Here is a 72089-nt window from a genome sequence, read left to right as displayed (position 1 = left end):
GTGGCATGTCGTACTCGTCCCTCAGCTCCTGAAAGGATTTAAGGGTCGTGCCCCTCATGAAATGCCCCAGCGCCGAGATCCCTATCGCGTCCCAGCCGCAAAACCCCTGCAAAGTCGCCAAGGCTGGTAGGCGGCCGTTTTGCCACAGCGGGGTCTCCTCAGTCAGCCTGTTCCACCATCCCATACGACTAAGCGCCCGGCGCCAGACCTGGAAGACAACCTGCGTAACCACCGGGAGCCTCTTCCTCTTCCTGGCCGAGTACAGTAACGTATGCAAAGTGTCCGGTTCCATTAAATATCTTTCCAGGGCGTACGCCGGATCGCTCCGATCTCCATACCACCATTCGTTGAGTATCAGTAGATGGGATGCTTGATAGTAGGATAGGATGTCCGATGACGCCAGGCCACCGCAGTACGCAGAGAGGAAACAGGTGCGGAGGGCCACACGAATAGCACCTCCCGCCCAAAGGAAGCGGCCCAGCGCCGAGTTAACCTTGCGAAACCACTGCGGCGAGATAGGATAGGGGTGGTTCTGCAGTTGGTAAAGCAAACGAGGAATGGCCACCATCTTGAAGATGGCCGAGCGGTCATACAGGTTCAAGGGCATACGAGACCATGTTTTCATATCTGATCGGACCCTGTCCCAGACCGGAACAATGTTACGCTCCCACGAGACTCCAGGATATCCGTTAAGAACACCCCAAGATACCTAAAACCTCCTGTCGCCTCCTGGGGAGCGGATGCCCAAGTACCAAGAGCCACACCGCTGCCCAGGGTCCACAAGATGGATTTCTTCACGTTAAGATAAAGCCCCGAAACCTCTCCAAACACCCTCATGATATCAAGAGATACTGAGATTCTGATAAATATTTTTATAGAGTAATTTATATAGTGAGTTATCTACTGTGATGTTTAGAATTAATTATATAGTTGACATTTTTTTATGTGGTCATTGCTATCGAAATCCTGCTTTTGCTTTCCGCTTTTGCGTCATAACCACAGGGAACACGATGAGCGACGTAATTACGATCTTCGAAAGCCAGCAACTGATGAAACTTTAACCCTGTCCAATCCAAGTAATCTACATATTTGGCAAAACCAAGTCTCTGTAAATAGCTCTCTTTTATGCAGCCTCTGTAGCCCAATATACATAGCTGTGGCCCACAATCCATACTCTAAGCATTTTGAAATGAAAGAGCAATAGCAGTCAGAAGGCTGGAGCTGAAGAAGGTAGTTTTCCAAATAAAAAGCAATTCAAATGGAGGTGTTTTAAAATATGTATATATATATATATATATATATATATATATATATATATATATATATATATATATATATATATATGTTTTTAAGCAAAGGTCCGATCTTTATATGTATATGTATTGCCCTACGCGTTTCGGTCCAGTCACTTGGACCTTGATCCCATGATCAAGGTCCAAGTGACTGGACCAAAACGCGTAGGCCATGGCAAACATTTAATAAATATGCCCTAATCCTAAAAAATGAGTGAGTGCGTTCTTTTCTCTTGCTGAAAAGCAAAACTTCTCTCATACACACCGGCGTGGCTCTGCCGGAAAGAAACGCACCGCCCCCATCCAAGAGCGGCGGCAAACTACTGGGCTGAATTGTGGCATATATATATATGTATATATATAGATATATAACCTACTGGCGGGCGCGTAGGTGGTTAGAGTTAGGACCGAGTTTCCATGGGAAAAGCTTTTATTATTTTCCTAATAACTTTGGCGCCGGTTAACGAATCTTTGCAAAATTTTCAAAACTAGTGGCCCGCTCCGGTCAGCGCCTGTCTTGAAAGTTTCAGGGTGATTCAACAGGCGGGAGCCGAGAAAATAGGGGTATTCCAAAACGCATTTTCCCCATGTTATTTTCCATAGGAAACTTTAGACAAGCTACAACCTGAACTGCTGAACGGAATTACACCAAATTTGGCAAAATGGTAGCCCTTGGTTCAGAAAGAGTCCTTTTTGTTAGCTCCTTAACCACGGTGCAAATTCCGCAGCGGTGCTGGAGTTCTAAAGAGTGGACGGGGCCGCGTCGGCCAACGGATGTGTGCAGCCCTACCGAGGTAGTGAGCGCGATGGCCGTTGGCCGACGGGTGCACGCAATGGGTTAAATGATGTTGATCCGTTCAGTAGTTCCTGCGAAATTTTAAAAAGAAAATGTTTCAATATGTAGAGCAGCGGTGGGTTCGCGAACCCTCCTGAGCACGAGCATCACTGTGATTGGCTGCAAACACTCCAAACCTGGTTGAACCGAGTCACAAGAAAACAGTGAAACCAAGATAGTAAACAAGAAAAGGGGGCAGGGTAGAAACACCCTGACCCCCTAGGCCTGCCCAAGGGGTCCCACAGGGACACCCGGGGTGAAAAAAAGCATTAAAAAAAAAAAAAAAGTAGGCGGAATTCGTGCTGGGGTTGCGAATCCCGCCGAAATTATTTTAAAAAATGAAGCGCGGGCTCCCACACTTCATTTAAATGAGGTCCCTGGGTGGGCCAGGTTCCGGGGGCATTGCCCAATTCATAATTCATAATTGCGGGGAATACATTAAACATAACTATAGAACAGCTCGCTTCTGTACGAAGCAGATCAGAAATGTTCCTTCAACATTCCTCTCAGGCTAATAAAACAGGTTTCCCTTTTTTTCTGCCCTTACTCGCACTCTCCGGGTCGAGTACATATAGGGGCACTCTGCCCCTATATGCACTCCGCCTCCTCGTGTTAAAGAAGTATTTTGCGTTTAGATCAAAAAGGATGGCGCAGCTCCTCTGAATGTCCACCATATACGGGCAGGGAGGGGTGGTGCCCAGGTCCACCATATCGGGGGGGCTGCTCGTATTTAGCTGCGATGACCACGGCTTTCAGCCACCCCAGGATGTTGTCTCTGAGGGGCATATTACCAACGTTAAGCGATATTTATCGCTAACGATGCTTAGCAACGAATTTTTTAACGCTAAGCATCGTCAGAAATTATCGCAGATTAACCTTGCTATTATCAAGGTTTATCGCAAATGCGATAAAAAACGGCCGCAATGCATGAATATCGCTGAAAAGTCAGCGATATTCATGCATTACCGAGCTAATGCTCTTAGCCATGTTATCCACCTCCCATTGGATAACATGGCTAAGAACTGCTCAGGGCAGGTGTTAGCTTTTGGAGATATTCGCGCTTAGCGCGAATATCTCCAAAAGTTGGTAATAGGAGATAGCGATGTTAGCGACTGTTTCCAGTCGCTAACATCTTGGCACGCCCACTCTGCATGTCATTAGTGATAAATATCACTGACATGCAAAGTGGGGCCCAAGATGGTCACTATCTCCTACTAGCTGTCGCTAACTGGTGTTAGCGACAGCTAGGTAATAGGGAGATCATTTTATCTCCGCTTTCTTGGCTTTTAAAGCCAAAAAAGCGGAGTTAAACCCCCTTGATAATATGCCCCTGAATTCCTTGAAAGGGCGCCTCTTCCATGGCTGCCCTCTGCAGTGCTTTGAAGACATGGGTCCAAGAAGCAGTCTTGGGAATGTACGGGAGGAGGGAGGGAACAGCTTGAGCAGTCAAGGAGCTGAAAGAAATACATGTAGGAAGGCTGCGTGTACTCTTTGTCCACACACATGCACATGCCTCTCACATGTATAAACGCACACATGTACATATTAGCGGCGTTCACAAATATTCATGCATAGATGTAGATGGGTACATATAGCGCACATACTGTTCAATGTGTAAAACAGGTTTCCCATATAGGCTTGTGTGTGTCTGCATTTATAGACAGTTAAATAATTACTTTGGCGACTAGAAGCGCAAGCAGACAGACTGGCATGCCTAGACGTGAATGACAGACAGAAGGACAAATATATCCGTACACAAACACCTTGAGGCACAAGTACACACACACAGTCACGTCTATGCACATGCCGACACGCAGACATAGTTTATATCTATGCATACATGTACCTAGTTAGCTATACATGTGGATAAACACGCGTGCGTTTGCGTAGACATAAATAATAGGTTCTTGTAAACATGTGGCGAAGGCTGTAGGACAAAGGGGTGTTTGTTGCAAATATTTCTTTCTAGCCGGAAGGGCTTGTCCGGGGTGTAATGACAGGGCTCTTAAGGTGTGCTTGCCAAGTCACAAAATATTTACTGAAACACACATGGATTAGTGGACATAGAAAGAGACGGACGGGCGGACAGACTTACTGACAGTAGAAGAGGGGCAGCTGGCAGTGAGAGGAGACCCCGCAAGGGGCACTTCAGACCGGGTTGAGAGGGGAGGGCGCGGCCATGAGACGGGACAGACGTGGGCAGACACCATTGTACCTTTGTCTATCGCGATAAGATAACCCGGGGCAACTCCCTGGCTCCCTCTCTTCCTGCTAGGGACATTTTAAGGATTTTGGGTGCCCTGGGCCAAACATAATTTTGGGGGCCCTGTCAGAACAGCTTTAAATCCATGATCCAATTTCAGCTTTCTCATAACTTCTTTTACAAGGTTACTGACACTAGGCCTGCAGACTGGTCCAAATTCTACATGCGTTTCCATCTAATATGCAGGGATAGTGACGTGGGATTTCATGATTGTGATATAGCAGCAGCTCACTAGTATTATTTCACATAATCTCTACCATCCACTGCCATTTCGAATATATGTGATGTTCTGTTTTTATCGAAAAGGAACTTTTTTTTATAATGATCCATGGCGTTGAAAAACATAAACGCAACTTTCTCTACAAAATGCTGCAATAGACTCCCACACGTTACCTGTACTGTATTAAAAACAAATTAAAGAAAAGTGGTATTTAAAATAATGTTTGTCTGCAAATTAATCAAGGTAATCAGGGCAGAACTGTGTGGAGATCACAGCCAGATCTATCAGGGGGGCCTGGGGCCAGAGCCCACTTTGCCCCTGCCTTAAAACGTCTCTGAGTGATGTGTTTGCTTGAGTTAGATTGCAGTGTGAGCAGTGAAATTGACCGTAGAGTGAAGTGTCACATGAGTGCTGGGTGCTCATGTGACTTCAGTGTGATTGCAGGGTGAACAGCATGAGTTCATGTTGTGTAGTCTGAGTGCAGTGTGGTCACTGTGAGTGCAGTGTGAGCAGTGTGCTCATGCAACCAAAGGGTAAGTGGAGGGAAAAGGGCATTTGTTCATGGCAGGGAGCACAAGTGCAGTGTGGTCCCTGTGAGTGCAGGGTGAGCGGTGTGCTCATGTGAGTGCAGGGTAAAAGGAGGATGAACGTTGTAAGTACAGGGTAACACATGAGTGCAGTATAATTGCTGTGAGTGTAGAGTGCCATTATAAACAATGGGGTATTCCCAATAGTTCCCTGGACCTGGGTATCGGTTATTATAAAGAAACAATGGTCCTGGACAGATTATTCAAGAAAGAGTTAGATTATAAGAATTACCAACTTATATGAGCTTACATTAATCAGCTCCCAAACGTCTGTAAATCGTGAAAATAAATGTGCAGAAAAAAAACTAAGTATTATTACAATATATTTATGTAGTCATTTAAAGAAACAATCATTAGACAGTCAAGAAGGAGAAAGTTCTAGGGAACATGTAAGAAGGTGTGCTCAAGTGTATATATAGGAATCAAGAGAGCTCAAAGTGTGTAGTGAAGTAAAGGGCATATATTTACAAGACTGTACAAAACTGATAATCAATAAACAGTTAGATGCAACCTGGCCACTTGCAAGTTATTCATTTGCATTTGTAAGGCGAGTTTCCTTAAGGCTGTACAGGTAATGGGGAAAGGGAAATTGGTTCAGGTGCGGTAGGGGGTAGAGTCGACGTTTCGATCCGGCTTAACGGCATTCTGGAGCAGAGGCCGAGTACATAGTCCACTATATCCTGTTTAGGGGGTTTAAGAGGTAACTCCCATCCCTCCTTCACCAGACACAATGGACCTCTTACATGATGCCTAAACAGAAGTTCAAAAGGGCTGTAGCCAACCCACTTCTGAGGAACCTCCTGTATGCAAATAAAAGGCAGGGTAGTAGGATGTCTCATCTCCGCCTAAGCTTTTCTGGGAGACCCTTGATCATACCCTTTAAGGTTTTGTTGAATCTTTCAACTAAACCATTGCATTGTGGGTGATGGGGTGTGGTGAATTTGTAATTCACTCTACACTCCTTCCACATTGCAGTCAAGTAACTGGAAATAACGTTTGCACCTCTGCCAGAAACTACCTCCTTAGGTAACTCTTGAGAACACTCCCAAAAGGGCCCTTGCCACCACAGGTGCTGTAGTGATCCTAAGGGGAATTGCTTCTGGGTACCTAGAGGCATGGTCCACCACCACCAGGATAAATCTGTGCTCAGATGCTGTCTAAGGAACCATGGGACCAACTATATCAATTATAACCCTCTCAAATGGAACCCCTACCACAGATAGTGGTATTAGGGGGGCCTTTGTTGTACCACCTGCGTTGCCACTGGCTTGACAGGTGACACAGGAGTGACAAAACTCCTTGGTGTCTTCAGACATGTGGGGCCAATGAAAGTAAGGGACAAGCCTGGCCCAAGTCTTGTTTTGGCCCAGATGACCTGCTAAGGGAATATCATGGGCTAGTATCAATAGGAAGCCCCTGAATTTCAAAGGTATAACCAACCTCCTGCCTGCACCAGGCTTGGGGTCTCTACTCTCTGAGTACAGGAGTCTATAATCCCAATAAATCCTTTGGGTACCACTAGCATTCCCAGCAGCCTCAGCAGCAGCCTGCTGTCTGAGGCTCAGTTGTTCCTGACTAAGGTCTACCCTGGAAGGGCCCCCTGTCCCCAATAACTCAACCTTATCAGGCTCAAGCTCCTCTGGGACAGTTCCTTCTTCAGAGCTACAATCATTTCCTTCAAGAGACTGATCTGTATTCTGAGTCAGGGGGGGAGGCACTGCCTTACCCCTACTGCTCCTTTTCTTGGAAGGCTCCTGGTTCATTATTCCAGAATCCAGGTCCTGTTCAGTGTTAGACATCATGTGCAGGGATACCTAACATTTCTGCATGGGTCCTGAGCTCCACTTCAGCCCAGGCTGAAATTTCCAAATCATTGCCAAGCAAGCATTCTACAGGGAGTACTGCACTTATAACAACTTTCTTGGGGCCAGTTACCCCTCCCAAGAAGAAATTAACAACTGCCAGGGCATGGTTGGTCCTGACATTGCTAGCACTGGTCACTTGGTAAAGTTCACCAAGTATGATCTGCCTGGGGTCCGCAAGGTCTTGTATCACCATTGTGACACTTGGCCCCTGTATCCCTGTATGCCAATGCCTTTTTTTCATTAATTAAAGGCTGCTGTCTGTATTTGCCCAAGTTGCTGAGACTCACAAAGGAGGACATATCCATGCCTTCATCACAGGTCAGTACAGCCTGAGTTGGAACTCTGACTAGGCCAGAGTCCATCTCAGAACCCAGGGTTAACCCTACTACACCCTTATTCTGAGTACCACCACTTGGAGCTGAACTAGGGGGAACAGTTGCCTTTGGGACAATGGTGGCTGGAGTTGAGTCTTTGGACTTATTACAATCACTAGTCCAATGGCTGTTGTTTTTACAAACTTTACACCATGGTTTCTTTTGGCCTTTCCTTTTGGATGATTGGGAATCCCTACCATTAGAAGATTTTTGGGGGCCTTGTGAAGACTTCTGGTCTTTAACCTTTTCCCCACCCTTATTAGGATCTTGCTTCCTCTGGTCACCACCTTGGTTCTGTACCTTCTGCTTCACCCTGGTTCTGACGCATTTGTCTGCCTTCTTTCCCAATTCTTGGGGAGAGGTCAGATCAGAGTCTACCAGGTGCTGATGCAACAGCTGATTACAATTATTAAGGATCTGCTCCCTCATAATTAAGTTGTACAATCCTTTATAATCACACACCTTACAGTCAAGTAACCAGCCCTCCAGAGCCTTAGTAGCACAATCAACAAATTCAACCCAGTCCTGAGTCTGAGCCTTTTGGGTATCTCTGAACTTTATCCTGTTATGTTCAGTGGTTAGGCCAAACCCTTCAATCAGAGCACTCTTCAGGACTGTATAATCAGTGGCATCCTCTTCTCTAACAGTGAGGAGCTTGCCTCTACCTTTGCTTGCAAAGGAGAGCCATAAGATAGCTTCACTCTGCTCCTGGGGGACCTTTGCAGGCCGTTTCCAGTGTGGTCATCCATATGTGGATGTCATCCCCACTCTGGTAGGGAGGGACAATCTTGTGTAAATTCCTATGGTCATGAGATCTTTCTCTACCACTATGGAAGTTGCTGCCATCATGGGACTCTAATCCCATTTTTTTCTAGTTTTTTCAAGCTCTAGGGACTCCCTTTCTAAGGCTACCTTCTGTCTCCCTATTCTCAGCTGAGCTTTTTCAAGTCTCATCTGTCTCTCTCTCTCTTCTTCTGGGAGGGTTCCCTCCTATGAGAAGAGACAGAGGTCCCTATAGATACACCAGAATGGTCAGACTCTATAGAAGAAGATCTGGGCCTTCTAGTTATACCTCCAAACCTTCCTGGGGGGACACAGATAGGGCCACCTTGGCCTTCCTCCTCATCTCCAGTAGAAGCTGCATGGTCCAGGTCAAGGTTATTGTTACCTTCCTGGTCAGCATCAGAGTCTGAGTCTTGGTGGTTTGTACCTCCAGCCTCTTCCTCTGCTGCTGCCCCATCCCCACTGCTCTGAAGCGTTCTGAAGATCAACTAACAGTAGTACCTCTCTGAGGCGTTGGGTATTAGCACTTTTTACTGTCTTCAATTTCCTCATAGCACACAGATCCCTTAATTCAAAGAAAGGGAATGTGTCATATTTGGATGCCTGTAACAAATTGACATCTAACAGGGACCCACTGGTTCCAGGCCTCGAAGACATTACTAGTGAGGTGTGGTGCATGCACCGACCCACTCTGGTGGTTACCTACTAAACACTCTTGAGTTGTATAAAGAGTGTGCTAAGCCCTTAACACACAGCTCTAAGTTCAGTAGAACTTACTGTATTTAAGCTTGTATTATATGTACCTCTGGTACCTTTAGTGGTTTACAATTAATCAAACACTTGAGATTATCTGGTAAAACAATGGCAAGCTGGAATCTCACACGCTACACACCAATGTGAGAAGTTGGCCTGACATATGCTGTATACTATTCTAGTGGGCACCTTGCACTAGTCCAAACGACCCTTATTGATGGTAGGTTAAAGACAACCTTAATAGAAAGCTATCCTAGTGGTAGCTGTGGAGAGCAGCCTTCAGGCTAAGTCTTAGAGGAATGTAAAGCAGTTTGTTTTACCAGTCTATAATCTTGCGAATGACCAAATGAAAGGAGAACCACACCAGATATATATATAAAATATATGTATATATTCTAAACACATCCCTCTAGTCCCTTTATGAGGCTAGAGGCAAAAGTACATTCAGTAAACTTAATATCACACAGTAAGTTAGCACAATATACATTGAGCCTTAAGGCGTACCAAACCATATATTAAGAAAGTGGTATAAGAACCACAACTTGCATAGACACAAGGCCTAGAGCCTTCAGAACCGCTGGGGCCACCAGGAACCACCCAAGTTAGTGACACAGGGGACCAACGGGGGATGAGTGCAGTGTGTGAACACAGCCGTGAATCACCATTAACTTCTATGGGGAAAGTCGCGGTTGGAATTTTAATGATAAAGGACAATTAGAGGAGGACATTAAGTAAACCCCTTTAGACTTATGGGGTTCTAGAGCCAACATCCACAGGAGCACTGGAGTACTCGAGTTACCTCACCCAGGGAAGCCGCGTGCATAGGTGTCTTTTGGTGTCAGGTTTCGTCGTCGTTTTTAATGGCGATCTGCTGCAAAGTGCTACTGCCGTCGTAGAGGAAAGTGTCCGGTGTGATCCAAGCCTGGATCAAAGATGAGAAGAACCTGAAAGCAGAGGGGACAGAGTCTGGGTCACTTGCCAGTGACCAGGGGCACTATAGTTGAAAGCCCACCGATGTCGGGTGATTTCAGGTGAAGATGGTGAAGCTTGACTTTTCAACCACGATGATCAGGAGGCATCGATGACAACCAGGCTCTGGATTTGTGTTGTCCCACAAAGGATGTCGAGTGCTGCAGTATCGGTTTCCAGATTGGACCCAACAAGCCTTGGCAACAGCAACCCAAGCAGGAATCAAAGAAATACTTCGGTGTAGACCAGCAAGGTCCGAGGGACTCACCACTTGGTAGGGAGTCAGGGAACATCTGGAGCAACCAGAGAAACCCAAGAAAAATCAGACTGGCCTTTGTGGGGAATCACCAGTCAAAGGACCAGGGGTCGCGAAGGATCCTCAAGCAGAAATGCAGAAAGCGGGCACACGGAACACTCGTGAAGTGTAGGAGGCCCACAATATTCAGTGCAGATGGTGCTTGGGGCTTGGGCTACAAGTATCCTAAAGCGCAACTTCAAGAAAGCTCTGGAAGTTAATGCACTTAGCAAATGTGTACGGTGTCCAGGGGTTCCAGTTCCACGTCACTCGTGAGGGCTGCAGATCTCAGCTTTGCTGTGTACTCGAATCAACCTCTGAGAAGTATGGAAATCCTCTTCCTGGGCTGCAAATACTTCAGAGTCCGGCAGGAGCTTCGGAGATGCAGACCAACAAATGCTTTGTTTGTGCCTGCTTGAGGAGGGGAGTCACTCCTTGACCCCAAGGGAGATTCTTGTGTCCAGTAGTCTTTAGTAGAGCATCGACGTTCCAGGATTCGTTTTCAGATTTTCGTCCTGGTGTAATCTAAAGTCCTGTTGCCTCGGGTCCCTTACTTATACTAAGAAAATGGTTGGACATACTCTGGGATCCCACCTATGGGAGGGTCTGGATAGAGGGGTGGTTATACCCATTTGCTTTGTCCAGTTTTGCACCAGAGCAGGGGCTGGTAGCCCCTACAACTGGTATGAACTGGGCTATGCACAGGGACACCAAGTGTGCCCCCAGTGCAGACTTTCAAATCACTCATGGAGTGCACCCACCCAGCCCAATACACTAAAGCCTGTCTGGGAGGTGGTTATACCTCCCTGTGACAGGAAACCTATTGTCCAGGTCTCCCCTGTCAGAGTTTTGTCCAGCAGCAGGAGGTCGTACTCGTGTCTGTGGCTGCAGCATCCATTTTGTGATACCAAGGCTCTTTTAAACTATTACAGGTTAGACCAGTGTGTACATGTCTCTCCCTCTAGAAGGGTGGAATTCTACCCTGCTGTCAGGACTGGCGGGGGATAGGATTTAAAAGTGTTTGACACCAAACACAACATGTTTCCGTGAAGTCATTGCAAAGTTAACATTTACCGCGAGGTTATAATGCACTTAAGAGTATATGGTCTGGCTGCATCACAGACCAGCCACAGAGAATAGGCTCCGAAAGCTGCAGAGGGACCCAGCTGATGCATGGACACCATCTCACACAAAACCAAGCACTCTGCCTTCAGGATTGATAAGGCCTGCCATAGGAATGACTGATAGGTTAATATGTGTCAGTTATTAAAGGTAGATATAGTTAACCTTTATCTTAGTAAGGGGTGCATGCAACACCTTACCCAGGCTGCAGTAGCAGTCCTCTGATGCCATTTTGGAAGGCTTCCCAGGGCTGGCATAATACATGCTTCAGCCCCTGGTAGGCCTCTAGGGTACCTATGCCCTTAGTACCTAGTGTACCATATACTAGGGACTTGCAAGGGTACCCCAGTAACCAAACTGGAGTGTACCTAAAGTACATGCAATAAATTTAGAGAGGAAGCAGCTAGGTTGGGGTCCTGGATAGCAGGGCCCCAGCCAGACTAAAGTAAAAAAACAGTGAAACACCAGCAAAAAGTGGGGGTAACGGTAGTAAGCAGATCCTACTCTCCTACAAGATGCACATCTCAGGTTTGTAAGAGATGATTTTTTTGTAAGAAAGTTAAGCTTGTTTGAATAGATGGATTTATGCTCATCCATTATTGACGTAACTATGATCCCTTTCTGCACAGAGACCTAGTGTAGCTTCTTCCTGGTGGGTGAGATGGAGTCGATTTGTTTGTCTTAAGACAAGACTAGCAGGTACATTTTGAACAAGCTGCACTCATGTAATCAGTTGTTTGGTGGGCACCAGTATAAATATGCTCCCATAGTCTAACCAGGATTAATTAAAGGGGTGGGGGCACTGGACCCTTTAGTTTAGAATAGAGTACCAGCTCTGGTAAAGAACGATAAGGCCCCCGTAGAGCCTCCATTTTAGAAAGCACATTTTAACTGGCCCTCTTTTCTGATGGTGACCCTTTTCCATTGTTTTACTTTCATGCGGTAATAATCTGAGAAGACACTGTACATGGGGCCTATTCCTTGTAAGTGCTGCTGCCATGCAGCCTGTACGGTCTATCCAAGGCTGAGCATAAAGAATGTGATGCCCTTGTTTTAGGATTGTGCATTGGAGACAGCTCCAATGCCACATGCCTGCTATGTTCGACAGAGGAGCTCTTCTGCTAGGATTGTCCTGTGACAGAGTGCACTGTGCCCAAGATGCAGCCCTGCTGACTCTGACCCCTTTCCTCCGCTCTCAGATCGCCAACTGCGCAGACAAGCTCGCCCTGCTGTGCAACCCCGACAAGCAACGCCCTAGAAAAGCTGCCTGGTTCACCATCGATCTCCAGGAAGCCAGACACATGTTATGTTATGTTATGTTATGTTATCGGGAGTTTTATTGAGCGCTCAGCTACTCAAGCAGAGTGTCCCGGCGCTGACAGACCTAACATAGCATAACCCCGGTGGCGGAGGAGAGATTAGAGACTGAACAGCCAAGTTTTTAGCTCTTTCCTGAAACAGGCTAAGTCCTCGTTCTTTCTCAGAGCGAGTGGCAGAGCATACCAGGCCCGCGGCGCCAGATATTTAAAGGACCGGCCGCCGGTCCGCACGCGCTTAATTGCCGGGACTGTGGCCAGTGACAGGGCAGCCGATCGTAAGGCTCTGGATGGATGCAGACACCTGGAGAAGACCTGGAGAAACAGTAAGACACCTGCAAACCAGAGCACCTACAAGGAAGCTATGGCCACACTAATCACCAGCAAGCTGGTCTACGGAAACACCCTCTACGCCGGCATCAACAAGTCCCTACTCCGCAAGCTCCAGACTATACAGAACACTGCCACCAGATTCTTTCTTGGGGTCCCTTGACAAGAACACATCAGCCAACACCTACGCAAGCTCCACTGGCTCCCCATCGAGAAAAGAGTCACCTTCAAGATACTCACCTACGCCTACAACTGTCTACAAAACTCCGGACCCCAATACCTCAACAACAGAATCACCCTCCACATGCCAAAATGTAACCTCCGCTCCACCAACCTCTTACTTGCCGAATCCCTATGCATCTGCAGAGCAGGGGGAAGATCCTTCTCCTACATTGCAGCCAAGACCTGGAATGAGCTCCCCACCGACATCAGACGTGCCCTCTCCCTGAACACCTTCAGGAAGGCGCTGAAGACCTGGCTCATCGACTAATACGGAACTTCTGACTCCCCCCCCGCGCCTTGAGGCCCACATGGGTGAGTAGTGCGCTTATAATTCCCCTGATTGATTGATTGATTGATACTACAAAGGACGATAGCCTGCACTAAAGCAGACAGACTCCCTGGCTTTCTAGTAAATCTTTCCTAATTATGGGGTTTGGCTATCCCAAATGATCTGGCAAAGTGTACTCCCATTATGCTCTTGCTAGTGTAGGTGGTAGCAGATAGGAGTAAACTCACACAGTAACACTAACATGGTTGAACTGTTTATCATTTCCACCATTCTTATAATGTTGGTTAACATGCTTTGTTTCATTTGTCTAATAATCGCGCTCATCCTTTTTATACAAGAATAAGATTACTGCAATAAGTGTTCGAAAATACATTTTCATATCTTTCTTGAGTCTTTCCCTGTTGCACAAAGTGACAATGAAAGGGTAGATCCATTTCCATAATTTCCTTGTGAATCCAAGTGGTCATGTTCGGGTTTGCAGATACCATCTTGTACCCTGGTAAGTTTAGGTGTTCAGATGGGGCACTGTGAGTTCCCTTATCCTGACGTTTATGTTGACCTGATGCACAGTCCTACTTAATTCATAGGAACCGTATAACACCGAATTTGTTTCTATAACATTTTGAGGTGAAATATGTAGGTTATACTTCATGTATGGGTCGCATATAAATATTAACATGTAGCAGTGATAAAATGGATTCCACAGGGAATCATTTTAAAATCAGAGGAAAGGGAGGGACAGCCACCCTATGATAGTTTTTTTTTCTTTTTGGACAAGTGTGTCATTAATTGAATCCATTTTGTGATATATACATAATGCTGACCAAAAATGGCAACCACGTGCATTTTTGTGTTTTATATTTCAAGTAACAGAATGTTTTATACAGAATATGATGAGCAACAGAAAAACTGAGCAGCAAACATAAGGGACAGCATTACAGATACGGGGTCCTGTTTACTAAGATTTAACAACATGCTTGCATCACAAAAGTGATGCAAAACAACGCTAAATCTTTTTTTACTAATTTACTTTCCAATGTTAAACGCTGGAAAATACTTGAAAGTAGTGTAAAGCAGTGCGCAGTGCTGCTTTGTTTTCCTTAGCACCAAGGGGGCATACCATGGGTGGTACATGGGTGTTCCCTTGCAGCCACTCAAAGTTTATGAAGCTAAACCACAGTTATTTAAAAAAGTAGACAGTGTTCAGCATCAGAAATGAGTATCCATTTTAAAAAGGCTCTATGAAGGAGAAATGCTTTCATTTCTCTTCTTTTCCAACTTTGTATGTATGCTGCACTTTGCAGTGCACATACAACGTAGGAAAAGGTTTCAAGTTAGTCTAAGCATGGTATTTGTAGTGGAACTGTTAGCTTCTGGAACAAATCGTATGCTAGAGGGGAGACGTCCTTTACAACGCAACTTTAACCACGCAGTGCATTTGCGACGCAACTATTACAACGCATGTTATTACAACGCATAGAGCTGGGGGGCGCTCTAGGATAGGGAATAGATGTAATTTACTATCCAACACCTTCCCTACTATCCACAGGGACTGGAGTTGGAAAAGTAAATTAAACTATTCACTATCCAGCACCCCTTAACGCTATGCGTTGTAACAGCATGTGTTGTAAAAACTGCGATGTAAAGGCATGCGTGGTAAAACCATGCGTTGTAATGTCATACATCCCTCGCAGAGACATCCTTCTACCATGGTGCAAAGGTGTGTTCTTGGCACATGGCTGCACATTTCTGTGCTAGGGGGAGGGAAGGAGAGTGCCATATTTCTGTATATATGGAGCTCTCCTGCTCTTTCCTTCTCATGCAACACAGCACTCGTGGCTGCTGTACTGCGCTGCGTGAAAAATGAGTAAATCTGCCCCCCCCCCCTAGGTGCGGTGGGTTGCCGCATTCTGCTCCTTGCTCATCTTTATCTGTTTGCCCTGGATACTATCAGGGACATTGTCCTATTTAACTGCAAGCGCTCTTCTCCCAGTGCAGGCATGAACCCGCCCCCGCACTGTGCACATTGTATTGGTGAAAGGTGGGCTAGTTTGAAGCTTCCAATCTGTGCTTCACTGGACATGGGACTCGGCCTCTTGGTCAAAGGGTGGGTAGAGACCTCTTGTAGGTAGGTGCAGTGAGTGGTGGCATCCACCTGATGTAGGAGCCTACGGGGGCCCTTGGACTTCTGTGCCTTCCTCACAAGGGGTTCTCTTTGAGGGTGCACTCATAATGCATCACTCCTATGTAGCACACAGTCAGTCAGTGTATCTGCATTGGCACCTGAGTCTCTTTCACATGGCAAAGGGTCTGCGTCTTCACCAAGTAAAAGCCTAAGGCCTCATTTATGAGAAATGACGCTTCGCTGCGTGAAAGCAGCGATGCGTCACTTCTCAGTGCGCACTCCTTGCGACATGATTGATTCGTCATATTTATGATATGACGCATCATGTTGCAAGGAGTTACAGATACGTCAGTATTCCTGACGTATCTGTAAGCGCAAAAGTGACGCATTGTTGGAGTGTGTCCCAAAAGTGACGCAACTCCAGCAATGTGTCCTTTCACATGGGGCAAGCCCCATGTGAAAGGGCCTGCGTCAGTCTTACGCCTGCTGTGAGGCAGGCGTAAGCAATTGACGCATTTGTGTCCTCGAATTGGCGCAGTGAAATCTTATAGATTTCACTGCGTCAATTCTATGACCCTTTTTTGCGTCAGAACGCCCACCCAGCATTCATTATACCTGGCGTAAGTATAATGTAGCACAGGGGTTTACAAAGTGACACATCTACCTAGATGCGTCACTTTGTAAATATGGTGCAACAAGGCACATTTTTTACGCTGCTGGGGCGTCACAAAAAGTGGCGCACCGGCGGCGTAAAAGTGACGCCCGGCCTCATAAATGAGGCCCCTACTCCCTTGTGACGGCACTGGCGCAGTCCTTCTTACAGAAGGGGCCAATTCTGTAATAGTGCCTCAGGAACAGAGGTGTGAAATGGTCTGGGAAGATCACTCACAGGGTATGTTTCATGGGGTGCTAAAGAGACATTGGGACCTGTGGCCTGTAGTTGTCATTGGTCGCACAAGTGTGTTCTGCATAGGATGGCACACAGCTCTGAGAAAATTAAGGGAGGTATGCCATATGGAACACTGGGAGGATGACACTTCATTCTGGCCAATCAAAGTATTGCTAAGACTTGGTCTCAGACAGGTTCAGCAGTCTGTAAGCAAATCTATTGCTTTGAGCAAGCAACATATACTTAGCGAGGGCTTTAGGCAGCCTGATGCTTTAATTAAACATCTTGCTTGTCTATTTCACCTCCATATCCCAAATTTGGTGTCTTTCCTCCCGATTATTTTTTTCTTCCCACCTAGAGGTAATTTGAGGACTCACCAGTTGTAGATTCATTGTTAAATACCAGTAAGTATATAGTGATTGGATGCCTTGCTTGTCTATTTCAACTCTTTGCTTCTGATTGAATAGCTTTTCTTCTCTATTCTTCTGTTTGTCCCGCCCACGGGGTCATTTTATTTTTACCATCTTTAGATTCACCTCACCTGTGGAATGCATTTTAGATCAGAATCCTCCACTCAGCGTTGAACCAGTTCTTTCTTTTTTTGCTGTACATACATGGCATAGGAAAATCAATGTTTTTTCCACTTTTATTTATCCACTTTTGCGTGTTTTAAAAAATGTTTTCATCACACTAGACATTTTGTTGTGTCATAATGTGGTTCGGCTGACCCCAATACAGCCACCTCCCAAAGTCTTATGAGATCAATTTTAAAAAAGCCCCAATCTCAGAAGACTTTGGGGAGCAAAGATCTTGGCGTTGCTTTTGGGCCATCACATTAGCCCCGAAAATGACTGCTGACAACAAAGTGTGTTGTGTGAACAGTGAGAGAGAGGGGGGGTCTCTTGCATGAAGTTTGTTTGGGGAGTCTAGACATAAATGTCTCATAACTTATTCCTGGGTCTCCCCTATGTGTAGAAATTATTTTTATTAGGTCGAGCCTAGCCACGCATACCCTGCTCTGCGAGGCATGGTGTAGTCCATCTCTGGGCTTTGGCAAAGCAAATCACTTGTAATTGGCTCCTTGTAGTGCCCCTTGCAAAATCTTCATGCTCTATGGTCCATTTGTTGTCTTTGTCCCACCTTTTGGCTGTTTGTTTCCTCCCTGGTGACTGAGCCAGTTACATGGATCAGTTCACTTTTGACCACCTATGCACGCTTGGCGCAGTAATTTTGTTTTGCTTCAGCTCCCTCGCCGTCCCTAAACCACTTACTGTCCGTTGATGCCTTTCATGCTTTTGTCACCCCCCCTCTCACCCGCAGCCAGTGTGTTGGCTCGGGGCTGCAACACACCTGCTTCTCTCCCAAGCAATTGCAGGGACTAATTTAGCCCCACACCTCAGGCTGCCCGGCAGCAGCAGGTGCGATCGGAGTAGTGCTGTCAGCTAGAGAGCACCATGAATCCAGTGCCGCCCGTGAGCTCAGCCGTGGTCACAACAGTTCTTGGAGCAACCGGGCATGCACATTAAAGGTGTGCTCCGGGTTCCAGCGGCTGCCGCGGTCCCTGGGGTTGGTGGTGGGTCAGAACTCCTGAATTAGGATCAGCACTCATTGCCAATACAGCCTCCCACAATTTACTTCCCAGGAACTGCAGCCACCCGCTCACGTCGCATCGGACGGGAACAGGACGTTACGTAATTACTGCTTCAGTGACAAGCATGGAGGGGATGGGTGGAAGGAGTATGACATGGCCTTTAGGAAAGCAAAAGAGTTTGGCCAATCATTATCCTGTGATAGGGTTGATTCAATTTCATGGTATGGCAAGTTTACAGGCAAGCAAACAGTGAGTGCGGGCCCAAGCTGGAACAAAGGCTATCCCTCCAAACCCCAGCAGCCCTTTCGGCCAGCGCAAGGGGGTGACGCGGCCGGTAAGGCCAGAGGCAGTGGGGATCGAAAAGGGGTGTGTTGATATTTTAACAAACGTACTTGCACCAGGGCACGGGCACTTGTAAGTTCAAGCACGCATGTTACATATGTGGCCACCCATCCCACCCTGAAACAACATGCCGCTCAAAAGGTAACGCCTCAGGAAACAGGGGAAGAAGGAAACAGGACTAGGGGGGAGGCCTGTGGGTGGGTCATTCACCCATTGACGTGCTGGCTATGATTCCTTGGCTGAACAGGTATCCAGACCATGCCTCTGCAAGGATGCTAAAGGAAGGTTTCTCACAAGGCTTCAGGATCCCAGCGGTGGGATATACTGGGACGCCAGAATATAGGAATCAACTGTCAATTAGGCACAACCCAGTTGTGGTGGCGACAAAAATTGAGAAAGAGCTGCACCTGGGTAGAATAGCGGGTCCCTTTACTGACATCCCTGTACCTAATTTTGTTTGCTCACCCATTGGAGTGGTTCCAAAGAAAGAAAAGGGCGACTAATCCACAACCTCTCGGCACCTAGGGGTGCATCATTAAATGACGCTATCGACGAAGGCATTTGTAGTGTTAAGTATGCGTCATTTGACCAGGCAGTGGATATGTTGAGATTTCTTGGGCCTGGGGCCCCTATTGGCTACATCAGACATTTAATCTGCTTTTTGACTGCTGTCAGTACATCCCCTAGATCAGCATCTGCTAGGTTTTTCCTTTCAAGGCAAATTCTATATGGATATGTGTATGCCCATGGGTTGCTCTGTTTCATGTGCCTACTCTGAGACATTCAGTTCCTTTCTGGAATGGGTTTTGAGGCAAACAAGGGGACACCATCATGTCATGCACTACCTGGATGACTTTCTTTTTCTGGGCGCAGCAGGCTCGCAGGAGTGTGCTTGGGCATTGCAGGAATTTTGCGTGCTCATGCGGGCTTTTGGGGTCCCGCTAGCGCCAGGAAAAACGGTAGGGCCAGCAACATCCTTGGAATTTTTAGGCATAGAATTGGACTCAGTGGAAGGTTGTTTCAGGTTACCCAAAGAAAAAATCAGGAAATTCAGAGCAGCTCTACAACAATGTTTTGTTAAAGAGAAAGTGACGCTACAGCAGCTACAACAGACTGTGGGTCAACTGAATTTCGCTCTGAGAATAATACCCATGGCTCCCCCTTTTTCCCGCTCAATCGCGCAGGACATGACGGGCCTGCGGGAAAACCACCATCGCACTAGATTGTCGGCCGAGGTTCGCCAGGACATGCGTATATGGATGGCATTCCTGGAGGATTTCAACGGCAGAGTAGTGTGGTGCGGTCCCCCCACTACATCGGCTGAGTTAGCCCTATGGACTGATGCTGCGGGCAGTGTGGGGTTTGGCACCATAGTTGGAAACAAGTGGGTGGCACAACAGTGGCCGGCTTGGTGGGAAAAAGCGGCTTGACAGCTAACATCGGCTTTTTGGGGATGTATGACATTACAACGCATGCTTTTACATCGCATGCCTTTACAACGCGTTTTTTACAACGCAAGCCTTTACAACGCATAGCGCTTTGGGGTGCTGGATAGTGACTAGTTTAATTTACTATTCCAACTCCAGTCCCCGTGGACACTAGGGAAGGTGTTGGCTGGTAAAATAAACGTATTTCCTATCCTAGAGCGCCCCCAGCGCAATGCGTTGTAATGGTTTGCGTTGTAAAAGTTGCGTCGTAAAGGCACTGCGTGGTAAAAGGTGCGTTGTAAAGGATGTTTCCAGCTTTTTGGAGCTATTTCCAATATGGGTTGCCTTAACAGTTTGGCCTGAACATTTGTGTAATCAATCTGTGATCTGCTGGTCTGATAACATGACCGTAGTTGAATATATCGATCAGCAGGCGGCGCGGTGTAAGTTTATACTCCGCCTCATGAAGGAGATTGTGCTGATATGCATGAAATTGAATGTACAGGTTAGGGCCAAACATGTCCCAGGGGTTTTGAATAACGCAGCTGACGCACTCTCTCGCTTTAAGATATTCAGGGAACATCTACCATCTGCAGAGGCAACACCGGCGCACTTCCCAACAACACTCTGGCAAATTGGTGCCCCCAGCTACAGAACCTTGTGGCAGGTAGCCTAGCCCCCCGGACCAGGACGGTGTACGAAGGGGGGTTTATGTCTTATTGTTTATTTTTGGGTCAGGACTCGGCAGAGAAGTGGGATCAGGAGGGGAATTTTACCCAGTACATGGACACATTACACAAAGAAGGGTGCTCAGCAGCAACAGCTAGCAGACACAAGGCGGACGTTTCTTTCTTTGCGCAGCTAAAAGGGGCCAAAGATCCCACAAACAGTTTCATAGTGCGGAAGGCATTGAGGGGGTGGCGGCGCCTGCAGGCAACTACCACTGATTCCAGACAACCAATAGGGTTAGAGCGGCTTGCAGCAGTATTGGATGCCTTGTCTGACACTTGTAGCTCCTCAGGGGAAGTACTCTTATTCAGAGCCGCCTTTTCATTGGCCTTTTATGAGGCATTACGGGTAAGCGAACTGGTGGCTAGCAGCAAGCTGGACATGCTAGGGGGTCTCCGGCTTGAACACACAAAGATAGTGGGCGATACACTGTTGATAACCATACTTAAATCCAAAACAGATCAGGAGGCCCGGGGGGATAGTTTGGTACTCCACCGGGCTTGTACTAATCCTTGCTGCCCAGTGTTCCATGTAGAGGCCTTTTCGAGCAACGGGTAGGCACGGCAGAGGGCATTGTTAATGCATACAGACGGTACCCGATTGACCAGGTTTCAGTTCCAAAGAATGTTGGCAATGGCAATTAGCAAGGCGGGTTTAAATCCTAAGGATTTTGGGACGCATTAACTCAGAATAGGAGCGGCCACTGAAGCAACAGCGAGAGGGTTGCATGCCAGCAGTGTAAAGAGGATTGGGAGATGGTCTTCTAACTGTTATAAACGTTATGTGCAGCTGCACATGTTGGGAAGTAACAAGAAAGTTATGCTGACACCTGTCGTGTTGTTTGTTTGTATTTCAGTTTCTCGGGCCTGTGACGCAGGATGGAAACTATTACCGGGTCATCAACAGCAAGCATCCTCATCACGGCGGATTCAAGAACACAGGAAGGAGACACAAGTAGTATGGTTGGTTGGTCACTCGTACGTTAAGCGCGCTAAACCTGTTTTATTTTCAGGTGACTTTAGACAGAAGGCGGAACAGGGAGGTTTCAAGGTTTCCTTTCATGGTAGAGGGGGGCTTTCCCTCAGCCAGTTTAGGGGGTTCTTTACAGAATTGCTCGACAGTCGCACCCCGCCACCCTCAGTGGTTATCTTACACGTGGGTGGCAATGATTTGGTAAAACTGGGCAGGAGGGTCCTGATGGAAGAGATTATCTCTGTAGTGGGTTGGCTAGCAAAAATATGCCCAGGCTGCACCATAGTGTGGTCTCAGTTGATTCCTAGGGTGCAATGCAGGGGGGTGGACTCTATCAGGGCATTGAATCACTCGGTAAAGAGGATCAACAACAAGATAGAGAAGTTATTTCGATCACCTCAATTGCAGAATATTCCACATGGGTGCATCTGGGGGGAACATTTCTACCTACAGGATGGGGTCCACCTGACTAGGGCAGGCAACAAATTACTGACAAATAATATTTTGGCATGGCTGGGAGGCTGTTCTAGGTAGGCATGAGCTTTCAGAGTAGGAGGTTTGGGGGGGCCAGATTGTCGGTCAACTATGCTGGCCTGTGGCAGTAAGGTCATGATCGGTGAGCAGTCAATTTAAGGTCCTTAGGGGGCGTCACCATTCTTGAATGGGGTCGCCCAGGGTGAGGGGCCAATGGTCTCTTCCAGAACTCCAGGGGCAGGATATCTGCTTGGTTGAATGGGTGCGGGGGAGGGAGTCACGCTTTCTTTGGGCTGTTTAGCCACCCTGCACGTACACTACGACGTCATTAAACGGCGCAGAGTGAAAGGGCCTCCCTTTGGATTAATGGAGTTCATGTAGCGTACGGGGTAACCGGGAGGGGGGAAGTACTCTCCCGGTAAACGGGCCCTCTGTGCATGCGCACTCATATGTGAGGGCGTAGCTGGATAATAAGGATCTGACACCGGTTAGTGACCTTGCTGTAGGCCCCAAAAATGCTAGGTATGCAAAAATTCATACGTAGGATGTTAGATTCGGTTAGGAAACACGCTGTATTAGACATTTGTTTAAAGTTAGCCCTTTGATACCTGTCTACATTGCTCTAAATCTAATGTCAGAATTTTGCATAATAATGATTGTGTAAATATTGTTTATTTCAACAATTTTTTATTTGTTTTCATATTTTAATAAATATGGCAGGGGGGTCGTGAGACCCCCTGCCTTCCAAAGAAAACTCCTTGCATGTCTAATTGCTTTAAGTGTTGATAATGGTGGTGCACAAGACAGGGAGGGGGTGATCGGTAGTCCCAGACCATAATAAGACAACCTGCCAACTCTTTCTTCAGGGCTGACAAGTGCTTCATGTCATGCGTTACTCCTGACACCATTTTATTTTTGATTCCCCATCATTTTTTATTTACTGGCTTGACTGGACTTGACTACAAATCCCAGAATGCAAAGGGGGGTTTGGTGAAAGTGAGGCATGGTTGGTGTTGTCACACATATTATGGGTCATTTATTACCTTTTCATCTCATCTCTCCCACTTGACACTTTCCTTCTCCCACAAACTCGCTCTCTTCCTTTCCGTTTTTCTCTACCTGTCTCTCTTCTTCTGTCTTCTCCTTCCCGATAATTGACTCTCTTTCCCCCTCACTGGATTTTCTCCCACCAATCTGTGTATCTCTTTGTTCCGCTATGACCACTTGTGTTTCCAATATGCCCAAAGTCATGATGAGAGTGGCCAGGCCATCTGTTTTCTTTTTCTGGAACTTGTTTTTTACTTTTCGCATTATTACTATGGCCGGCAAGTCCCAGCATGCACTGTTGGGGAAATACCTGGATTCCTGAATCTCCATATCTTGGCCTAGATGCGTTGTACACCTGCCTCCCTCATTCTTTATAATGTGTGTAATCGAACCACCTTCCTCCCTTCTCGCTTACAGCTTTCTCACCATTATATCTCCAACTCTATCACCCCTACTTTTATTGGTCGCTGTGCAGCGCCCTCCAAGGTTTCTCTTTTATTTGCTCCAAGCTTTCTTCCTGAGTAGGTTGTTTTCTCCCTCTAATTATCCTGTTGCCTCTTTCTTTTTTCTCTCGCTCTCACTTCTCCCTCGGACTTCCCTTCCCTCTCTCTCCTTCTGTCTTACCACTTGTTTCCTTAACTTTCGTAAGTCTCTTTTCTGCTCTCCCACCCTTGTCCCTCCCACACATCTCCTTTCTTTCGCTCTTTTTTTCTAGCTCGCCCACCTGCCTCTCTCCATTATAAACTTCTCCCACTTCCCTCCCCCAGCATTCTGTCCCACCTCTCCCCATAACCCCTCTGCAGTGGTGTCATGCAAAATGATGGGTTTCCTGAAGAGCGTGGCGAGGGCCCCGAGACTCATGTATCTTGGAGATTTATTAGGCCCTAGGCTAAACGGTTTTAGGGACTGAAGGTTGTCCAGCCTCTGGCCCCCCAGCGTGGGTGTTGTAGGTGCCTCAGTTACACCACTGCAACCATTCTCTCTCACCTTTTGGTCTCCCCAAACTCATCCCTCTCACTGTCCCACCTTTTTCACCCACCTCTGTCTCTCAGACCTGCCGCTCCCATAAATGTTTCCTGAGGCAAGCATTTATTCCTGAATCAGACTGCATGACCCAGTGTGTAGAAATTGTATAGCTCTTTAATCCCTGGTGGCGCAGCACCCAGGATAATGTGCTGCATGGCTAAACACTTATAAGGTCCCAAAGGCAAGACCTATTGGATACGCCAATGCTTGTTTATTATAGTCTAAGACTATGAGCAGCCTCCTTCCACCTTAATGACACCAAATGTCTATTTTTTTTTTTTTTTTATAAACTCACAAAACATCTTTTACTGCCAACGCACAACTTTTTATTTAAAGATGTGGACAATAAGCATATCAGATTCATGTGGCTGCCCTGGCCGGCTCCAGAGGCGCCGATGCAGTTGGCGCCTCATAACACAGTGGCAGATCCCGGCTCTTGAGGCTGTGGCGATGTGTACTCTTCAGCAGGTCTGCCAGTGTAGAAGCTGAGGATTGATGGGCTTCAGGCTGATCCCGAGTTCTTCCTGCAGGCTTTCGAGACTGAATGTAATGGTGTTTGCCCCTGAAAGGGAGTGTAGGGTCTACCCTAGGGGGCTTCTTATGCGGTAGAGATAACTGAGCACATGTGTACAGGCTATTACATATGTGTACTGGGTGACATTTGTATCTGTGAGTAAGCAAGTACATGCAACATTATGACTAGGGCTGTGGACCCCATTCATGTGAAAACATACATGTGCGAAGAATGAACGGGCATGTGCACAGGTGTATAGCATGCATCCCAACTGAGTCGAATAAACCTACATCTTTAAATCAGTATCAAAACCATCCAGAGCATTGCATAATGGCTTTGCGTGGCCTCATAGATATGATTCAGCAATCTGTGTTGCCAGAGCATCACAAGAAGTAAATAAGCCCCTTAACCTATATGACTTTGAGGCACAGGAGATGGAGACATTGAGTGGAGCAGAACCTGTCCAAGAGAAGGCAAGGTGGACCCTGAAAAAATCAAGGGGCATATTAGCAAGGGCTGGCGATAATATTATCGCCGCTTTAGCGTCTGTTTTCGGTTGAAAAGCGGTGATAATTATATCGCTCTATCTACAAGGACACGCTAGCGCGTGTTTCCTTGCATTAGCGCCCGTTTTCTTGCTGCCTCGCCTCGCATCCCTAATGAGATGCAAGGTGGGCGTGCCTCGTGAAAATTAATAGTGAAATATCGTTAACGGGGCTTCGTGATATTTACAACGCGGCCCCGTCCGGCGTAGCGATATTCTTTTCAGCCCTAAGTTGCCCTTAATGCTGCTTCCAGACGTCTGCAAAAAACATGAGTTATGTATTGTCGCAGGGTTTCTGTTCTCACACAGAACTGTGCACAGAGGAGTGGAACCTCGGCAAATTAGGGTGTCCCAAAACTCACCTTAGCAACCAACTCACCCCTTACCGAGCTAGCTACAGTGTCTCATTGGACATATCAAACTCCCAATGTTTAGACAAACCAGAACATGAACTTACAGTACCTCAGGGTACGTGGGACTCATGAACACTCTTTCGTTATATTATCATTACAAACCAGAACATGGAGTAAAGAAGACACATGTGCATTTGAAATGTTTATTTACTAATGCCGTCTTCTCAGGCGCAGTATCTTAGATAATACAAGTATACTTATTATCAGTAGCAAAATTATCAGCATAGTTACTAAGACATAAAAAGCGATTGGTGACAGCATGTTAACATACTGTAATGAATAAGAGTTAACAACACTTATATCTCACCCTCCCTAACACATATATTATATTATTAGCTAAGAAGGTCTCTTTGGGTTGTTTCAGGGCGGGCCCATACCTTAGTGTCCTAGCATGAAGGAATCACGTCAGCATACACCAGCTCTCTCTGCATGTGCACCGCATCAAGTGTGTTCTATGTGCCTCGTGCAAAGCAATATCAATCCCGCCTGAAGCCAGAGTTGGCAAAGGCTGCACTTGTGTTATGACTATGAAGGCGTGGAGATCAGACCTCATAACAATTCCATATCGTGTTGTTCCTGAAACTTCAGCACTCTTCGTGCAGACATAGTTTATTAAGCAAAGCTGATATCAGAGCAATAACATATTATTCTCACATACACCACGGCAAACTACTAGGTTGAAAGCTAAGTCAACAATTAAGTGTCGTGTGCAGAAGTTGCAAGAAAGAAAAATGGCGTTTAAACCTCAAATGTACCTATGCTAACTTAACACGATATAAGGATATACAGGAGCTATATGACACCCCCCCATGATCCGAGAACGGACTAAATATGATAACAGAAGTGCCATCTCATGAGAGCAGGACTCAACAGTAAACGAGCATGAATTGAAACTAAAGATCAAAAAGGTAATGCTAAAAAATAGCCCAAAAATATAATGTGGCTCAAGCCAATAGGCAAGAAAAATTAAAAATTCATGACAAATAAGTCAACGAAATGCTATAAATCAGCAAGTCAATTCGAAGCAGTGTCTATGACAAAACTGTATATGAAAAATAAGTAGCAACAGCCTCCAATATGAAGTCACTGTCCTCATCCGAAAACAGTTCAGCCATCCAATTTAAAAGATGAAAGGAACATACGTGTTCCTCCAGCACCGGATCCTCTATAACCATCAGAGGACAGCTCGGTGGGTTTTCAAGAAAACTCAGTTCCAAGAAATTCCGTGCTGCCGACAACACATCCCAGGGACCAATTAGTCCATGCGCCACTGCTAAGGCCATAATCCTCTCGTCAGAACAAACCAACTCGTGAGCAATGATAGGACTCATCAGTTGATTAAAATCGACGTCAGGAGAAACCGGTCCGCAGAGACACAAATCAATGGCCCACTGGAAATCACAGGTCAGGCAGTGAAATACAGGCTGGACACAGGTGAAGTAGGAGAATCGAAAAGATAATCCATATGCCATGCTCAATGTCGCCAACGGCAGTGTGCCATAATATTCAAGCATGCGGTTGCGAAACCGCGTCAGTAGCTGTTGCGCGGGGTCTTGCACAGGATGGACATCCATATTTAAAGAGACAAAAAACCACTAGCGCGCCAGCTGCTAATGCAAGTAAAAAAGGGAACCCTCCAAACAAGGATGAAAAAATAGAATGGAAGAAAGCAGGGATGACTCCAAAAATCTTTTCAAAGGAAGTCACGAGACCACTGCTAACAACTTTAAAAAAATGTGCAAGGCCTTTTGTGGAGGATGCATTAAAGATAGTTCGAACCATCGCTCCGAAATGCAAAGGCAAATCAGTATTCAAAAGAGCCTGAACCTCTGTACGGGTGTTTGCAATGTGAAGCACGAAAGTTTCACGGGCCGAGCTCAAGGCCACCTCTTTCTGGGACAAAAGAGCCCTTATTCTTGCCATGCCGCTGAATTTCTGCTCCCAAGGTCGGTATCTGTGGCCAGATGGAAGACTCCTTATGTTCACGTGTGGGAGGATAAAGCACATTTCTGCAGCAAAAAACCCGCTCACTTACTGTTACTATGAAAGGAATACCTTTAATTAACCCACAACAGTCCTCATTATTGAGCATTAAATAACTACCATTCTCTAATAATTTAAACGTGGGGATGATAGCAGGAACTGGCGTGCCCTGTAAAACGCAAGCCATATTGGGTCGGTCCTTGTTGCATGAACCGTGTAACTGTATGTGTCTACACATTAAAGAATGATCTGGCGTCTCAGTGCACTCCTCCCCTGTCAGATAAACTTCCTGGTCATCCTTAAAACATCTGTATGTGTATGGGAGTGACCAGACTTCATGAAGGAAACCGCTACCTAAAGGTTCATAACGACCTATGGGTACATATTTCATGCAATTTGAAAACTTATATAAAGCAAAAGGCAGCGTTATTAAACCGTGGATAAGCCACGTTGCAGCAGTGGCTTCAGCCACGGAAAAAGGTAAAGATTCTAACCTTTCAATATGTAACATAGAAAAGGAAGCATCACGCATTGAAAGTAAGCGTTGTTTGTCAGTCAAATTAAACGGTGCAAATAAAGAAGAAACGTTCATGTACCCCCAGGGAACTTTACCCATCATTTTCAGTGTTTGAAGGGTCCATGCAAACTGCATGATTGATCGTAATTGATTTTGACCATGGTATAATACTGACACCTCATCATGTATAATATCGACGACTGACGACACAATATTATCCAATGTGTAAATTCTAGAGGAAAGCACATTAATGCTATTGTCAACAACTGCAAGCACTTTCTCAAGATTTGCTTGATCAATGGCCCTAAGGCGTGTAGCAGCCTCAATCTGTGATAGCTTCCAAATTTCATTGTAAACCCCATATAACCACCTTTTCGACCTGCCACTAGCCGGGCCTTTAATGAAATCATTCAAGTCCACGTCTGCATTTAGTTTAGAAAGGTGATTCTTAACCGCAGGTAAAGTTGAATGTTTCAGCCAGTTTTGACACAATTTGCCTACAGAATACGATGTGACAGTATGACCTAAGTCAAAACGGGGATCAGATCTAACAGTTTTAAAACCGTCAGTTAAATTCAAAAATCTATGTTGGCAAGAATCAGCACTACGGTGCCAAAGCAGCCAACCCTTAGGATTCACACTGGAAATGTTAAAGGAGGAATTAAGAAGTAGAGTCTGTAATTCTCTAATCGATAACTGAGTAAAATTACTCCAACCATCATATTCCTCTAACTCCGGGAAAGAAGGAGCGTTTAATTTTTTAGAAGTAGCCAATCCAAAGCATGTGGTCTGGGAAATTGTTTCATTCAGAAACAGCATATGATTCGGGATGAGACATGCACGGTGCAAAGCCTCAGTGCCTTGTACCTGCCAGGCCTTTGAACCCCAAACTGATTTAAGGTCTATCGTATCCTTCCATAACTCATAGCCTCCAGTAACTAATTGATCAAGGAAGGACTTGGAATACAACAATTTAGTATCGGTAAGTCTAACCTTGGACATTGGCATTTTTCGAAACTTAAAGTAAAAGGACTCGGGATTGGACTGATTAAAGTCAGTGAAGTAAGTATACTTTCTCAGAAATGTTTCAGAACTCCCCTGATGAGGCGCTGGGCAATGTTCCCACTGAGTAAAGTTAACAGTATCCCTTCTGGATGATGTTTTGTGTAAGAAGTGATTGCCATAATGTTGGTAACAGAATAATTCACCATAATTAGCAGATTCTAAATATAAATCCTCAGCATCAAATGCAGCATAGTATTGCAAATCAGAAAATAAACTTTCTACAGCTTTGACATCCCAGTCATCAGAACGAATGTTTTGTTTCACCACATCCCCCATATTCACTCTAAGTACATTAGGGACATTAACGACTTCCGTTGGGCCATGAATCTGAAACCGAACTGCATCCCACACGATTCCATCAAGGACAGGCCATGCTGTGATGTTAACCAAAGTCAAGTCTCTTTTTAATCTGTGTGTAGAATGTGAAGAGGAAAGTGGGGCCAAAGTTCCATTTAAATGAGTAATGCAAGTTCTCTCCTCGACATAGTGTCCATTCATAATTCGAAAAAAATAAAACACAAAACCAATTGACATAAAAAGGTAAACTGAAAAAAGGACCAGCCAAATGTAAGTCCAAGGGGGTATCAAAAAATGTTTTTTACACAGGCTAGCATAAACTGCAATTCGAGAGGGTTTCTTCGAGGCAAGGGAAGCAGAGTCAAATGAAAATCTGGATTCCGTGGCTAAACGAGCTTGCAGGTCAGGCATGGACAAATCAGTGGGGTAGGTATAGTCTATCTCATCAATGTTAGTTCCGGGTAAATTATTTAATAACGGACTGGAAACAGCAGGTAATTCGATGGCCACTTCAGGTTCAATATTAGAAGCAGTGGGCATAACTGAATTCCTCACAATGGAAGGACAGGAAACAGCCGGTGTCATGCTAAGAAGAATCGGCCACTCTGTGTATCTTGACATTGTCAATTGAAATAAACCTGTTTTCCTTACGTCCAGGAAGTGGTGGTAAAATGACAGTTCTTGTGCCTTTCACTCCAAGGACTGGAACCGGAGCTCGATAGGAAGGACCAAATTCTTTCTTGTTATCGATCTTCTCCCGAACCAGTTCTCCAACTTGGGGCAGCCAGCCAACTACCGGGATCTGCAACGCATCATCCGACGTAGAGGGCAAATGTTCCTTTGCAAGACTGTCTCTGGTCTTTTGTAGATTCTGTAAAACATTGCAATGTTCATCTGCGTCAAAGGAAGTGGCGCGAACCACATAGTCTAGACCGTCAAGGTCAGGGACGTACATCTTGATGCCAAAGAGCATTTCGTATGGGGTCCGCCCACCCAGAGACCTTCTAGGGAGATTATTAAGAGCACGCTGCACGCCATAGAGGTGAGCCAGCCAGTTTCTGCCAGTGCCTATAACTCGGGCTGTCAAAGATTGCTTTAAATCACGGTTCATTCGCTCAACTACACTGTTACCCTCAGGTCTGTAGGGAGACGAAAACTTGACTTGGACCCCCAACGAAGTCATGGCATCCTTATACGCCTTAGAGGCGAAAGCCGGACCCTGATCCGAATGGAAGGTACCACAGGCAAAAATCCCTATAAAGATACGCAAATCTCTAATGACAGTCCGTGAATCAGCGCTGCGATGTGGCCATACCCACACAAAGCATGTGCATGAGTCAACTGCTACTAAGATGTACTTATACGCAGTATCAGATGAAAAAGGACCGCAGTGATCTAAATAAACACAACCTAGCGGTTTATTAGAAATGTGCAACAGAGTCTGTGGCGGACGCGTAGCAGTCGAAGGTTTAATCTGCTGACATATGTCACAAAGAAGGACATAATCACGCGTCTGTTTGTACAGTCCCCGCCACCAGAAACGTTGTTGTAATTGAGTAACAGTGGCAGAGACGCCCGCATGCGCAGACGCCACACCTTCATGTGCCGCTGTAATCAAGTCTGCTCTGCGATCCGAGTTGGGAATCAGCCGTTCCCCAACGTCAGGAATTGTCACAAAAGGAACCTTTTCGGGACTTAAGTGGTATTTGTACTTCGAAGGGAATCCCGCAGGATGCTTACTTCCCTTCTCAGAGGCAGCAACTGCTGCCAAGATGTCGCTATCAATCTTGGTTTTTGACCTAGTAACCGCTGCAACTAAGTATGTAGATACTGCTGATTTCGCTGCTTCATCAGCAAGCGAGTTGCCAACAGCGTGAACTCCTACGCGCTGATGACCGAGAGTATGAATCACATAAACGAGTGGCAACATAGCCTTAAGCTCTGCCACTCGAACCCAGATCATTTTATGTTTTATTGTACTACCTTTGGAATCATGAAATTCATTTTGAATCCAAAAGAACAAGTTCTCATTGTAAGACTGGACACAGTAGAAAGAATCACTTACCATCAGAGTAGTAACACTTGGATCTGCGTACTCCAACGCTAGTAAAAGAGCACGAAGCTCAGCTAATTGTGCAGTGCAATCTCCCAGGGGCAACGTGTGTACCTCCCTGGAAATGAATTCATCGTTCAACATAGCACCAACCACAATAGCGCATGGGGAAACGTAGGCATGTTTAGAGCCATGCGCAACCTGCGCCGACCCATCAGTGTAAATGATGCAATGGAAGTCCTCCAAAGGTCGCATAGCCAGAGGAGCAGGATGAACGAACTCATACTGCAAGTACTCTTGCGACCGTAAAGAGGCGTCAAAAATAAACGTGACATCCGTGGACGTCAATGACGCTGCCCATTGAATCCACCGTGGGTGCAAAGCCTTCGAATTTGGTACACTGGCTTTCGTGACTGCCTCCAAATGAGGACAGGGTGTTACCACTAACATGCGCTTCCCCTGTGACAGAGCTCGTTCTTTAAGAATCGCCATCTGCACAGCAGTTAAAACCTTTTCTACAGTTGGAAATCGCAATTCAGCCGAAGTGTACAAGTGTGACTTGTAAGCAATAGGTACTGTGTCTCCTTCATTAAAAGTGAGGTACGTGAAACCCACTGTCCCAGGAATTATTCTTATTACCAGGTTGGTGTGGTTATCACGAGTCAGTAAGTATTTAGAAGCGAGCAGATCGGCCTGCAAAGATTGCAAAATGGCCGAATGCTCAGGCAGCCAGCATGATTTTGAAAAAGTTGGTTGTATCAAAGCATACAAAGGCTTGATACGCTGGGCATATTCCGGAACATAAGTTCTGCCGAAATTCAAGAAGCCCAGTAAAGACTGTAATTTCTTCAGTGTTGTAGGAACGCGCAACTGTGCGCATTTCTCCAGGAAGTGGGGAGCCAATCCTCGACCTTCATTGTTCAGCTCATAGCCGAGGAACAACACTGTGTGTTCTGCAATGTGCGATTTTGCAAAATTAAACTTGTAACCCATATCAGCAAAGTTACAAATTATTGAATTCACCCGACACAGATGCAACCAAATTTCGTCGTCTGTGAGATAAATGTCATCCACATAAGAACATGCATCTGGATCGATACTCTCCAATATAGTGACTATTCTTGAGGTGAAGACTCCAGGACTATTTTTGTAGCCCATTGGAAGTCGCCGGAAGCTTTTTTGCACACCAGCGGACGTAAAACTTGTCCATTGGGAGCTGAAGCTATCCAGTCTGTGTGCATAAAAACCGTTAGATATGTCAAGCGTTGTCTTGAAACGCTTACGCACTAGACTATCCACTAGCGCAGAGCCGTGAGTATTCTGTACCGCACAGTTACGGCAATGCGAGTTCAAATGACGGTAATCCAATACCAAACGATATGATCCGTCAGGTTTGGTCACAGTAAAAAGGGGATTATTCATCGGTGACACACACGTTTCAATAACTCCCTGATATTCCAATTGTTCAAGGATTTCTGCGACGGCAGCTTTAGCTTCACGCCGTATGGGATATTGAGGCTGAGGCTGAGGCTCAGACCGCAAAGGAATTTCGTGGGAAGGAGACAATTTATCCCAACCACATTGGTTGCGGTACAGAGCCGGTGCAAGAGCCCGAGCCCACTCTTCTGCAAAATGCTGCGCATGCTCAGTCGAGACAGTGTGCGCGAAACTGGGAAGGATTACCTCCTCCCCTCGCGGCACTGCGAGCACAAAAGGTGGGGCCAGTCAGCCTCAGAAAGCAAAATGTCGTACGTAGACGAAAGGTTCTCCCAAAATACCCCTCTGACAGTACGCTGTATGTCACCTTCAATTAACAGGACAATTTCAAAAAGTCTTTCAGGGGGAGCCAGTCTTGTATCGGCTGTTTCAATTACAACGAACACTTCAGTCGCTGTCACCCTCAGTAGTGGACGCAGCGCCTCTCTGACTATGGTTATCTCCGCCGCGCTGTCCAGCAAGGTCAGAGCCCACGTCTGATTCCGAAGCCGCGTTCTCACTATCTGTGGCATATCGATGCGCTGTTAAGGCTGCGACTTTCTTTTTCGCAAACTGCGGTCTTTTAGGCGTAGAATCCTCCTGCTTCACTGCGCCGTCAGCTTGGCGGGACTGACCACGTCCCTGTTGGCCACCAAGTCCACGTCCACCCCCTCCTCCACCGGTCTTCGGGGCCGATGTTTCCTGTAAGGAACGAGGAGAGCGTTGATCAGAACCCTGAAAACGATCAGGTGATTTAATCATCGCGCGATCGCGCAAATCATATACTTTCTCTGTCGGCGCAGGAGCCTGAAGCGCAGGAAAAGAATCCTGAGTCTGCTTATATTGCTTCCCCTGTGTCTGTTTTTTAGGCCAATTCTGTTTTTTGGACTTGGGCGGGACATCTGCAACTGCAGATTGTCCCTGAGGTTGTTTTTTCTCCTTTACTGCAAAATATTTCAGACCTCTACTTGTGCGGCCAATTGTCTTATAAGCGGCCACTACAATTTTTGCCAACTGACGGGGTTTGTCGGCATCGGGCAGAGCAGCCAAAGCATTCGACACCTGAAAGTTAACTGCATCTCCTTTAACATTGGAGAGAATGAGATCACATACAATCTCAAAAGAACCACACAGGCGCATACCCAATTCAACCGCTGCCTCTGGACCGTGATCATTCTGAACACGTCTAATGATGTCAGGCAGGGCAGTCATAGACGGGGTGCCGAAGCACCTTGTATAAACTGCCGCAAATGTTTTTCCCCAGCTTTCACAGTCAACAAGTTCAGGAGTTAAATCCTTCGGTAAAGTAATCGTCAACATTCTATGCTTATCAGCAGGAGTAGAATTCGGAAAAACCGCCTCCAGTTGATCAAACTTCTCTGCCAGCCAGAATGGGAAGTCATCGTTGTCAACTGGACGAGCACCAAAAACCGAATTAACCATCACTGGATTGAGACGCATTCCGCCTCGATCCATGGGAACGGCCGCACCCCCCTGGGGACCACCAGGCAGGTGGCGACCGATGTATTGCACTAATGCACGAATCACGGAAATGGAAACAACATGCAGCCTACGAATTTCCTGCAGGGTACAAGCGCCGTGATTCGGGTGCGGGGTAAAGCCACCCAACGCAGGCCAATTTGTACCTGGAATTGAGAGTGGACCTAACCTCGCAGCGGACAAAGAGTGGGGGAGGGCGCCATCAAACCAAACTCGACGCTGCCAATGATCAATAGGTATTTCCAATGCCCTGTACGGTGTATACTCAGCCGGGACAGCCGAGGCGGTGTAGGAGTGGAACAAACCAGAATTAGCGTCCACAGCCGGAAACGTAACCCAAGAGTAAAACAACTCGTAAGGGAACGCCGGATCTGCACATACCACGAAAATCACAGCCATCCCATCCACCGGTACCTGGTACGTCTGAAGATGGTTGCGTACCGCTACGCGACTATGCTGCGCAATGGCCACCGCCGCCATGACAACACTGGAAACAAGAAAACACAAAGAATACTTTGTAGCACAACTGGGTAGTAATTCAAAGAAACCGTTTAAGAAAGAATCAAGCTTGAATAAAACCTATCTCAAAAAATAGGTAGGTTTCACCGACACCCCGCTTTCCGGAAACGGAGGTGAAGGGGTTAAGGTATGAACGATAAACAACTCGAGTGTCATGATATAAGACCACCGAAACCGTTGGGCGCCATGTCGCAGGGTTTCTGTTCTCACACAGAACTGTGCACAGAGGAGTGGAACCTCTGCAAATTAGGGTGTCCCAAAACTCACCTTAGCAACCAACTCACCCCTTACCGAGCTAGCTACAGTGTCTCATTGGACATATCAAACTCCCAATGTTTAGACAAACCAGAACATGAACTTACAGTACCTCAGGGTACGTGGGACTCATGAACACTCTTTCGTTATATTATCATTACAAACCAGAACATGGAGTAAAGAAGACACATGTGCATTTGAAATGTTTATTTACTAATGCCGTCTTCTCAGGCGCAGTATCTTAGATAATACAAGTATACTTATTATCAGTAGCAAAATTATCAGCATAGTTACTAAGACATAAAAAGCGAATGGTGACAGCATGTTAACATACTGTAATGAATAAGAGTTAACAACACTTATATCTCACCCTCCCTAACACATATATTATATTATTAGCTAAGGTCTCTTTGGGTTGTTTCAGGGCGGGCCCATACCTTAGTGTCCTAGCATGAAGGAATCACATCAGCATACACCAGCTCTCTCTGCATGTGCACCGCATCAAGTGTGTTCTATGTGCCTCGTGCAAAGCAATATCAATCCCGCCTGAAGCCAGAGTTGGCAAAGGCTGCACTTGTGTTATGACTATGAAGGCGTGGAGATCAGACCTCATAACAATTCCATATCGTGTTGTTCCTGAAACTTCAGCACTCTTCGTGCAGACATAGTTTATTAAGCAAAGCTGATATCAGAGCAATAACATATTATTCTCACATACACCACGGCAAACTACTAGGTTGAAAGCTGAGTCAACAATTAAGTGTCGTGTGCAGAAGTTGCAAGAAAGAAAAATGGCGTTTAAACCTCAAATGTACCTATGCTAACTTAACACGATATAAGGATATACAGGAGCTATATGACAGTATGTTTTACATTGGGGGTGGATTATGGTGATATGACCACAGGGTCGTATCAGCAAGGTTATTGCCGTATTCAGGAGATCATCGCTGGTTTTCCAGTGATGTTTTTGCCATTTTTCCCCCTATCTCGGAATTTTAACGCCCTGGAGAAATGTGTTGTTAATAACGCGCTAACCGGGCGATATATTCCAGTGATAAATAAAAAAGCACTAAGCACGCTTTGCGATATTTACCGTCGTCTAGTGTTGATATGCCCCCAAGTTACCCTGCAAGAGTGAGATGAGAGATTGTAATCAAACTATGATTGCTTCAAACAAAAAAAGGAGTTAACAGCAGCAGAAAGATAATCTATGCGAGTCAGGTCAGAGCGGAAGTGCCTGCCTCATCTCTGCAGTTGGCAGGCAGGTCATTTATGATTCCCCAGTAGATGGGAGAATCATTTCTTTAGGGCATGGACAAATATGATGGCGCTATAATCTGCCACGTCTTGCAAGTGATAGACTGTCCTAGGAAGCTCGTGCAGCTCCTTAATGTCATAGCAAGCCTCACCAAGCGCTTTCCTCACAAAACATTCGTCAATGCTCAGATGAGGAAACTTGAAGGTCCCAGACATGTAAAATGTGGCTTCAAGGCACGCTATCAACAATAAATCACCCCCAGGTTTTAACAGGGTTGAGACATTTTTCAGGGCTGCACAGAAACCTTTCTTGTCTGTAACATGGGATTCTATGCAGTGAGACAAGAGCAGACAATCAGCCTGGGGGAGGACGGTGGGGGACAAAGGGTTACAATTGATGACGTCATATTTTAAAGGTTCTTTGATTTTCTTTTGCCACATCTTTTGCCTCTCATGCCACGACTCCCTAAAAAGAAAGAAAGAAACATAAATAACATCAATCTAAGGGGTTGAAACATGATGTCCTCTTTCTTTCAGCTCTGCACAAATCTGTTTTGCATAAACAAAAGGACACGTTAGCAAAGACAGTGGGGCAGATTTACAAGCCCCTTGCGCCTCTTTTACGGCGCCGTTGCATCACTTTTGTGACACAGTGGCGGCGCAAATCCAGCGCCATGGTGCGGGGTACTTACAACATGATGCATCTGGGAGACGCGTCACGTTGTAAAGCCCTGCTCCACAAGAATGCATTCCTGCACAGGGAGGTCGGGGGGCGTTCCGGCGCAGGAAGGCCTCCTAAAAGTGGCTGAGCGGAGCGAAATCTACAACATTTCACACAGTCACTTTTAGGGCCATGCTGTGTCAAAACCCTGCACCTGCTTGGAGCAGGCGTAAGGATTGACGCAGCATGTTAGAGATAGGGCACCTCGAGCCTTGCTGGAGCTGCACCGCGCTTGCGATGCAACTCCAGCAATGCGCCGCATTTCTGCCGAGGATGGGTCATGCATCTGCCCATCCGAGCACCACGGTGCGCCGCATTTTATACTCGGATGCGAGTCCCTTGCTAACTGCACCATCAGGATTCAAGCAAGCCGGGCCGAAGACGGCTGTAATGCCAGAAACCGGTCCCCGGAAGCTTGTTTCCTTTCCAGTGAAAGAATTGGCTTGGTAGTTTGGTCTGCCCTGTTCCCATGATGCACTGGGCCAGGGACAGACTAATTTGCATATAGCCAGGTTCTGAACTGGGATGGTGCAGTGAGCTAAAAAACGGTGATGGATCAAGCCCTGATCTCTTGACTGGGTAGGAGTGTTCTGCATTAATTCGGAATACTCTGTCCATCACCACCCCATTTACTGTATCGTTTTGGCCACCATAAGCGTGGAAGGGTATACTCGGATGCGAGTCCCTTGCTAACTGCACCATCAGGATTCAAGCAAGCCGGGCCGAAGACGGCTGTAATGCCAGAAACCGGTCCCCGGAAGCTTGTTTCCTTTCCAGTGAAAGAATTGGCTTGGTAGTTTGGTCTGCCCTGTTCCCATGATGCACTGGGCCAGGGACAGACTAATTTGCATATAGCCAGGTTCTGAACTGGGATGGTGCAGTGAGCTAAAAAACGGTGATGGATCAAGCCCTGATCTCTTGACTGGGTAGGAGTGTTCTGCATTAATTCGGAATACTCTGTCCATCACCACCCCATTTACTGTATCGTTTTGGCCACCATAAGCGTGGAAGGGTATACTCGGATGCGAGTCCCTTGCTAACTGCACCATCAGGATTCAAGCAAGCCGGGCCGAAGACGGCTGTAATGCCAGAAACCGGTCCCCGGAAGCTTGTTTCCTTTCCAGTGAAAGAATTGGCTTGGTAGTTTGGTCTGCCCTGTTCCCATGATGCACTGGGCCAGGGACCGACTAATTTGCATATAGCCAGGTTCTGAACTGGGATGGTGCAGTGAGCTAAAAAACGGTGATGGATCAAGCCCTGATCTCTTGACTGGGTAGGAGTGTTCTGCATTAATTCGGAATACTCTGTCCATCACCACCCCATTTACTGTATCGTTTTAGCCACCATAAGCGTGGAAGGGTATACTCGGATGCGAGTCTCTTGCTAACTGCACCATCAGGATTCAAGCAAGCCGGGCCGAAGACGGCTGTAATGCCAGAAACCGGTCCCCGGAAGCTTGTTTCCTTTCCAGTGAAAGAATTGGCTTGGTAGTTTGGTCTGCCCTGTTCCCATGATGCACTGGGCCAGGGACAGACTAATTTGCATATAGCCAGGTTCTGAACTGGGATGGTGCAGTGAGCTAAAAAACGGTGATGGATCAAGCCCTGATCTCTTGACTGGGTAGGAGTGTTCTGCATTAATTCGGAATACTCTGTCCATCACCACCCCATTTACTGTATCGTTTTGGCCACCATAAGCGTGGAAGGGTATACTCGGATGCGAGTCCCTTGCTAACTGCACCATCAGGATTCAAGCAAGCCGGGCCGAAGACGGCTGTAATGCCAGAAACCGGTCCCCGGAAGCTTGTTTCCTTTCCAGTGAAAGAATTGGCTTGGTAGTTTGGTCTGCCCTGTTCCCATGATGCACTGGGCCAGGGACAGACTAATTTGCATATAGCCAGGTTCTGAACTGGGATGGTGCAGTGAGCTAAAAAACGGTGATGGATCAAGCCCTGATCTCTTGACTGGGTAGGAGTGTTCTGCATTAATTCGGAATACTCTGTCCATCACCACCCCATTTACTGTATCGTTTTGGCCACCATAAGCGTGGAAGGGTATACTCGGATGCGAGTCCCTTGCTAACTGCACCATCAGGATTCAAGCAAGCCGGGCCGAAGACGGCTGTAATGCCAGAAACCGGTCCCCGGAAGCTTGTTTCCTTTCCAATGAAAGAATTGGCTTGGTAGTTTGGTCTGCCCTGTTCCCATGATGCACTGGGCCAGGGACAGACTAATTTGCATATAGCCAGGTTCTGAACTGGGATGGTGCAGTGAGCTAAAAAACGGTGATGGATCAAGCCCTGATCTCTTGACTGGGTAGGAGTGTTCTGCATTAATTCGGAATACTCTGTCCATCACCACCCCATTTACTGTATCGTTTTAGCCACCATAAGCGTGGAAGGGTATACTCGGATGCGAGTCCCTTGCTAACTGCACCATCAGGATTCAAGCAAGCCGGGCCGAAGACGGCTGTAATGCCAGAAACCGGTCCCCGGAAGCTTGTTTCCTTTCCAGTGAAAGAATTGGCTTGGTAGTTTGGTCTGCCCTGTTCCCATGATGCACTGGGCCAGGGACAGACTAATTTGCATATAGCCAGGTTCTGAACTGGGATGGTGCAGTGAGCTAAAAAACGGTGATGGATCAAGCCCTGATCTCTTGACTGGGTAGGAGTGTTCTGCATTAATTCGGAATACTCTGTCCATCACCACCCCATTTACTGTATCGTTTTGGCCACCATAAGCGTGGAAGGGTATACTCGGATGCGAGTCCCTTGCTAACTGCACCATCAGGATTCAAGCAAGCCGGGCCGAAGACGGCTGTAATGCCAGAAACCGGTCCCCGGAAGCTTGTTTCCTTTCCAGTGAAAGAATTGGCTTGGTAGTTTGGTCTGCCCTGTTCCCATGATGCACTGGGCCAGGGACAGACTAATTTGCATATAGCCAGGTTCTGAACTGGGATGGTGCAGTGAGCTAAAAAACGGTGATGGATCAAGCCCTGATCTCTTGACTGGGTAGGAGTGTTCTGCATTAATTCGGAATACTCTGTCCATCACCACCCCATTTACTGTATCGTTTTGGCCACCATAAGCGTGGAAGGGTATACTCGGATGCGAGTCCCTTGCTAACTGCACCATCAGGATTCAAGCAAGCCGGGCCGAAGACGGCTGTAATGCCAGAAACCGGTCCCCGGAAGCTTGTTTCCTTTCCAGTGAAAGAATTGGCTTGGTAGTTTGGTCTGCCCTGTTCCCATGATGCACTGGGCCAGGGACAGACTAATTTGCATATAGCCAGGTTCTGAACTGGGATGGTGCAGTGAGCTAAAAAACGGTGATGGATCAAGCCCTGATCTCTTGACTGGGTAGGAGTGTTCTGCATTAATTCGGAATACTCTGTCCATCACCACCCCATTTACTGTATCGTTTTGGCCACCATAAGCGTGGAAGGGTATACTCGGATGCGAGTCCCTTGCTAACTGCACCATCAGGATTCAAGCAAGCCGGGCCGAAGACGGCTGTAATGCCAGAAACCGGTCCCCGGAAGCTTGTTTCCTTTCCAGTGAAAGAATTGGCTTGGTAGTTTGGTCTGCCCTGTTCCCATGATGCACTGGGCCAGGGACAGACTAATTTGCATATAGCCAGGTTCTGAACTGGGATGGTGCAGTGAGCTAAAAAACGGTGATGGATCAAGCCCTGACCTCTTGACTGGGTAGGAGTGTTCTGCATTAATTCGGAATACTCTGTCCATCACCACCCCATTTACTGTATCGTTTTGGCCACCATAAGCGTGGAAGGGTATACTCGGATGCGAGTCCCTTGCTAACTGCACCATCAGGATTCAAGCAAGCCGGGCCGAAGACGGCTGTAATGCCAGAAACCGGTCCCCGGAAGCTTGTTTCCTTTCCAGTGAAAGAATTGGCTTGGTAGTTTGGTCTGCCCTGTTCCCATGATGCACTGGGCCAGGGACAGACTAATTTGCATATAGCCAGGTTCTGAACTGGGATGGTGCAGTGAGCTAAAAAACGGTGATGGATCAAGCCCTGATCTCTTGACTGGGTAGGAGTGTTCTGCATTAATTCGGAATACTCTGTCCATCACCACCCCATTTACTGTAGCATTTTAAATGTGGCACATCAGTGGTGGCGCACGGGTGGGCAGATGCGACGCAACTCTTCTGGCGCATCCCTGCTGATTAGCAGAGATGCGCCAGAAGTCGTAAATCTGCCCCAGTCTGTCTATGAGCCTTTGCCAATGTTTTATGTCGATGCTGACCAGCATTGATAAAAAATATTTTTTGTCGCCAAACCTCAACATTACCGCACAATTACGAGGCATAGAGCTATCTATAGCTACACAACATATCACAACTGGGTTCACAATAATACAGAGAGAACATCCCTTCACGGTGTCTGCAGGAGAGTGAAACAGGAGGCCTGTGTCCCTTCTTGGATCAACAAAGCACACTCGAGCGTCACAGGCCTGCCACGACTCAGCAGAGCACAGGGGTGAATCAGAAACTTTACCAACCAACTCAGCGGCAAACCTTTCATGACACATTCATTCTTCATGCGATGCAACTCCCGGATGCTCTGCAGAGTTCTTGCTTCTCCAATATCCACAGATGGTGAACGCTTCTTGGGGTGCTTCACAACAGCACTCAAGAGGCGCAACCCCCACCACACCACTAACAACACAAGAGTCTTCAGAAAGTACCTCAAAACCAAAACCAAGGTTGTCACACACATGCACACACACATACACGCATGCACATGTGGGCAGACACACACACACATGCACACATGTACATGCGGGCAGACACACACATACACACATGCACACGCAGGCAGAAACACACACACACATACACGCATGTACATGTGGGCAGACACACACACATACACACATGTACATGTGGGCAGACACACACACACACGCATGCACGTGCAGGCAGACACACACACACACACACATACACGCATGTACATGCGGGCAGACACACACACACATACACACATGTACCTGCGGGCAGAGACACACACACATACATGCATGCACATGCGGGCAGAGACACACACACATACACGCATGCACATGCGGGCAGAGACACACACACATACACGCATGCACATGCGGGCAGAGACACACATACACGCATGCACCTGCGGGCAGACACACACACATGTACACACACATACACGCATGTACACACAGGCAGACACACACACATGCACACACATATACACGTATGCACACGCAGGCAGACTCACACACAATCGCACACATTTGCTCAACATAGTGCAGGAGTGCATATTCACCCAACTCAATAGAATTATTCTTACCTACCTCAGAAGGGTGAGAAGTTGAGCTGGCCTGCTGGAATTCAAACCTATCACCATGGTACCAAGCACAGGCCCCTGTAGTAGGGAATGTTTGAGTCCACTGCCCCCAGGGACTGAGCAGGTTCCATTCATAGCCCTAAGACGTACCTGTGTTCCTGCAAAACGGCTCTTAGGGGAGGCGGGATGGGTTAGTTATTCGCTAGTTCATTGTTGAAGGCATTTTAGTTTGTGCAATAAAAAGCTGAAGGATATTTTTATTTAGGGCGCATGGCTTGCTCCAAAATAAAGCAGCCTTTTTATATCAAGCTTATTTATCTTCCAAAAGGACTCATTTAGAACAATTGAGTTTTGCATTGTCATGGTTTAGAAATGGAGAGACAGCTAATGTTTCATGAACTTAGTTGAGAAATAAAAATTGGAAATGTAAATGTCTCTGCTAAGTACTATACTTGGAGCCAGAGAGCAGCTAATGCAGCAATCCTAAATTCGGAAGATGCTAGTTTATCCTACACAGTAGGTGCTCTTTTGACTGGATGAGGTACATGGTGAATGCCTGGGACCCTCACTGGAGAGTTACCACCATCCCCGCCGTGTCCCCCAGCAGGGCATGTGGAGGGTCCCTCAGAATCGGTGACAGCGCCCGGGACCCCCACTGGAGTGCAGAGTTACCACCATCCCCGCCGTGTGCCCCAGCAGGGCATGTGGAGGCTCCCTCAGAATCTGTGACTGCGCCCGGGACCCCCACTGGAGTGCAGAGTTACCACCATCCCTGCCGTGTGCCCCAGCAGGGCATGTAGAGGGTCCCTCAGAATCGGTGACTGCGCCCGGGACCCCTACTGGCGTGCAGAGTTACCACCATCCCCGCCGTGTGCCCCAGCAGGGCATGTGGAGGGTCCCTCAGAATCGGTGACTGCGCCCGGGACCCCCACTGGAGTGCAGAGTTACCACCATCCTCTCCATGTCCCCCAGCAGGGCATGTGTAGGGTCCCTCAGAATCGGTGACTGCGCCCGGGACCCCTACTGGCGTGCAGAGTTACCACCATCCCCGCCGTGTGCCCCAGCAGGGCATGTGGAGGGTCCCTCAGAATCGGTGACTGCGCCCGGGACCCCCACTGGAGTGCAGAGTTACCACCATCCTCTCCATGTCCCCCAGCAGGGCATGTGTAGCGTCCCTCAGAATCGGTGACTGCGCCCGGGACCCCTACTGGCGTGCAGAGTTACCACCATCCCCGCCGTGTGCCCCAGCAGGGCATGTGGAGGGTCCCTCAGAATCGGTGACTGCGCCCGGGACCCCCACTGGAGTGCAGAGTTACCACCATCCTCTCCATGTCCCCCAGCAGGGCATGTGTAGGGTCCCTCAGAATCGGTGACTGCGCCCGGGACCCCTACTGGCGTGCAGAGTTACCACCATCCCCGCCGTGTGCCCCAGCAGGGCATGTGGAGGGTCCCTCAGAATCGGTGACTGCGCCCGGGACCCCCACTGGAGTGCCGAGTTACCACCATCCTCTCCATGTCCCCCAGCAGGGCATGTGTAGGGTCCCTCAGAATCGGTGACTGCGCCCGGGACCCCTACTGGCGTGCAGAGTTACCACCATCCCCGCCGTGTGCCCCAGCAGGGCATGTGGAGGGTCCCTCAGAATCGGTGACTGCGCCCGGGACCCCCACTGGAGTGCAGAGTTACCACCATCCCCGCCGTGTGCCCCAGCAGGGCATGTGGAGGCTCCCTCAGAATCGGTGACTGCGCCCGGGACCCCCACTGGAGTGCAGAGTTACCACCATCCCTGCCGTGTGCCCCAGCAGGCCATGTAGAGGGTCCCTCAGAATCGGTGACTGCGCCCGGGACCCCTACTGGCGTGCAGAGTTACCACCATCCCCGCCGTGTGCCCCAGCAGGGCATGTGGAGGGTCCCTCAGAATCGGTGACTGCGCCCGGGACCCCCACTGGAGTGCAGAGTTACCACCATCCTCTCCATGTCCCCCAGCAGGGCATGTGTAGGGTCCCTCAGAATCGGTGACTGCGCCCGGGACCCCTACTGGCGTGCAGAGTTACCACCATCCCCGCCGTGTGCCCCAGCAGGGCATGTGGAGGGTCCCTCAGAATCGGTGACTGCGCCCGGGACCCCCACTGGAGTGCAGAGTTACCACCATCCTCTCCATGTCCCCCAGCAGGGCATGTGTAGCGTCCCTCAGAATCGGTGACTGCGCCCGGGACCCCTACTGGCGTGCAGAGTTACCACCATCCCCGCCGTGTGCCCCAGCAGGGCATGTGGAGGGTCCCTCAGAATCGGTGACTGCGCCCGGGACCCCCACTGGAGTGCAGAGTTACCACCATCCTCTCCATGTCCCCCAGCAGGGCATGTGTAGGGTCCCTCAGAATCGGTGACTGCGCCCGGGACCCCTACTGGCGTGCAGAGTTACCACCATCCCCGCCGTGTGCCCCAGCAGGGCATGTGGAGGGTCCCTCAGAATCGGTGACTGCGCCCGGGACCCCCACTGGAGTGCCGAGTTACCACCATCCTCTCCATGTCCCCCAGCAGGGCATGTGTAGGGTCCCTCAGAATCGGTGACTGCGCCCGGGACCCCTACTGGCGTGCAGAGTTACCACCATCCCCGCCGTGTGCCCCAGCAGGGCATGTGGAGGGTCCCTCAGAATCGGTGACTGCGCCCGGGACCCCCACTGGAGTGCAGAGTTACCACCATCCCCGCCGTGTGCCCCAGCATGGCATGTGGAGGCTCCCTCAGAATCGGTGACTGCGCCCGGGACCCCCACTGGAGTGCAGAGTTACCACCATCCCTGCCGTGTGCCCCAGCAGGCCATGTAGAGGGTCCCTCAGAATCGGTGACTGCGCCCGGGACCCCTACTGGCGTGCAGAGTTACCACCATCCCCGCCGTGTGCCCCAGCAGGGCATGTGGAGGGTCCCTCAGAATCGGTGACTGCGCCCGGGACCCCCACTGGAGTGCAGAGTTACCACCATCCTCTCCATGTCCCCCAGCAGGGCATGTGTAGGGTCCCTCAGAATCGGTGACTGCGCCCGGGACCCCTACTGGCGTGCAGAGTTACCACCATCCCCGCCGTGTGCCCCAGCAGGGCATGTGGAGGGTCCCTCAGAATCGGTGACTGCACCCGGGACCCCCACTGGAGTGCAGAGTTACCACCATCCTCTCCATGTCCCCCAGCAGGGCATGTGTAGCGTCCCTCAGAATCGGTGACTGCGCCCGGGACCCCTACTGGCGTGCAGAGTTACCACCATCCCCGCCGTGTGCCCCAGCAGGGCATGTGGAGGGTCCCTCAGAATCGGTGACTGCGCCCGGGACCCCCACTGGAGTGCAGAGTTACCACCATCCTCTCCATGTCCCCCAGCAGGGCATGTGTAGCGTCCCTCAGAATCGGTGACTGCGCCCGGGACCCCTACTGGCGTGCAGAGTTACCACCATCCCCGCCGTGTGCCCCAGCAGGGCATGTGGAGGGTCCCTCAGAATCGGTGACTGCGCCCGGGACCCCCACTGGAGTGCAGAGTTACCACCATCCTCTCCATGTCCCCCAGCAGGGCATGTGTAGGGTCCCTCAGAATCGGTGACTGCGCCCGGGACCCCTACTGGCGTGCAGAGTTACCACCATCCCCGCCGTGTGCCCCAGCAGGGCATGTGGAGGGTCCCTCAGAATCGGTGACTGCGCCCGGGACCCCCACTGGAGTGCCGAGTTACCACCATCCTCTCCATGTCCCCCAGCAGGGCATGTGTAGGGTCCCTCAGAATCGGTGACTGCGCCCGGGACCCCTACTGGCGTGCAGAGTTACCACCATCCCCGCCGTGTGCCCCAGCAGGGCATGTGGAGGGTCCCTCAGAATCGGTGACTGCGCCCGGGACCCCCACTGGAGTGCAGAGTTACCACCATCCCCGCCGTGTGCCCCAGCAGGGCATGTGGAGGCTCCCTCAGAATCGGTGACTGCGCCCGGGACCCCCACTGGAGTGCAGAGTTACCACCATCCCTGCCGTGTGCCCCAGCAGGCCATGTAGAGGGTCCCTCAGAATCGGTGACTGCGCCCGGGACCCCTACTGGCGTGCAGAGTTACCACCATCCCCGCCGTGTGCCCCAGCAGGGCATGTGGAGGGTCCCTCAGAATCGGTGACTGCGCCCGGGACCCCCACTGGAGTGCAGAGTTACCACCATCCTCTCCATGTCCCCCAGCAGGGCATGTGTAGGGTCCCTCAGAATCGGTGACTGCGCCCGGGACCCCTACTGGCGTGCAGAGTTACCACCATCCCCGCCGTGTGCCCCAGCAGGGCATGTGGAGGGTCCCTCAGAATCGGTGACTGCACCCGGGACCCCCACTGGAGTGCAGAGTTACCACCATCCTCTCCATGTCCCCCAGCAGGGCATGTGTAGCGTCCCTCAGAATCGGTGACTGCGCCCGGGACCCCTACTGGCGTGCAGAGTTACCACCATCCCCGCCGTGTGCCCCAGCAGGGCATGTGGAGGGTCCCTCAGAATCGGTGACTGCGCCCGGGACCCCCACTGGAGTGCAGAGTTACCACCATCCTCTCCATGTCCCCCAGCAGGGCATGTGTAGGGTCCCTCAGAATCGGTGACTGCGCCCGGGACCCCTACTGGCGTGCAGAGTTACCACCATCCCCGCCGTGTGCCCCAGCAGGGCATGTGGAGGGTCCCTCAGAATCGGTGACTGCGCCCGGGACCCCCACTGGAGTGCAGAGTTACCACCATCCTCTCCATGTCCCCCAGCAGGGCATGTGTAGGGTCCCTCAGAATCGGTGACTGCGCCCGGGACCCCTACTGGCGTGCAGAGTTACCACCATCCCCGCCGTGTGCCCCAGCAGGGCATGTGGAGGGTCCCTCAGAATCAGTGACTGCGCCCGGGACCCCCACTGGAGTGCAGAGTTACCACCATCCTCTCCATGTCCCCCAGCAGGGCATGTGTAGGGTCCCTCAGAATCGGTGACTGCGCCCGGGACCCCTACTGGCGTGCAGAGTTACCACCATCCCCGCCGTGTGCCCCAGCAGGGCATGTGGAGGGTCCCTCAGAATCGGTGACTGCGCCCGGGACCCCCACTGGAGTGCAGAGTTACCACCATCCTCTCCATGTCCCCCAGCAGGGCATGTGTAGGGTCCCTCGGAATCTGTGACTGCGCCCGGGACCCCAACTGGAGTGCAGAGTTACCACCATGAATGAATGAATGCATGAAAATAGTTTTTGTATAGCGCGACGTTCACTCCAAGGAGCATCTTGCCGCTTAGCGGGAAGAAAAGGGCATCTGGCAATGTTAACAGAGGAAGGGGTGACTGAGAGACAAATTTTAAATTAGAGATAGAGCTAGGTGGTCTGGGGTAGCAAAGATCCATGTTTTGAGGAGCTTCCTAAAGGTGAGTTCCATATGTGTGTGCCTCAGCTGAGTGGGTAGGGCTTTCCAGGCTTTTGTCCCCAGTACAGCCATAGTTAGGGGATCCAAAGCCTTTGCAGATGCCCAGTGTGGTGGAGACTGCCTGCCAGGGTTTGTGCAGGGTTATCCTTCGCCGTGGTGCTCTGGGTCGATGCTGTCAGCCTCCACCAGGGTTGCTGCAGTTTGTGATGGATCACTGACAGAGTATCAATAACAAAACATATTGAGAAGGCAAGTTCAGATAAGAATAGATGCAATATTCTGAAGTCCACATACACCTACCTTGAAGCCATATATATCGTCAAGGTACATATTTGTGGAGTTATATATAGTCAAAGTTTGCTTATCTATAGAAACATACCTTCAAAATGTTTTTTTCCTCAATATTTTTGACACAATATGTTGTCCACGTGATAGTTTTCCCCTGATATTCTGTCTAAGCACAGTCACACTCTGGTCTAGGATCACTGAAAGGAAAGACCAAGGAGTCATTTGTAACTCTGGCTGCTGCAGAATACATACCCTTTGCCCTGCAGTTCACAGAGCTCCTTGGTTGCATGAGTCCAGTCAATAGCCTCAGGTGCATTTGTCCGCCATTTTTCTAGCTCCTCGATGCATTTATCATTCGGGAGGCAGATGAAGACGTCTTTGAAGTGATCGCAGGATGGAAGGGCCCATTGGAAGAAAGGTCCAAAGCAGAGGGCTACCAGCGTCTCTCCCTTCACACCACCTGGTCAGACAAACGTTCACAGCTGGAGTTAAGGATGAGCGTGTGATGACATGATTTCATTCTCAGTTAAAGTATGCCCCGGCTCCACTTCACGCAGCAGCTGCACATTTTTCAGAAATGCATTAATATACAATTGCATGAAAGGAGAATTGAACCTGCAGAGTGAAAATCGTACACAGAATGCTCTAGACAGTGAGTTGAAAAGCAATAAAGAAATGTATGACTAAGTATGGCCAAGACACAGCTCGGTAAACGTGCACTCTAACGGGCACATGCATCAAAGGAAATTGCATTCGCAAACGGTGCGAATCGCAAAATTCGGCCGTTTGCGAATGCAATTTCCATTTTTGGGATGCATTATGCATTTTGTTGTTCTCGCAATTAACGAAATCGCAAAATTGTGATTTCTTAAATTGCGATTGCATTTAAGGAATCTCAAATTGAGATTCCTTAAATGCAATGCATCAAACTTTTAAAATGTGCGAATTCGCAAATAAGGGGTGCGAATTACCATGAAGTTGACCTTCATGGTAATTTGCGAAAACTTTGAAAAATGCACAAAAGTGCATTTTCAAAGTGCCATTTTGCACACACACATGCCCTTGGGGCATGTGTGTGTGAAAAATGTACTTAATGGCACATTTCAGGGGTGCAACAGGGTGTCCTTTGGACCCCCCCTGCACCCTTGAAATTGCATTCTCATTTTGCAATTCCTTAATTGCGATTCGCAAAATGAGAATGTCTTCCCATTCATTCCAATGGGCCTCTAGGCCCATAGGAATGAATGGGAAGGGAGTCCTTAATTGCGATTCTTAAATTGAGAATCGCAATTAAGCAATTTTAAGAAATAGCAATTTATTTAGCGATTTCTTGATGCATTGCAGTTTGCGATTCCTTAATTGCGATTCCTTATTTCTCGCAATTAAGGAATCGCAAACTCCAATGTTGATGCATGTGCCAGTAAGGGCCTTATTTATGAACAGTGACCCACTGTTGCGAGAAAATTGTGATGCGTCACTTTTCCTTGCGCCCTCCTTGCGGCACCAATGATGCGTCATATTTACAGTATGACGCATCATGTCGCAAGGAGTTACAGATACGTCACTATTTCTGACGTGTCTGTAGTCACTAAAATTACGCATTGCTGGAGTGTGTCACAAAAGTGACACAACTTCAGCAATGGATCATTACACATGGGCAAGTCCCATGTGAAATGTGCCTGCACCAGTCTTACGCATGCCAGGAGGCAGGCGTAAGATATTGACGCATTGGCGTCCTAGAAGTGGCACAGTAAAATCTTATAGATTTCACTGCGTCACTTCTACGACCCTTTCTTGCTTTGGAATGACCCCTGCATACATTATACCTGGCGCAGGTATAATGTGGCGCAGGGGGTTACAAAGAGACACATCTACCTAGATGCGTCACTTTGTAAATATGGTGCCACAAGGCTAATTTTTTATGCCGCTGGTGCCTCACAAAAAGTGACAAACTGTCTGCGCAGAAGTGACGAAAGGGCTCATAAATAAGCCCCTAAATATCTTTAACGTAACATAACATAAGATACTTTTATGAGTAATAGTCTAAGCTCAAACCTCCACCTCAGTCAGTAGCACTGCCCCCAAAGCTCAGAGCGATGGGCTTCTGAGCGGTAAGGTTGGGAGCACATTGCATCAACCATTCCCCGCGTGGTCTTGCAAGGATGGTGTCTATACTAGGTCAGTGCTTCCCATTAGATGTTTTCTTTTTAACATCACAGAGATCTCTTATTATTCAGGCACTCCCTTCACAGGGAAAATATTCAAATTTAATTTTAAAGACATGAACATCAATTAGGAGTCCCCAGAGATGGTCTTTAAGAAAACCATGCAAGGAGAGCAGGGTACTGATGAATCTTGCTTGTTTTTGTGGCAATCAGTAGCACCTGCACAGACTCTGCTTTAAAAAATGAAGATATTTAGCTGTGCAAGGCAAGTCCTACTGAAGGCAACATTTTGCTATCCTCCACCTTTTCAAACAAAGAATGATGATGCTCATAGTGGAGCCTGCAGAAGATGGAAGAGATACTAAGAGCCTGATGTAGAGTGTGGTTACTTTGTCAGGGTACTGTAACGGTCTGCTGGCATCAGCCAACAAGGGAATATTAGCAAAACTCCAAGTAGTACAAAACACTGCTGCTAGGCTGGTCCTGAATGCGCAGAGATACTCCTTCAGGAGTTGATTCGAGCGCGGTATAAACCCATAAATAAATAAATAAATAAAGGGTGCGGCAGTATTTTACTCCATCGCCCTGCTGGGGTAATCACACTCCTGGTTTAGAGATATGTGCTGCCCGAGCACACACACCACAAACCTTTCCTGTATCTATCTTGCTAGAGCTGTACTTTTTTGTTGTATGACATTACCACGCGCTACTTTACCACGCATGTTTTAACAATGCAGATTTTCAAACGCATAGCACTACCACGCATTTAAATTCACTCACATCTGACATATTTTTACCACGCAATCCACTACCATGCACACTTTTGCCACGCTTATAGTTACATAAAAATCCAGCCATAGTCTAACACTGACACCTATTGTTCAAAAATTCTACAATAATCTTAAAACAATATTGTAAACTAAATTATATATTTAAAAAAATACATTTATGTCGATTACAGGTTTACTTTTTGGGGAGAAACCCCTCAATCCCCCATTTTTTGTTTACCCTTAATATATATATAAACTAAATACCGCACAGTCGCCAATTCAAACAAATATGCGGTGTAAAGACTTGCTTGGTAAAGACTAGTGTGGGAAAAGTAATTCCGATGTAAAAAATGCATTGTACTTGCATTTCGTAGTGAAAACTTCGTGGTAAAGGCTGTTCCCTGTGTGGCACAAGCTCTAGAGGGTTATGGGGGCTCCCCCCCTCAGGTTGTTTTATTAACATAGCTTAAATTGGCAGGTACCAAGCCATCATAGCTGTTCCTGCCAATGCATTCAAAGGGCTCGAATCACAGAACTAACTTACTACAAAATCCTAAACTTACTTTCATTTTGGTATTCACAGAATGCACTTACTCATTTTGGTATTCACAGAAGGCACTTACTCATTTTGGTATTCACAGAAGGCGCTTACTCATTTTGGTATTCACAGAAGGCACTTACTCATTTTGGTATTCACAGAAGGCACTTACTCATTTTGGTATTCACAGAAGGCGCTTACTCATTTTGGTATTCACAGAAGGCACTTACTCATTTTGGTATTCACAGATGGCACTTATTCATTAATGAGTTAGTGCCTTCTGTGAATACCAAAACGAGTAACTTACTCATATTGAGTAACTTACTCATTTTTAGGAACTTACTAATTTTGGTATTCACAGAAGGCACTTACTCAATGATAAGTAAGTGCCTTCTGTGAATACCAAAATGAGTAAGTTACTCAAAAAGAGTAACTTACTCATTTTGGTATTCACAGAAGGCACTTACTCATCAATGAGTAAGTGCCTTCTGTGAATACCAAAATGGTAGTAAATTTAGGATTTTGTAGTAAGTTAGTTCTGTAAATCGGGCCCAAAGTGTGCCTTATGGTCATGTCAAAAGCACACAGCATACAGCACTTTCAGTAGGTTATATTTATCAAAAAGTTGGATTTTCTTATTGAAAATAAAGAAAAGCAATGACCTCCTCACCACAGGACTTTTTCCCATTTGTGCGGACATTGAAAGATTTTAACTTTCACTTACTGCCATGTTTTGGATAGTGGTAAGCAAAAGGGGTGAGGCGTGCGAGAAGGTGCTAACAGGAGACAAACGGCAACTCTTCGGATGGCACTTACTCTGTGCGTCCATCATGGGTGTACGTCAGCTGTGGAGACGTGGAAGTCTCCCAGCTGACATACTGAAGGTCTGCCTGTTTCAAAATGAGGTGTTGAGACCTTCAGTATGGCAGAAAGGGTACTCCATCGTGGTGGAGTGCCCTATTGGCCACACCCAGGAGCTAAGTCTTTTTTTTGTTATAGATTGTTCAACCTCACTCTCAATGTATTTCCTAAGGGTCAGGGCTACCATATTTACACTACCTCTTCACAAGAGGGAAAATTCAATTACTATTGTGTTAGATTTATTTTTACTTCGATTAGTAGTTCAACCCATAGCCTGCTTTTAGCATGACCTTTCTAAAAATTCTACATGGATTTGAGTACAACTTTCCCACTGGGGAAGGATCTTGACATTGACTGTTTGTTTCAAGTTATTGAATTACAGACTGTTAAGAACTTGCAATTTCTTAACAGATGTTTTTTGTGATTGTATTTGTATTTATGATGAATGGTGAACATAAAGAATTAAGAAACTGAGTAATTAGTTTTGCCCTGCTACACCATGACCTCACCCTGTTTGTTCTCAATAAGGCACCTGTAAAGGGCATAATTTAACCAGGTCCACTCTTACCTCTGTTTTACATTGACCTGTTGATGTCTTTTTAACCAGCTAAAGGCTTGAACTTGAGAAACTGGTACTGATTTTCTACAAATGCCCACATTTATAAATGATGGAATTTCAGAAAAAAGATTTCATTTTTGAGATGTGAACAATTCTATCATTTCTTTATTTGGCATGCTGGAGTCAATTGAGGTCAATAATTTATTTCTGTTTTGTAACACCCTTTAACTGAAGCTCTGAGCTGGCCAGCAAGCGATCCCTGCTCAGTACAAGGTCATAATGAAAGCTTTTTGACTTGAAGAAACAACATTAGGTGTGTCTAGTACCTTTTGTAAGGCTCCACATCACTTATTTGTTGCTTTATGAGGGATATCTGTAGCTGTGTTTGAGTTTCTTTATTTTGAAGAGTTTTCCACTTTCTAAGATCTTGCTTTATCAGCATATCCTCTGTGACTTTGGGATAGTTTGAAACCAGACATCTAACAACTTGAGTTATTTCATTTTTGTCGGGGAATCAGGGAATGCCAACGGTTGAAGCAGGTTCACTTTTTTGCCAATTATTGTCACGGGCAGCTCAAATATGCCCAAGAACCTGAATCTGCTTCAAAGAAAATTCCTATGTTCTTGATACTTACCTCAGTTAGCCACTTTTTCAATCATATATAATTGCAGATGGACAAAGTTAGAATTATTATTTTGAAATGTGTCATAATCATTCATGATTTTTTTGATACTTACGTAGCATATTCATACAATTAATATTTTGCTATGCCTTGAAATAAGGTGAATGCATTTTTCAATCTGCATGGCTCATTCTAGGCACTACATGCAGGCTTTAGAGTAACTAGAATGCATAAAATAATCAAGTGGAAAAGAAAAGACTACATACCAGAAGAGAAGACCTTGTTAAAGAGCGGCATCAGTTGTGAGACTGTGTCTCTAAGAAACGGGGATTCCTGTCCAGTGAATGTGTCCATCGACTTCTTTGGCTCATAGTGCTGGTCAAGCTGCTGCTTCAGCTGGGCAACAGACGCCATTTCTGAAATCAGTATTGACAAACTCTGCTTCCTTAATGCATGCACCAGGTTTTATAGCAAGACCATCTAAATTGCAAATTATGGACAAATAGCTATAATAAACTTTGCTGACGTTGTTCTACAAGTCTCATTCCAAATGCAGTCCTCATTTGTTGACACTAGGCTTGTGATTTAAGCTTGTAAAATGGTCCTTACTGTTTGACAAACATAATGACCACAATCATGTGTTGTGGGGTAAAAGCAAACAGAAGAATTCCCAGAGGCTTGCTCATGCAAACTGAACAATTTTAACTTTCTGAAGGCCACTGTGTTACAGGTCTGTCACTGCAGGGATGGGCATATTTTGTTAAGATCAACTGGGAAAAAACATGCACCTGGTGTTTATTGTTCAGTATAGTTTGAGCTTGTGTTTTGAATGCTCAACTTTCTATCATTATTAAACTGAGCAATGTGCAAACTTCAGTGATTTAGTTGAGGAGGTGAGTACCCATCTCAAATAATAACCACAACCTTTGTCAGGGTGAACCCTCGAAGGGACTAAATTAACCTTAGATCAATCAGCTGGTAGGTAAAACACAGATCTTATAGGCTTAATTTAGAGGCAATGTGTAAAGATGTATGCATTACCAAAACAATAACAACATCAAAACACTACACACAAAAACTCCCAAACCGATTTAGAAACACCTAAATGGCAAAAATCCAAGCAAGAAATCTGAGGTTATGATTTTTTAAGGTTTATGGTTAAAAATGTAATCAATAAGCATTAAGCCCCAACCCTGGTCAGCTTCAGTCCTTCAGTCCGTTGAGAGTTGTACCTTTGCACTAAATCTCTGAAATGGAAGTCAAATGTCCTCAGCAGTTGAAGGCGGCAAGCTGTTGGAGAAGAGGGCTCCACATCCTCGGATAGCTTCTGGTTGAGGTTTCAGCAAAGGTTTTCGCTAGGCCTGGGCAGAATTTAAATTACACCGGAGTAATAAGAGTAATTTCAGTAATTCCGTGTTACTCTCCATAATGGAATTACCAATTAATTATGTGATTACTACCACTCGCCTGATTAACAGTAATTTGGGGGGAAAATGCTAGAGCGAGACCACACTTACCGAGTGCAAGTGGCCGTTAGAGCTCAGTATTCTTGTTCTGTTGCATTTGGTGATATTTCTTAGTGCAAAATGCATCCTAGCATCCATTTTGGACACAAAGAGGCATTTTTCTGAAATAGTGCTAAATGCAGAATTACTCTTCTCATACAATTCTGCATAATCGCACTGAATTCTTGGATCATTTTGCGTGATTACATGACATGGAACTATGCAAGTTATGCCTAGAAAGCTCTGAGTGTGGCAAATTTAAATTATGTCCCCAAGGAAGGTACCTCTCCAGCTGGATACATTTGGTGCATTCACCCAGTGAATATTTCCATTTTGGGACTTTGTTGCTTTTAGGAGCATGGACTCTTCCAGCGGGTCAAGACTGAGGATGTAGCTGAAGAGGGCTCCAAAAGGCAGGATACAGTCTCTGTGAATTGGATTTGCTGCTGCAGAAAAGCTCAGAGTGAGAGCAACCTGAATCTTGGCAGGTTGGTGCTGGCCATCTGGAATTGTTGAAGCCAAAATGTTTAGAAGTTTCTAAATTCAAGAAAGGTTAGAATACGTACACTTTGACACCACCAAGGGTCCAGGACCTTGAGGATAGCACTCAGAAGTCATTTCTACTTCAGCAGAGGCCAGCAACAGGGTCCACAGCACCTCCAGTTGGAACTGGTCAGCTGAGCTACTGCTGCATAGGTCTCTTATTGCTTGCTGTGACTATGTATGAACAGGGGATCAACCTAATGCCCCTTGTAAGCAACATTTTTTTGTCCTGGATACAAGAGAGTGAGCAGGTCTAGTCTTCCAGGCTCTTCTCACATCACTGACAGCAGGTCCAGTCCTCTTCTGTTCTTCCACCGGTCCAGAATGTGCCTGAGGAGGGTGCTGTGAGTGCCATGTTTATGTCTGGCCCCAGTCTGCGGGTAATTCTTGGCTCCTCCCTGGACAGGCTCAATCTTCCCTACTTTGAAGCATTTCCTTTGTGCCCTACTGCAAATGATCCCACAGTGCCCCTCTCTGCCTAAATTCAAGAGGGTAAATCCCTCTCCCACTTGTGTAGAGCATTTGTGCCCACTCCAGTGCTGTGGCAAGTGAAATGAGCAACTATTCCCCTGGGGTCAGTCTAAACCAGTTCCAGGGGCATCTCCTAGGCCTGCAGTCATGTTTACACTGTCACTGTAGTGAGGGCCACAATTGGTGCTGGTGTTCACTTGTGATATTTATTTTACAGGACGTTGGTACAGTTTTGTACCATTTCCTAGGGATTTGTAGGTAAGTAAAACATGACAATTTGGTTGATGGCAAGTCCATCATGTTAAAATGTGGCACACAGGCACTTGCCTCTGGCTGGCAGGGATAAAATACACAGTTCTACAGCCCATAAGAACAGTTAAGGCAGAAATCTGGGGTATACACTACTCAAAGATGGAAAGTGCCCCAAATTATACATAAATGCACACAACTCAAAGTGTAATAATGTTTGCTGCCTTCACTTCTATTTCACTCTGAAAATGCTACTAGTCATGAAACTCTCAATACACCCTTGATTTTAAAATATTGGGGAGCAGGAACAAAAGTAAGCACCAAGATTGAGGTCCACATCATCAGTATAATCCAATATCTCTCAATCACATCTATTTCACTGGCACTTACAATATAGATTTGAGTAATAGACCTTCAGAGAATGTTGCTCTAAGCTACATTTATTGAGAAATCACTGCTACTTGACCATTGGACCCACTGATGTGCCAACAACTTCCCCATATGTTTGTCTCGAGACCTGCAAGACAGTAGTTCAAAGCCTATCAGCAGTGGCACTATTATGGGAAGACAGGCTGGTTTAGCTGCCTCTAGAATTCTGGAAAAGCAACGGAGGAAAATGCGTAACATGAAGCAACAATAGGGGATTTCGCTACTCACAGCACATCTCAGATGGCAAGGCATTGGCACAAAATAATTGCTTGCTAACAAGCAAAAATGTATTCATTAAGTTGCATCTGTTAAACTTGTTCAGATCACAAACGTAATTTACAAATCACAGAAGCAAGTTATAATATGCAAATAATGTTGTATTTCTGGTATTCTGCAATATGCGTTTTAGAGGTTTTATTGTTACTTAAGCATTAGCAATTCCCAGAGGCCCACCACATGTACACTGGTGAGCGTAAAGAGATTGTCACAGGGTTTATCATTAACCCTTCCTTGTGACCAGCACACTACCCCTTTCCAGGAACAGCCTTGTCCAACTTCTTTGATCATTACTTGCGCAGGGCACGGACTGCGGCTGGACCTTCCACTCTCCTTGAGTGGTACTTTCGCCCTGTTGATCCGATTGGATCACTCTCCCTCTATTTTGTATACACAACTTAGAAACAATGACTTGGAATTTCAATGGTAATATATTAAGAGTTGTTCTTTTTTTAGATGAAAGGGCATCTGCAGAGCGGGTTCAGCTCAACTGCAAGAGAAGGCTGGGGGAAGCCCGACTTCAGGAATTCATTGATTATTTCATGTTGCAAGGTAGAATGCATTGCCGCTAGTCAGTATTCGGTGCACCAGCACCATGAAAAGTCTGATATGGTATTTACAATGTTACATACAGTGCATACCTGTCGTTTCTCATCACAGCACTACTTTAGTCTGCCTCGGGTCAATGGTTTCACCGTTTTGTCATGGTGCAAGGGGGCCTAGGATGATGCTGACCAGCAGTACAGAAAACATCACATGCCTGGAGCATGATTCAGGCATGTGATGATAGATACTTCTGACTTTCAAAAACTAGGCAGCTCAGCCTTGCAAGGTGACTAGCTGCGTCCCATAATAATACAATGTATTCATATGTATGTCAAGAGTGCTGAATATTCTTAAAACACTGTGTTGTCCAAGCAATTAGAACAAAATATGGACAGTGGGTAGCTACACTATTTAAAATGCAACGTTCAAATCTTTGTTTTGTAGGTGGACATGTACCATTTGACCGGGAGGAAGTTATGTTATGTTAATTATATTTATAGATAGAGCGCAAGGTTACCTGGAGGTGTCCTGGCACTGGTAACTCAGCTCTACTGAGAACAGGGTAGCACGGGAAGGGGTTGTTTCCTGAAAGCGAGGAGGCTGGTGGAGTTCCTCAAACTCCAGGGGAGGGCATTTCACGCTTTGGCCGCACCTGTAATGAAACTTCTCCCCCCCACAAGGGAGGATTTCTTTGTGGGTGGTTATGCTCACAAGTTTGTCTCCTGGTGTACGTAAGGTTCTTTTGTGAGTGTACCCCTGAAACTGGTGAATCAAGAAATCAGGACCCTGACCATGTAGTGCCTTAAAGACAATACAAAGTGACTTAAATTGCACCCTTTTCCCAATGGACAGCCAGTGTAGTCTTTTAATTTCTTTGGCTACCGATATGAATTTGGGGTGCCTGTTACCAGTCTTGCTGATTCATTTTGCGGGATCTACATTCTGTTTAGGTGCCGCTCTAGGATATTTAAGTAGAGCCCATTGCAGTAGTCCAGCCGACATAAGATAATGGATGAGACGACCGCTCATAAACTGTCTTCTGGCAGCAAAGGTTTGACCTTGTTTAGCAGTTTAAGGGAATGAAAAGTGGCTTAGGTCGTGGCGTTTAACTGGTCCTCAAAGTTCAGTCTGTCATCCTCCATTATACCCATAATTCTTTGCCTTCCTCGTGGGTTTAGGGAGGATGCCCAGATCTGATGGCCTTCAGTCCGTGATCCAGAAATTGGCCTTGTTTCTGAACATGAGGACCTTGGTTTTGCCTCATTTTAATTTTAGACAATTCTGTGACATCCAAGATTTGACCGCTCCCATACAGTCATGGAATTTCTTGCTCATGCCTACTTCTTGCCCTGGTAGCAGTGACACTACAATTTGTGTGTCATCTGCATAGGAAGTAAGACTAAAGCCATGTGATCTGATCAGAGGGGCCAGGGGTGCCACATACACATTAACCCCTTCCATGGTCATGACGTCAAGCAGTACAGTGCTCCTGTGCTCATGACGAACTGAGCTCGTCATGACCACACCCGTTTTTATTGCTGTCCAGCACAGCAGGGGAATCGCTCTAGCAGTGATGCGGATAAAAAGAGTCAGGCTAAGGGATGATCCCTGTGGAACTCCACATGGTAGCGAAAAAGGGTTAGAGTAGAGTTTGTTTCCTGTCAGTTAGGAACGCTTTTAGCAACCTCCACGCCTTGACTTTGACTCCAAACTCCGACAAACGGTCCATCAAAAGGACATGATGGACCGTGTCGAAAGACGCGGAGAGATCCAGCATAATGAGGGCCGCTTCACCTCCTTGGTCCACGGCTTTCCTAATTTCTTCCGATGACTTTATCAGGGCAGTCTCCGTACTGTGCCCTTTCCTAAAACCATACTAACCGGGATCCAGCAGCCTATTTTCATTGAGAAAGGCATTATTTTTGTCCTTGTACCGGCATTTTTTTGTCCTGCTTGTTTTCTTAGCGGTGTATTGTACTCCATTCGTCCCCCCCCTCGCTCCTGTCCCCTGCGCCCACCGCCCCGCTCCCCGCCTCCCGCTTCCTGCCACCGGGAGTGTGGACACGCCCCCTTCCTCCCCGCTCCCGCCTCCCAGCTGCTCCGTCCTCCTGCACTTGGCCATATATGGCGACCGTGCGGCACAGGTGAGTGTGACCTATTCTAGGACATCCCCGCGCCGCACGGCCACCAGCTGCTGCGTGTGCTCCCGCCTGCCCTGCTCTCAGCCTCGCTGATGATTCAGAAAAGGGGGTGGTGATGAACAGAGTGTCTGAATTAAGCAGACCACTCTTACCCAGTCCAAAGATCAGGGCTTGATCCATCACCGTTATTTAGCTCACTGCCCCATCCCAGCTCAGAACCTGGCTATATGCAAATTAGTCTGTCCCTGGCCCAGTGCATCATGGCAACAGGGCAGACCAAACTACCAAGCCAATTCTTCACCAGAAAGGAGACAAGCTACCGGGGACCGGTTTCTGGCATTTCAGCCTCGTCGGCCCGGCTTGCTTGAATCCTGATGGAGCAGTGAGCAAGGGACTCATGTCTGAGTATACCCTGCCACACCTATAGTGGCCAAAAACGATTCAGAAAAGGGGGTGAGCCTCCCGCTGCTCGTTGTGCCGCACCTCTGCCTGGTGGGGCTTCGTGACCTCTGTGCACTGTTTTCTTGTTTCTGCATTATTTTTGTCCTTGTACCGGCATTATTTTGTCCTGCTTGTTTTCTTAGCGGTGTATTGTACTCCATTCGTCCCCCCCCTCGCTCCTGTCCCCTGCGCCCACCGCCCCGCTCCCCGCCTCCTGCTTCCCGCCGCCGGGAGTGTGGACACGCCCCCTTCCTCCCAGCTCCCGCCTCCCAGCTGCTCCGCCCTCCCTGCACTTGGCCATATATGGCGACCGTGCGAACGCGCAGTGTGGCGCGCAGCGGGCGCGCCGATTGTGCACCGAAGGTGCGCCAAAGGTAAGCCCGTCTGCGCCCGTCCGCGCCTGGACCGCGCCTAGTGCCAGGACCCCTGGCCCCCACCGACGGAAGCCGACCCGACGAACCTACGACGCCACCGAACTCAACGCACTCAACACCGGCTGTACCCTGGGTTGCTACCGAGCCACACCGACACGCACCCACGGGCCCTTCAGCTGCCACTCCTGCAAGTTCACCTGCAACCGGACCCACGCTACACCAGCACCCACCAAGCCGAACTCCAGCAGCACCCACCTGAAGTGCATCCTGCTCAACACCCGCTCCGTACACAGACACGCCATCGAGATCTGGAACCTGCTCGACACCACAGCCCCAGACGTCGCCTTCCTCACGGAAACCTGGATGAACGCCTCCTCAGCGCCCGACATCGCCATCGCCATCCCGGACGGCTACAAGATCATCCGGAGGGACCGCGTCAACCAGACCGGAGGAGGCATCGCCATCATCCACAGGAACACCATCCGCATCACGACCGACAATGACGATACCCTCGCACCCGCCGAACACCTGCACTTCCAAATCCACGTCAATCCCAAGACCACCCTCAGAGACACCCTCATCTACAGACCCCCGGGACCACGCACACAATTCAGCGAAGACATCGCCGACTTCATCAGCCCACACGCCCTCCCCTCCGCCGACTACATCCTGCTCGGGGACCTCAACTTCCACCTGGAGAACAACAACGACCGCAACACCACCACCCTACTGGACAACCTCGCCAACCTCGGACTCAAGCAACTGGTGACCACGCCCACCCACTACGCCGGACACACACTCGACCCGGTCTTCTCTTCCAGCAAGGACATCGCCTTCAGCCACGCCACGGGACTCCACTGGACGGACCACAGCTGCGTCCACTTCAGCTTCAGAAGGACCACGTTCCACCATCACCAGCAACAGGTTCCCCGCAGAAGCTGGAACAAGATCACTGCAGACCAGCTCGCCACTTCCCTGAGCAAGAACCCTCCCACCAGCACAACGAACCCCAGCCAAGCGGCCACCAACCTCACGAAATGGATCAACAACTGCGCAGACGACCTCGCCCCTCTGAAGACCCCGCCGAGCAGACCCGGCAGCAAGAAAGCCCCATGGTTTAACGACGTACTCAAGAGCTCCAATAAGAACTGCCGAGCCCTCGAGAGAACCTGGCGCAGAGACCCAACACCAGACAACATGACTGCCCTCAAGCTCGCCACCCGAAAACACGACCAACTGATCCACGCCACCAAGAAAACCGCATTCAAGGAACGACTGGACAACAACGCACACAACAGCAAGGAACTCTTCAACATCGTGAAAGAGCTCTCCAACCCCAACGCCGGAAACAACGACATCACCCCTTCGCAAGACCTCTGCAACTCCCTCGCCTCCTACTTCCCCAACAAGATCGCGGACATACACAACAGCTTCAGCACTCAACCGACGCACGCCACGACCGAACCACCGCCCCCCACCACCACCCTCCGCGCCTGGACCCCGATCAGCACCGAAGACACCATCCGCACGATGAACTCCATCCACTCCGGATCTCCTACCGACCCCTGCCCTCACCACGTCTTCAACAAGGCTGACGCTGTCATCGCACCCCACCTGCGGGACATCATCAACACCTCCTTCGACACCGGCACTTTCCCGGAGAGCTGGAAGCACGCCGAACTCAGCGCTCTACTTAAGAAACCATCAGCCGACCCCACCGACCTCAAGAACTACCGCCCCATCTCGCTGCTCCCGTTCCCGGCAAAAGTCATCGAGAAGACCGTCAACAAGCAACTGCCGAGCCCTCGAGAGAACCTGGCGCAGAGACCCAACACCAGACAACATGACTGCCCTCAAGCTCGCCACCCGAAAACACCACCAACTGATCCACGCCACCAAGAAAACCGCATTCAAGGAACGACTGGACAACAACGCACACAACAGCAAGGAACTCTTCAACATCGTGAAAGAGCTCTCCAACCCCAACGCCGGAAACAACGACATCACCCCTTCGCAAGAGCTCTGCAACTCCCTCGCCTCCTACTTCCACAACAAGATCGCGGACATACACAACAGCTTCAGCACTCAACCGACGCACGCCACGACCGAACCACCGCCCCCCACCACCACCCTCCGCGCCTGGACCCCGATCAGCACCAAAGACACCATCCGCACGATGAACTCCATCCACTCCGGATCTCCTACCGACCCCTGCCCTCACCACGTCTTCAACAAGGCTGACGCTGTCATCGCACCCCACCTGCGGGACATCATCAACACCTCCTTCGACACCGGCACTTTCCCGGAGAGCTGGAAGCACGCCGAACTCAGCGCTCTACTTAAGAAACCATCAGCCGACCCCACCGACCTCAAGAACTACCGCCCCATCTCGCTGCTCCCGTTCCCGGCAAAAGTCATCGAGAAGACCGTCAACAAGCAACTGGCCGCCTTCCTCGAGACGAACGGTTCCCTCGACCTCTCGCAGTCTGGCTTCCGGGCCAACCACAGCACCGAGACCGCCCTGATCGCAGCTACCGATGACATTCGAGCCCTGCTCGACAACGGAGAAACAGCGGCCCTCATCCTCCTGGACCTCTCCGCGGCCTTCGACACTGTCTGCCACCGTACCCTAGTACAGCGCCTCAGCAACGTCGGAATCCAGGAGAAGGCACTGGAGTGGATCATCTCCTTCCTCGCCGGAAGACACAGAGAGTCCGCCTCCCCCCGTTCAGATCGGAAGCCACCGAAGTCATCTGCGGCGTTCCTCAAGGCTCCTCGCTCAGCCCAACACTCTTCAACGTCTACATGAGCCCCCTCGCAGCCATCGCACGCCAGCACAACCTCAACATCATCTCCTACGCCGACGACACCCAGCTGATCCTCTCCCTCACCAACGACCCCGCCACCGTCAGAGCCAACCTGCACGAAGGGATGACAGACGTAGCCAAATGGATGTCGAACAGCCGCCTGAAACTGAACTCGGACAAGACGGAAGTCCTCATCCTGGGATCATCACCCTCCGCCTGGGACGACTCCTGGTGGCCCCCCGCCTTGGGCAGCGCACCCAAACCCACAGACCATGCACGCAACCTGGGCTTCATCCTGGACTCCTCCCTCTCCATGACCAGACAAGTCAACGCCGTCTCCTCTTCGTGCTTCAACATCCTGCGCATGCTACGTAAGATCTTCCGGTGGATCCCCACCGAGACCAGGAAGACGGTCACCCAGGCCCTCGTCACCAGCCGTCTGGACTACGGCAACTCCCTCTACGCCGGAACCACCGCCAAACTCCAGAAGAGACTCCAGCGGATCCAGAACACCTCAGCACGACTCATCCTGGACATCCCCCGCCGCAGCCACATCTCCGGACACCTGAGAGACCTGCACTGGCTCCCGGTCAACAAGAGAATCACCTTCCGGCTCCTCACTCACGCACACAAAGCCCTACACAACCAAGGCCCGGAATACCTCAACAGCCGCCTCAACTTCTACGCTCCCAAACGCCAACTTCGATCGACCAGCCACGCCCTCGCCGCCGTCCCCCGCATCCAAAGAGCCACCACAGGAGGAAGGTCCTTCTCCTACCTGGCCGCCAAGACTTGGAACTCCCTTCCGACCCACCTCCGCCTGACCCAAGACCACCTCGACTTCAGGAAGCAGCTCAAGACCTGGCTGTTCGAGCAGTAGTGGACCCCCCCCCCCCAGCGCCTTGAGACCCTCCAGGTGAGTAGTGCGCTATATAAATGCTTTGATTGATTGATTGATTGACTTAACTGAACGTTTATTTCTTTTGACACCACTTTTTCTGGCAATGGGAGGCGGGAGATGGGCCTATAGTTGTTTGGATCCTTTGGATCCAGATTGTGTTTTTTCAAAAGTGGGAGTAAAGAGGCCATCTTCCAAGAGCTAGGGAAGTCTCCAGATTCAAACATGGCATTAAATACTGGTGTCAGTGTGGTAGTAATCGGATCCAGGGTTAGTTTGGCCACTGTCACTGGACAGGGGTCATAAGGAGATCCGGACTTGATAGAGCCCAGTGTGGGACATACTCCTATGACTTGCTTAGAGTCAGTCATCAGATTTCCTGTAGCTCCTTGCAGGAGTTGGTTGAAGGCTGAGAAGATAACTTCTACCTTATATTGGAAGAACCTAGCAATTTCTTTACTCCATTCTTGACTTGACTCGACCCTAGGTGTACTTGGGGTCGCTAGCCTAGATATGGTTGTATAAAGTTCTTTGGAGGTGTTTTTTGCTAGGTTGATTTGATTTACAAGGAAAAGCATTTTTGTGTTGAAAACGGCTTGTTTAAAAGTGGTGAGACTTTGTTTATAAACTTCTTTCTCTGCTGTAGTATATTTTTTTTGCCAGTTGCGTTCTAGCCGTTTGCAGGTTAGTTTCTGACTTCTGAGTTCCTCTGAGTACCATGGTGAAGTTGGTAAAGCTCATTTGGGGATGAACAAGTTTATCAGGGGACAGCTTTTTGCAGGTTATCTCAACCCATTGGGTGTATGATCTGGCGGCGTCTTCCACCTTTGTTGGCTGTGGCCGCAAGGTGGTATTAAGCAGTTCTTGTAGTTCAGATGCCACCCCTTTGTTCCAGGCCTTTGTTTTTATCTGATTTGACATGCCCCCCTTTTGTGGTGGTAAATTGGGGTGGTTACTTCAAAAAAGATTCCTGCCTGGTCAGTCCAGACCAAACGTATCGTTCCTCTGTAGGTTAAGTATTGATGATTGGAGAAGACCCCATCCAATGTGTGTCATGCTGTGGAGGTGGGTTTGTTTACCAATATGATCAAGTCAGCGCTGCTCATCATGCCTAGCAGCGCTTTATTATCTGGATCCATGGGGGCTTCCAAATGGAAATTAAAGTCCCCCAGAATGGTAAATGAGTTGGAAGCATAGCCCTTCTTCAAGTAGAGTCCCGAGCGCGGTTAGTATTGATGCTCTATACCCTGGTGGTCGGTACATTAAAATACCCTAAAGGAGTGATGGGGTGATATACCAACATTAAATGAAAGCACTTCGCAGGCCATGCTATTTGTTGTCTGAAATGCTATTTTAAGAGTGTTGTGATAGATTATTGCTAGCCCCCTCCTCTCCCCGTTGGCATGTTTATTGTTGAACACATGAAGCCAGGTGGAGTGGGCATCACTAAGTCTGGCCCTGAGGCCCATCCATCCAGTTTTCCATTAAAAATGTCATTTTTATATCTTGCTCCATCAGGAGTCTAGCGCACTCAAAGCTATGCTTCATTAGGGATCTGGCATTCACCAGTAGACATTTTATCGTACGATCCTTAGGCCCGATTCACAGAACTAACTGAAGGCAAAATCCGAAACTTACTACCATTTTTGTATTCACAGAAGGCACTTACTCGTTTTGGTATTCACAGAGATTTTAAGACTTTCGGTATTCACAGAAGGCATTTAGGAGTCCTAAAGTTAGGACTCCTAACTTTACTACTACTAAATTGAGAAAAATCCTAATTTTAAGACTTTGGGTATTCACAGAAGGCATTCAGGAGTCCTAAAATTAGGAGTCTTAACTTTACTACTACTAAATTGAGAAAATCCTAATTTTAAGACTTTCGGTATTCACAGAAGGCATTTAAGAGTCCTAAAGTTAGGACTCCTATCTTCTGTGAATACCGAAATGAGTAAGTGCCTTCTGTGAATACCAAAATGAGTAAGTGCCTTCTGTGAATAGCAAAATGGTAGTAAGTTTCGGATTTTGTCTTAAGTTAGTTCTGTGAATCGGGCCGGAGTGCTGTGTCAGGAGGGTAGCCATTAAATTCTATCCATTTTCCAATAATAGATCCTGGGAATGTGGTGGTGACATCCCAACATGTATCCATATCATGATTTGGAGCCATGAAAGAGAACAAGTACATCTCATCAAATATTCCATGAAGGGTGGTTGTGCATTTTCATTAGCATAAATAAATAAGATATAAGGTACATTGATCTAAGGCTGATGTAATCCAGCATCAGGGGTGCCTCAGGCTGCCTCAGAGTAGGTCATGTCTTAACTATGTGGAAAGGAGTGACAGAGTTACAATTAAATGGATGCCCTGGAGGCTGCGGGGATGCAGGCCTGCTACTCTATTGGTCCATAGCTTCATACACATCATTACCGGACTGCCTGACTATTGCACATTGTGAGTGTAGATGTATACATGACAGTGTTCTGCTGATGCAGCTTTGCAAGTCTAAACTGAATGTCAGGCCTCATATCTCAGTGCTATGTGTATTTTGGAGTACAGTGTGAAAATGCTATTGGTTTTACACCTATGGAGCCCGAGTAGGCCTCAATACATGAATACAGTGTAATTAGACTAATTGTGGCCAACTCGACAAATTCACTGGTCAGCACATATTTTGGCATTGAAATCCCCTGTGGGCAATATCTGCGAGGCATTAATACATTGCAACATATAAAGTAATGTTGCACCTCTGTCTAAAAGTTCACCTGCAGGAATGCACAGTGTTAGCAGCATACAGGCAATTACACTGCCCTCCTACTGGTGAGGTAATTTAGACTGGCTAGCACCAATGCAGGCACCCTTGCATCATGGTGCAAGGTGCCCTGGTTTATACCCAACTCATTTCTTGTACAGATGCATACTCCTGCACTCACACACACACTCCTGAGATCCATTTACATATGCTATATGTGTGCTGATGAATGCAGCCTAGGGAGAATGGTGTACATGAACGTGAATATATTAAGGTGATAATGGTAGTGTTACAACTGTATACCAGATGTTTAATGTCAAATTACAATATATTTGCTTGGGGCAAAATTGATCAAGTGTTCAACATCAGAGTCTTGCAGGAGGAAGCCACCCACCCTCCATGTATGGACTGGCTATGTGACCCAGAGCAAGTCAAGTCAGCAATGTGTGCTTCCTTGTGTAACTCCAGATGAGTAATGCATGACAGCAGCAAAGTGGCGGTACTTGCTTACCTTATCGCTGCTCATGTATGTTTGTGACACTGCGTGGTGCAAGAGAGATGCAATGCAGCTTGTAAATATGAAGGCAGCTCGCAATTCAATTAGGACCAACGCATCTCATGAATCATTAAAGACAACTACAGATCCTTCTCACATCATCATTTTCCCTTGTAACAGGTTCCTGCCACTATTCAGATGTTTGTGGCACACAAGCATTTCTGAGCTACAACAGAAGAAGATGACAGGAGATGAAATTAACGGTATGAACCTAGAAAAAAATAACCATTTGATAGCAATCGCACCTGGTCGATTCATAAGCAGGGGTTATCAAGACAGTTCTAGCAGAAGTACAAGCTACAAGTAAGGCACGAAATGGTGGAAATTTGAGATTCTCTAATTGCATTTCTTCAATTCCAGTTCCTGATTTTGAAAGTGCATCTGTATATATAATGATACATTCATGTCCTCAGGTTGTGTGATTAATGCTGGACATATGGGAAGAAAAGCAACAGGATTTTTTGGATCGGTGACTTCCTCACTAGTTTATAGTGAACATACAACTAGCACAACTCCCCTCTTGGTTGCTAAATCTTTATGGGATTTCCATCTCATGACTGCCATCTCTGTGGTTAATGAACTCTTACTCACATGGTGTGCCATGCTTCATCACTAGACATCTAGCACTTGGAAGGATTTGGCCCCCCATGCATCAAAGCAAAAACCGGTCGCAAACGGGCAGATTCTCAGAATCTGCCCCTTTGCTACTGGTATTTTTGCATTTGGGATGCATCATCCCAAATGCAAAAATCGCAATTTAAATAATCTTTAAATTGCCATTGCATTTAAGGAATCGCAAATTGAGATTCCTTAAATGTAATGCATTGAGGTAAAAAAATTAGCGATTTCGCTAATGGGGGCGCAAATTACCATGAAGTTGAACTTCATGGTAATTTTCAAAAACTTTGAAAAATGCACTAAAGTGCATTTTTCAAAGTTCCATTTTACACACACACATACCCTTGGGGCATGTGTGTGTGCAAGATGTACTCATATGCAGATTTCAGGGGTGCCACAGGGTGTCCTTTTGACACCCTGGCACCCTTGAAGTTGCTGTCTCAATTTGCGATTCTCTAATTGAGAATCGCAGATTGAGAATGTCTTCCCATTCATTCCAATGGGACTCTAGGCCCATAGTAATGAATGGGGGGGTATTCCTTAATTGCGAGTCGCAATTTGCAACTCGCAATTAAGGAATGTTTAGAAATCGCTATTTTTTAAGCGATTCCTACATGCATATCCTTTTGTGATTCCTTATTAACGAATCCTTATTTTTCGCTACTAAGGAATCGCAAATGGTATTGTTGATGCATGTGCCAGTTAAAGCCTTAACAACTCATGTCTTACCTGTAAAGCACCTACACAAACCTTCAGGCAGGAACCTAGACTAGAAGACATCTCAGAAGTGATTCACAGACAGTAATTAATTTGGTGAGGGGAGACAGCAGAAAGAGCTGCCTATTTTCTCAAGTAAGAGACAGTCAGCCATCTGTTGTGGTGTCAGTATTGAGAGATTAGAATGTGTGGACTGCAGGCCATACACAAAGAGAGGGTACGTGACCTGACATTGGTGCAAGCAATGTGAGGGGCAGATGCAAGGGTCATTCTTGCGTTCTTGTCCCAATGCTTGTGAAATAAATTATTACCTATAATCCTAGATATAAATGTGTCCAAAGGGAAAAACACACTCAATGAAATCTCATAATCTACAAAGAAGGTGCAGGAAGCAATCAGAGAAGAGCCAAAACCCACCCTTCCTCACTGAAGAACAAAGAAGAAACACCTGGATTTAATGGGCACTCTTCCAACTTCCCAGACCCTGCAGCTGCACCCCAAATAAGATACTGTAGGGCATTAACCCCAACATAGATCTGGTGAGGTTATGAGGTTCAAATGAGAGCCCTAGAGCGGGTACGGTAGACTTGTGTGCCACATAGAGGACACAACATGATTGATAAATATAGGTAAACTGGACATGTCTATCCTTGTTTGCTGATATAGAAGACACATGTAACATGTTACAGATTTTACTTCACTGAAGTATGAACGTTTTCTAAACAGGTGATGTTAAAGGAGACTTCCTAATTGGACTTTGCTTTGGCCCCTATATCTTTTAAACTCTCCCAGTCTATGAATATGTCAACAAGCTCACCTTTGTTTGCCCAAATAATACATCATGCACGAGACAGAGAAATGACTGGAGAACAAAGCTGATACCTTGGACTGGAGTGATGGTGCAAAGATGATTTGTGAGCTTCAGGGCTGTGGGTAGGGATTTTGATGTATACTGAAACTCTCCTACTTTGTTTTTCTATTCAGATTCTTTTTGTATAATTCATAGAAAGAGTCCGAGGGCTTATAGAGAGGAGAAAACATATCAAAGGGAGAGATTAACAAAATGGAAGTTTTAATATCACTGCTCAAAGTGTAAAAGAAGCAGTAATCTTCTATGAGCTATATTTGGGCTTCCATGATATAGCAACTCAGTTACTCACAATCATAGTTAAACCTTGATTCTACTTTGTCATATCTTTCCTCGTGTAAAAGCTTAATCACCATATCAATTCCAGGTCCTGATTTTGAAAGTGCATCTGTATATATAATGATTCATTCATGTCCTCAGGTTGTGTGATTAATGCTGGACATATGGGAAGAAAAGCAACAGGATTTTTTGGATCGGTGACTTCCTCACTAGTTTATAGTGAACATACAACTAGCACAACTCCCCTCTTGGTTGCTAAATCTTTATGGGATTTCCATCTCATGACTGCCATCTCTGTGGTTAATGAACTCTTACTCACATGGTGTGCCATGCTTCATCACTAGACATCTAGCACTTGGAAGGATTTGGCCCCCCATGCATCAAAGCAAAAACCGGTCGCAAACGGGCAGATTCTCAGAATCTGCCCCTTTGCTACTGGTATTTTTGCATTTGGGATGCATCATCCCAAATGCAAAAATCACAATTTAAATAATCTCTAAATTGCAATTACCTAAATTGCCATTGCTTTTAAGGAATCGCAAACTGAGATTCCTTAAATGCAATGCATTAAGGTAAAAAACTAGTGATTTCACTAATAGGGGGCGCAAATTGCCATGAAGTTGAACTTCATGGTAATTTGCAAAAACTTTAAAAAATGCACTAAAGTGCATTTTTCAAAGTTACATTTTACACACACACACATGCCCTTGGAGCGTGTGTGTGCATGATGTACTTATATGCAGATTTCAGGGGTGCAACAGGCTGTCCTTTTGACACCCTGGGACCCTTGAAATTGCATTCTCAATTTGCGATTCTCTAATTGAGAATCGCAAATTGAGAATGACTTCCCATTCATTCCTATGGGCCTCTAGGCCCATAGGAATGATGGGGAGGTATTCCTTAATTTCGAGTCGCAATTTGCGGGTCTCAATTAAGGAATGTTTAGAAATCGCTATTTTTTTAGGCGATTCCTACATGCATATCCTTTTGCTATTCCTTATTAGCGAATCCTTATTTTTCGCTAATAAGGAATCGCAAATGGCATTGTTGATGCATGTGCCAGTTAATGCCTTAACAACTCATGTCTTTAACATGCATCCTTTACCACACAATGCCTTTACCATGCAAAGCAAGCATTTACCACTGATATTGTGATGTCATTTGAGAAGTCATTTTTGATGTCATCAGTGATGTCACTGACCATGTCATGAGTGATGTAATATGTGACATCGTCAGCAGAGATGCAGAAAAAGACCTACTTTGATGGAACCTTACAACAGACTCATACAAAGTAGGCTACTCACTAATACTTCTCCTAAGATGTCTTTAACCTCACTTTTCTCTTGAAGGTCACTATTAATCAACTGCTCAGAATGTTAGGCCTCCCAAATATAAAACAGCAATCCTAAGCCTATCACTTGTGTGTCTGACCAAGTTTGTGAAGATAAGCATGCGTGTGTCTCTGCTCTTACCTAGTGACATGTTACATAAAAATAAACATACAAATACTTGAATACCTGTGTTTCAAACAGCATACTGTGTAAATTTGTGTGCAAAAAGGTGTATGTATTTCTTTCAGCTCATAATATAGGGCACATGGGTATTCAATAGTGTATTTGAGGGGCTCTATAACACCTATATATATATATATATATATATATATATATATATATATACACATAAGACATGTCTGCTTGTGCAACCGAATGACAGAGCAGAATTGAGAAGATTTGACCACCTATAGGAGAAGTTACCTGCTTTTTAAGATACTATATTTAGATGCATAACACATGTGAGAATACATATACATGTAGACATGTACCTCTTTCACAAGAACATGCAGAAATTGAAACTT

The 72089-nt window shown here is 47.3% G+C and overlaps 1 protein-coding gene across 1 annotated transcript; it reads right to left on the bottom strand.

Moving 5' to 3' along the window:
- Nucleotides 1-36328: 36328 nt before the first annotated feature.
- On the bottom strand, nucleotides 36329-54186 carry LOC144807925 (indolethylamine N-methyltransferase-like). The gene is made up of 3 exons (XM_078673522.1): nucleotides 54033-54186; nucleotides 48503-48710; nucleotides 36329-36996 (listed from the first exon to the last, which is right to left on the bottom strand). The coding sequence occupies exons 1-3, from the start codon at nucleotides 54178-54180 to the stop codon at nucleotides 36570-36572; spliced, it is 783 nt and encodes a 260-aa protein (XP_078529648.1). The 5' UTR covers nucleotides 54181-54186; the 3' UTR covers nucleotides 36329-36569.
- Between the last annotated feature and the right edge of the window lie 17903 nt (nucleotides 54187-72089).

The sequence above is a fragment of the Lissotriton helveticus genome, chromosome 1_2, assembly GCF_964261635.1.
Source record: "Lissotriton helveticus chromosome 1_2, aLisHel1.1, whole genome shotgun sequence".
NCBI lineage: Eukaryota > Metazoa > Chordata > Amphibia > Caudata > Salamandridae > Lissotriton > Lissotriton helveticus.
Note: the sequence above shows the minus strand (reverse complement) of the source record. Positions and strands in the feature narration are given on the sequence as shown.

What these genes read in the sequence shown, in the direction of transcription:
- LOC144807925 (XM_078673522.1), bottom strand. Translation starts at nt 54,180, where the DNA reads ATGGCGTCTGTTGCCCAGCTGAAGCAGCAGCTTGACCAGCACTATGAG. An exon ending in TAACAAGGTCTTCTCTTCTG is followed by an intron (nt 48,711 to 54,032) that starts GTATGTAGTCTT and finishes TTGTCTGACCAG; the next exon opens with GTGGTGTGAAGGGAGAGACG. An exon ending in TGTGAACTGCAGGGCAAAGG is followed by an intron (nt 36,997 to 48,502) that starts GTATGTATTCTG and finishes CTTTCTTTTTAG; the next exon opens with GGAGTCGTGGCATGAGAGGC.